The sequence below is a fragment of the Hippocampus guttulatus genome, chromosome 16, assembly GCF_054856545.1.
Source record: "Hippocampus guttulatus isolate MCC_2025c chromosome 16, RoL_Hgut_1.0, whole genome shotgun sequence".
In the NCBI taxonomy this organism is placed as follows: Eukaryota; Metazoa; Chordata; class Actinopteri; order Syngnathiformes; family Syngnathidae; genus Hippocampus; species Hippocampus guttulatus.
The window spans coordinates 14,796,862-14,868,950 of record NC_141276.1 but is presented as its reverse complement, the minus strand read 5'-3'; the positions used below and the strand labels follow the sequence as shown (position 1 = coordinate 14,868,950).

General features: G+C 43.4%; 3 protein-coding genes across 6 annotated transcripts in view; 2 read left to right on the top strand and 1 right to left on the bottom strand.

Moving 5' to 3' along the window:
* The window catches only part of aoc2 (amine oxidase copper containing 2), a 14,322-nt gene extending 8,640 nt beyond the window's left edge, over positions 1-5,682 (bottom strand). Inside the window, exon 1 of the mRNA XM_086133964.1 lies at positions 4,119-5,682. Within this exon, the coding sequence (XP_085990090.1) occupies positions 4,119-5,670 (1,552 nt within the window). The 5' untranslated portion in view covers positions 5,671-5,682. The remainder of the gene's footprint in view (positions 1-4,118) is intronic.
* Positions 5,683-18,086: 12,404 nt separating this feature from the next.
* Positions 18,087-51,128, top strand: nbr1b (NBR1 autophagy cargo receptor b). Of its 3 annotated transcripts, XM_086132261.1 has the most exons (24): positions 18,087-18,309; positions 19,401-19,463; positions 19,907-19,925; positions 20,026-20,047; positions 20,127-20,271; positions 21,544-21,729; positions 22,382-22,459; positions 22,546-22,778; positions 24,864-24,989; positions 25,087-25,293; positions 26,567-26,726; positions 27,838-27,921; positions 29,347-29,532; positions 29,639-29,758; positions 31,719-31,794; positions 32,899-33,009; positions 34,681-34,851; positions 35,056-35,301; positions 37,902-38,103; positions 39,934-40,179; positions 40,489-40,574; positions 40,891-40,963; positions 44,724-44,817; positions 45,134-51,128. In XM_086132261.1, exons 1-24 carry the CDS (start codon positions 18,208-18,210, stop codon positions 45,305-45,307), a joined length of 3,210 nt encoding a protein of 1,069 aa, XP_085988387.1. In that variant the 5' UTR covers positions 18,087-18,207; the 3' UTR covers positions 45,308-51,128. The 3 variants fall into 3 exon arrangements, with proteins under 3 accessions (XP_085988387.1, XP_085988386.1, XP_085988385.1); XM_086132260.1 differs by lacking the exon at positions 20,127-20,271 and having other exon boundaries at positions 20,029-20,048; XM_086132259.1 differs by lacking the exon at positions 20,127-20,271 and having other exon boundaries at positions 20,026-20,048.
* Positions 51,129-64,468: 13,340 nt separating this feature from the next.
* On the top strand, positions 64,469-68,998 carry LOC147193308 (ADP-ribosylation factor-like protein 4D). Of its 2 annotated transcripts, none has more exons than XM_086133527.1 (3): positions 64,469-64,655; positions 65,645-66,230; positions 68,160-68,998. In XM_086133527.1, exons 2-3 carry the CDS (start codon positions 65,787-65,789, stop codon positions 68,322-68,324), a joined length of 609 nt encoding a protein of 202 aa, XP_085989653.1. In that variant the 5' UTR covers positions 64,469-64,655; positions 65,645-65,786; the 3' UTR covers positions 68,325-68,998. The 2 variants fall into 2 exon arrangements, with proteins under 2 accessions (XP_085989653.1, XP_085989652.1); XM_086133526.1 differs by having other exon boundaries at positions 64,469-64,659.
* The last annotated feature ends 3,091 nt before the right edge of the window (positions 68,999-72,089 follow it).

Sequence of the window (72,089 nt, the reverse complement as noted above, 5' to 3'; positions counted from 1 at the left end):
TAGGGCAGATCCTTAATTTGAGTGTCAAATACCCGTTTTTGTAAATACATTTTCTGCTTTGGCTTATTTTTTAAATAAATTCTGTAAAATGTTTGTTGCTAGGACCATCTTTGTTTTTCACTCTTGGGAACTGAGAGTGAATTAATTCTCTCATGCATTTCCAAATAACATTAATTTAGTCTTTTAAGGAATTTATTGTTAACTGATTTTCTAGCCCCTCTGTTGTTGGATCTGTTCCAACACTTGAAAGAAAGAATGTAGTATGCTGTTGAAGGTATTTCCTGCTGAGTGTGATTACAATCACCTTTAGTGTCCCCTTCACCCCCACCAATTTTAGGACCCCTCCAGAGGACATGTTTAACATCAAAAGAGGAACTTATCTCAAATATCTGTGCTGCTGCCGTCACATCAAAGCTCAGACCGAAGAAAATAGGGGGTAGTGGTGGTCGGGTCTCACCTCACCACTCCCAACTTTTTTCCAGCCACACCGGGTCAGATGTTAATTTCTTTGTTTCTGGGATTTGCATGAAGGCGTAACTGCTCGCCTCTCATTATCATATTGTCTCTTTATATACTTGTGACTGTGTTTTTTTTGGGGGTTTTTTGGAGCTTTTCTGATTAAATCTGATACTCTCAGAAGCATATGGTTGTGATGAACTGCAAAAAAGACGACGTGGTGTTGGGTCTTTATTTCACCTTAGGCCAAACAAAAAAGATAGTGTGTTTCCGGTAACATGAAATTTCAGCATAGGGTCGGTAGATCGGACAATTTCTTTTTGTTGTTAATCTTTTTTTCCCCCCCCCATCAAAAATTTAAACAAAATAACCATAAAACAAGAAGACACCTATTTAGTTTTCTCCCCGCTCCGGACTCGGGGGGCCGGGGCGCGCTGCCGCCTCCGCCGACGTCCTCCTCCGCCCTCTGTGTTTACTCGGCCCGTGGTGTTCATCAAATAGTTCGCAGATTTTTTTCGATACATCAATGGATGCTATTTTCTTAACATTACGGTGCGAGCGTGCAACTGTAACACAGAAAACGCGGTTTAAACTGTCGTCGCAGATCGCGGCCGCCGCCATGTTTCAATGTTGTTGACAGACGACAGGGCAAACGACGCACGCGCTCAACTTGAATATCGCAAGAGTTTGCACCGATGTAAACCCTCTACACCAGAGGTGGGCAAACTACGGCCCGCGGGCCGTTGGTCTTTTTAATCCGGCCCGCCGAAGGTCGGTCCACAATTAAGGTTCGATGTGAATGATTGCATTCATTTCAATTGGACTTGTAATGACAGGCATTTCACCGCCAGGTGGCGCATTGACTTGAAGTTGCAGAATACAGGGAGGGGGGGGCGGGATCTTTTCGACCACCTAGGACCTCTGTATCGCTCTACTTCTACTGGTCTGATCACAACCCATCTGCAGAAATGCACAGGCTAAAATAGGTCATCAACAACACTGTCGTCATTTTAAAAAAGTATATTAATACAGTACTTTCATGCTTTTGTTCTGTTGATGTTTGATATGGACTGTCAACAAATGCAGTTTATTTTTTTTAATGTACCATAGCTCGTGCTGACCTGGCCCTTCTGTCAAATTTTAAAAGTCAATGCGGCCCCCGAGCCAAAAAGTTTGCCCACCCCTGCTCTACACAAAAATGTAGAGGGTTGTTTGAAAGTTTTTTTTCGACGTAGAAATTCTCGGTCGGTCGGGTTACCGGAAACACTACTTTTTTTTCTACGCCTTATAGAGAAAGGAAAGAACCTGTGTCCAAGCAGGGCCATAAAGAAATGGACAGATCCCCTCCACATCTTCCTTAAATGTATTGCTAACAATAGTTTAAAGATTCTCATTTCTGAGGTAATTATCTCCAAAATTTGCTGCATTTTCTCACAAATAAATATTTGTGTCATGTCTCTGCCCTATAGGTTGTGTTTTTGTTTTCTTCAGTACCAAGTGAATGTGAAGTGGCGTTCTTCCAGCAAAACACCTGTCATCTATTTTCAAATCAACTGTCTTTGGGGAGCAGTTGTGGCTGCTCATCGGTGTCCGATTATTCACTTGCTCACCCCAGTTGCTTGACTGTAATTTTGCCATGCATGAATTACTCTTTTATAGTTCGCTCTGCTTAAAATGTCCCTGTTTTCTTGGGAGTACAATTGCTTGCGTTTTCATACTCTTGTTTTAAGTTCATACACAACTTTACACCGAGGCTGGAGGGGAAGACAGTCCCATCAAAAACTTTTAAGAGCTCTGGAATGCCAACCCTGTAACCCGGCAACAAATGCTTCTGTTGCAGGCACGTAGCCAGGATTTTTTTCTCGACTTCTACTGAGAGGGCCTTAACAGATAGTGGGGGAGGGGCAGAGTAAAAAAAATCGATTTTCGTGATTTTACTTACTTGAGAGGTTCTGTCGTTTTTTTAAAATGGAAGTATAATAATGCACATTAGTGATGCGCGGCAGAGATGTTTATTCAGTATTAGGTAGGAATTTGCCCGAAGATCAGGATTTAGATCAGTGGTGTCAAACATGCGGCCCACGGGCCAGAACTGGCCTCCAAGGAGGTTCGATCAGGCCTGCAGGATAATTTAAAAGTGAAAAAAATGCATAAAAGATACGGAATGAATATTTTTAATAAGGTGCAATTGATGGAGTATCTGCTAGGGGGGCACACTGTTTTGATCAGAGTAGAAGACAACACTGTTTCGATGAGAGAAGAAGACAACAGCAGCCTCAGTCTGCCACTGAGACAGACCCAACACAGCAGATGTGATCAAGGACATGTGAATACTTAATTCTTTACACATTTAATAGCACTCTCCTTAGTTTTTAAGGTGTAGGCAGGGATTAAATTTAGATTTTATATGCGCATGTGTAAATGGTTTAAAATTCCTTTCTTTATAAATCTCATTTAATATTAAAGTGCATTACTATATTTTTCAATATCAATTACTTGTTAAAGTTGTGTGCCTTTGTACAATCAGCGGGATCAGTTGCAAAGCATATATGCGAATGATAAAAGTAAATTGCACATTTGTCAAAGGAAATCGAACGTGCGTCATGAAATATTTTGTAAAAGATATGTTAATTACATTTCAACATTTTCCGAATGTTCTTGTGCTTCTTTAGACCAAAGAAAAGGGAAATACATTATTATTTTTGGTTATTTATAGCAGAGTTTGGTATCATTTTAATGGTCCGGCCCACTTGACATCTATCGAAGCCGTATGTGGCCACAATGTGAAATGAGTTTGACGGTACCGTCCAACAGCAGTCATTGATTTTATCTTTGTAACCCGTTCAGCGTGTTTTGCTGATTTTGACAGAAATGTTCAAATTGTTGGCCCACATCATGTTGCGGAATGCTTGTTGCGCACCATTTTGAAGCCACTCGACTTAAGATCTATGGCTTGTGCTACTTCAGGGGTTGGACAGGGCCACTGCCCTCATCTTGTTTGCTTTCTGATGGGGCTATAGCCCCCCCACCCCGGTGTGGTGCCATGCATGTTCTGTAGAAAACTGTGATGGGGATGACAAATAATTATTCCCATGGTAGATAAAACCAATATAGATAAATTCATTGGCACATGATAAGTAATTTGCGAAATGACAAAACCTGTCGCTTTAAAATGCATATCAAGCAACATTTTTGTAAAGTTTTGTATTTTCAAAGTAAATGCAAAATAAAACGGATGAAACCTTTGCATCACTGTGACTGCCGGTGGGTTTCACTGTTCCCTTTCTTTCAACATCAGGCCAAATATACATTACTCCAGTTATTTTGGAGCGATTGCCCCTGGGAGAGACACTCTATAAAGCCTAAAAGGAACAAGATCATGGGAAATCAGCGACCTCCCTGCTTTTTTAAATCTCAGGAGATAAGCAAACTATGGAGGCAGGGCAACGACTTGCATCTATTGGATACATACCATGAGCTGTTACAGAGTGCCTTACCATAAAACCAGGCTGCTAATAGTTTGTTTTACCGTTGTCTTTGTGACTGATAATTAATTCACAAGTTCTGTATTGTAAAGATTATGTCCACCCCAAATTAGACAGAAGAAAAACAAAAAAAAACACGACATTTTTGTTTACCATATAAGGCAACTTCAGACTCACCCAACACGTCCAGATCCACTTTGAAGTTGATGAAGTGTGTATGGATATTCCCCAGGACATTTTCTGCCACCTGGTGGCCGTGTTTCAAACTGCCGTTCACCAGATAAGATGACGAGATGTATCCGGTGGCGTGCACCTTGATTTCAACAGATCCACTTTGGTAGAAAATGAAATCCCACATGTAATCGTAATTTCCTATGGCGGTGATCGTCCGGAACACCAATGCGCTGTTCACCATCCCTCCATAACTGTTACTAAAAAAGTCAGAGAAGTGTCTCCTCAGAGGCTGCCCAAAATTGTGCTCAAATATACAGATTGAATTCCTGGCTCGAACGAATGATTTTACGTCGATGTATCGGTATGTGTCAACATAGGTGGCTTCATGGGGGCAATCGGTGCCACGGACAAGTTCATGTGCGAAACGGCCTATTCCAATGCTGGAGTCCAAAAACTTGGTGATTATCATCCCGGGCGTCACTGACCCGTACACCGACATTGCTTCCTGTACGCTCAGCTCATAGGCAATCCGCTCACCCTTAAAGCGCACGTCGAAGACTCGCATGCCAGTGAGGGAACTCAAGCCAAAAGCAAAGCTCCAGTCCAGGTATAGGACGTGGTTACCGCTGACGCTGAAGCGTTTTCCTTCTGTGTAGTACTGCAGCGGGCTCAGCTGCAGAGGCTTGTTCTTTGGCTTCAGAGAACCATAATCAGGTGTCTCCTTGTAAATTATTTTTTTAACAGATCCGGCAGCATATTTCTCTTGAAGTTCTTTTACCGTGTCGAAATACTGACCGTTATACAGAAGTTTCTCCACTTTCCACTCGGATTCATTCAAGCTCATGTGATTGATGAGAACCTCGAAACCCACCGGGTGGATGTACATGCCGCTCATGTCCCTGAACAAAGACACCCAGGTTTTTCTGTCTCCTGATTGCAGTCCGCGGGGCATTTGCTCGAACGGGTTTAGCTTCTTGTCGGCACCGAAGCTCTCTTTCATAAGCTTGGGCAGCTTGCCGAACAATTCTTTCTTCAAAAACTGGAACAATAATTCATATTCTCCAATGGTGACCGTGCGCGCGTTGAATGGCAGCTCCGTCTTGTACCTCTTCACGGTGACATCCTGGTGGTATTTGGGGTTCGGAAGAGGCCCTACGACGTACTCCTTAATAAGGCCCTTGGATCCATCGAAGACCACCACGGTGGCTTCGCGCACTGGCTCGGAAGCGCCCCCGTCCAAGAAAGACAACACATCCACCTTTTTGGGCAGAGAAAGTTCTATTAAGAACAAAAAGTTTTCGGAGGGCTTGGAGAGCTGCCTCGTTGATATAGCCAAGTCTTTCTGTTTGAGCATGTACTGTTGGACCTGCAAGTACTCATCCCGAGTGAGATCAGCGAACACGCGGCTGCGCCCGTCGTGTTTGCCTCTCAGAGAATGCGTGCGCTGAGAGGAACATTTGGGTGCCCGGCTGGAATATATTCCAATCAGAATAACATTCAAAAGAAGAGAGACGAGGACGAAAAGAAAGAGAATCCATTTCACCACAGAATTCATCTTGTGGGCTCTGATTGTAGCAGAAAATGCGAAGGGAGCAAAGTTGAACGGTGAGAAGATTTTGTGTCCCTCCCCTCCTCCTTCAGACCCTGCCTCCTCCTCATCTTTACGTGGGGATCCGGTGACACTGCTTGAGTTCCCATGCAGCACTCGAGGCAAAGGACAAGGGCGAGTAAATATGTGCTCTGAGAGTCTAAACACGGTTTTCTGATTCATCTTACTTTCGTCGAATAATAAAATAATAAATGAGATTAATCCGTTATACTCCCAAATTGCTGACTTCACTTTAAGAGCAAAAGTATCAAGTAATTAATGCATGCAGTGTAATATCCCCGCCCCCCCCCCCCCAAAAAAAACTTTTTACAAAGCTCGGTCCCATAATGATTCTAATGTTATATTAAAATGAGTCCCTGTTTCAGATGCATATATGCCCATTAAGTACCCTCTTTAAATACAGAATGTGTGTTTTAGATGTGGTTATAATTTCTCAAATTAGCTCAACAGACAACAATGCAACGGAACAAGCTCTCAAAGGAATTGAAAACAAGTGGTTCCTTAACTACTTTCAAAATAACCCTCTTTGACTGCAAAACAACATAAATCTAGTTATTTATTTTATTCAATGATTTAATTTGTATATTTTTAAGTATGGGGCCATTGTGCTGCTGCTAATGTTGCTGCTGCCATAACTCTGTTATTGCAGTTAAAAGAAAAAAAAGAGCTTAGTTTTTTTAAGTTCGTGTTTTATTTATCGTGGACGGTCACTGACGCTGTAGTACAAAAGCCGGACTTGTGTCTGGGCAGTGTGGGATCAATTCCCACTCAGTGACGGTGTGAATGTGGGTGTGAACGTTTGTCTGTCTCTATATGTACCCTAGCGACTGGCGACCAGTTCAGCGTATAATCTGCCTTCCACCCATAGTCAGCTGGAACAGGCTCCAGCAACTCCCCGCGACCCTGTTCAGGATAAGCGGTATGGCTGGATGGATTAATCATGTATCTAAATCTGCACCCTCGATTGTTTATTTGCTCCCCCATCCCACCATCCCATCCAATCCCATCCCACCAGTGCGATGATGTAAACTACAACAAGGATAATCATAAAAATAACAATAAAATGCATTCAATGGCTTGATTTCTACAATGATTCAGAGGGTTTGATGGCCACTGCTGTTATACTTATGAATGAAATACAGGGACATCCATGCACATGTCTTCAAGGCTCAGTATTTACCTGGCTTTGCCCTGATCCTATTCTCCCACATTGTGTTTGACCAGCTGCAGCAGCCCAACTCGGGAACGACCTCCAAGCGGTGTTGGGCGTGCCTTCGGGCTATGAACAGTTCCCGGTCTACAGCCGACAACTGGGTCTGCAGGTATCTGGGTCGCTGCGGCTTTAGGAGCCGCTTTGGGACCCAGTTGGAGGTTGCTCAACAGCAACAGCAACCAGCTGCAGCAGTATCTCTCTCTCTCTCTCTCTCTCTCTCTCTCTCCCTCTCTCATATCTGGGAACTGGCTGTATGGTGCCCTCCATATGCAGCCATCTTAAAAGCAATACAGAGGAAAGGAGTAATTAAGTGCTGACTGTTAGACCATGTTCACTGTTTGGAACATACCGAAGGCATGAGTTCTCTTCAATAACATTTACAGAAGAAGACGTTAGAGTTGTCTCTTCAATTATACACAGACTTTCGCTGTTAACAGACCGGTCTGTGTCCGTCACGGCCATCGGGGTCCACTATCGTCTTGCTTTTCCCTTTGTCCTGTGCCGTTGCTCATCTTGTCGATAGAGATAGTACAGTAACAAAGCTTTCTTTTCCATGTCACTTTCCAAGTAATCTTATGTTTTGTGTCAAGAGTTACAATAAGATAATTGTCAAATTGAGTTTTGTGTTTTGCAAAATATCAAACTTTATATTGTGAACCAGCAACAGTTTTTTGCCCAGTAAAGTGATTTTATGTCTATTGTTGTCTTTTTTCTTTTTCTCTTCTGACTGATTTTGTTGTTGTTGTTGCTGTTGTACTTTATTTATTTAATAATTGATAAGTTGAAGTTTGTTGTTTCTGTGTTTGAGTCATCCATTTGGGTGCAGCCAGAGTGTGATGGTGACAAATGGTTTGGGAGTAACGGGAGGCGATGAATAATCGCAGTGAATGTATTTACTGTAATGTGAGGCGCACGCGCGCGCACACACACACACACACACACACACGCACACACACACACACACACACACACTCACACACATGAAAAATGATCACGCTGAACTTTTGTTAATCCTATTTATGTGATACAAACCCCAATCCCAATGAAGTTGAGTTGTGTAATATGTTAAAAAAAAAAGGAAAAAAGAACTTACCGGTAATACCATTTTGCAAATCCTTTTCAACCTATATTCAATTGAACACACTTCAAAGACAAGATATTTAATGGTCAACTGAAAACCTTTGTTTTTCTTCTTGCCGATATTCATCCATCCATTTCTCGATCTGCTCATCCCCACAAGGGTCGCACAGCGTGTTGGAGCCTATCCCAGCTTTTTTGAAGATAAATTATTATTCTTTTAATCAAACATGATTTATTTGTATCTTCTTACATTGAAAAAAATTCTACAGTATTTATATAAATTTATTAATCGTGATGGCATCTATATTTCCAACAAACTCCCTTCTCACGATTCCCGCCTTCACCTTTTTTAAGTACAGCCTGTGTTAGTTGTCATTTTAATTTTTTTTTGGGAGGAGGCTTGTTTGGCTTGGAGCCTCCCAAATGGCCCCCGCGCTGTAGTTTGGAAACCGTAGATGTAACCCATACACAGGAAGACCAGGTCACACATTTGAAACCTCAATCTCAGGATTGTGGGGAGGAGCTGTTTACTCGCTCACCGAGCACCATACACTAAATTCATGTTAAATTATTTCTGATTTTGTCAATATGCAGTTTGGGTTTTAGATGACAAGAACTTGATGTTAATTCAAATAAAATCACTGGAAATGTGACAAATACATCTTGAGACCACAATGGGAAGAAGTCTCAGACACCAGAAACACCACTGCAACTTATGTTTATTGTCTTTTTGGCATATTATAATTATGACACAGAATTCTTAGAATACTGTACTTACACATGACAGACAAAAATTTAATTGTGCAGGGGGTGCTCAGATAAAACATTCATTCATTCATTCATTGTCCAAACCGCTTTATCCTCACTAGGGTCGCAGGGGGTGCTGGAGCCTATTCCAGCTGTCTTCGGGCAGTAGGTGGGGGACACCCTGAACCAGTTGCCAGCCAATCACAGGGCACACAGAGACGAACAACCATCCACGCCCACACTCTCATCTAGGGACAGTCTAGAGTGTTCAATCAGCCTGCCATGCATGTTCTTGGAATGTGGAAGGAAACCGGAATACCCGGAGAAAACCCATGCAGGCCCGGGGAGAACATGCAAACTCCACACAGCGAGGACAGAGCTGGAATTGAACCCGGTACCTCTGCACTGTGAAGTCAACATGCTAACCACTGTACTACCGGGCTGCCACCAGATGAACCATGTCTTGAATTTTTTCTTTTGCAAGGCCTGTAAGATATAGTGACTGGAAAAAAAAAAACTTCTCTTGCATAAATATTGAAAAGAACCATTGACAGTGCAGTAAATCTGCTGAATTATGTGCAGCCCAAAAGAAGCGCGCACACACACAAGCACACACACACACACACAAGCACACACACACACTCACACACGCACACACACATGCACACACATCTATTTTAAGCTTGACAAATGGCTATTTAGGTTAGCTTATGCATTTCATATATTCCTTTCTCCGATCTGGACAGTCTCAACTGCTGACTTTTTTTAGGTGAGGGCAGGGCTTCCATTTTTTTCATCACTGCTACTGATGGGTCACATTGGAACATATACAGGGTGTCCATAAAGTCTCTTTACCATTCCAAAAAAAATTTAAAATGCAATTGATTAGATATTTTCAGATTTCAGATTTGTTCTATTGTATTCAGTGTTTTTTTTTAAAGTTGTTTTAAAAATCACACTGTATTTGTGTGTAATAGCCCAAAGATGAATGTGTGGTGTGAGATCATGTACAATTGAATAATTGGTCCATTTTTCTTCAACAAGACATCAATTTATGCAAATGTTTACCTTGACCTTTAAACTGAATATGTGGTACCACAACTAAATGACCTTCAACCAACCATCATTTTTCAGCAAGATTGTCGTTTTCAGGTGTATATGTACACGCACACACCAGTTCAGGGTGTTGTCTGCCTTCTGCACAAGTCCAAATTTCATGTCATGTAATGTTTTCATGTCACGTCATGTAATCCCATGCAATTTATGATTAACAGCTCAGAAGCGCATTCCAGTCTCATTCATTCATTCATCTTCCGAACCACTCTATCCTCACTAGGGTCGTGGGAGCTGGAGCCTATCCCAGCTGTCTTTGGGCAGTAGGCGGGGGACACCCCGAATTGGTTGCCAGCCAATCGCAGGGCACACAGAGACGAACAACCATGCACGCCCACACTCACACCTCGGACAATTTAGTGTGATCCATTCCAGTCTCAGTATGTTTAATCAGAATTATTTATTGTTGAAATTATTGTTACAATTTTCAAGTTTGCCATTATTTGAGGATTTTTTTGTTTGTTTTTAATCGATTTTTACAATATATACTGTATATATATACAGTATATATATATATATATATATATATATATATATATATATATATATATATATATATATATATATATATATATATATATACAGGTATATATATATATATATATCTTCCTTTGGCCACCTTATTATTCCTGCAGGGTATCTGATCACTGGCAGGGCATAGCTGTATATTGCCCGGGTCTTATTCTTGCCATTGAGCTGGCTTCTTAGGACTTGCCTCACTCGCTGGAGGTATTTGGCCGTAGCCGCTTTCCTTGTTGCCAGTTCGAGGTTGCCATTGGCTTGTGGTATACCGAGGCACTTGTAGCTGTCCTCAATGTCTGCTATTGTTCCTTCAGGGAGTGAGACCCCTTCAGTGCGGACTACCTTTCCTCTCTTAGTCACCATCCGACGACATTTCTCAAGCCCGAATGACATCCCGATGTCGCTGCTGTAGGTCCTGGTTGTGTGGATCAGGGAGTCTGTCATGATCCGTATTCGGCAGCAGGTGGCACGCGTTCACTTCTGTCGCCTGCACACCTGCTGCCTATTTGCCAGAGATTGCACCTGCTATATCTAGGCGCTCCGACAGTCAAATCACTGCCGGAGTATTGCATGCCGTGCCACTGCTGTTGCCTATGATTGCCATTCTTATTCGATACCATTCGCTGTTGGTTAAATCTTCGTCGTCCCAAAGGACTCATTATATTAGCGTACGTGAACTAGTACTTGTCTTAAACATATTTCCCTTGCCATTTTTTGCAAGCGTTTTCTGTTGTCGCGTTTCCTTATTTCCTGGTTCTCGTTTTCACCAGCGCTTTCTGTTGTTTATTTGACGGGGTTTTGTTTGTAATAAATATTTTTGTTTTGACGAAGTCCTTGTCGGTGTCTGCTCCTTCGGGGATCCACTTATTCTCTGTTACGTACGAAGCAGTTCCCTTTTCCTGCTTCGTGCGTCACGTGACAGAATACTCCGGCCACCATGGATCCCGCAGACATTGGGAAGGTTTTGTCGGCTCTGTCCCGTCAAGAGCAGCTTAGGAGTCAGCAGGACCGAGCCATTTCAGAGCTCCGCGGCGCGGTTTCCATGCTGGCTCACAAGTTCGATGATTACGAACCTCGCGTAGTCAAATTAGAAGGGCGGAGAGCACCTACCCCGGAGCTTCGACATGTTACCCTGGAGGTACCCGTCCAGTCTCCTCCATTTAGTAGGGAACCAATGCTTCCCCACCCTCCACGTTATGGAGGCGAACATGGTCAGTGCGGGCACTTCCTCCACCAGTGCTCGCTCGTTTTTGACCTGCAGCCTTCCGTCTATGTCAGTGATGACGCGAAGGTCGCATATATCATGAGCCTATTGGCTGGTCGGGCGGCGTCATGGGCAATTGCAGTGAGCGAAGCACAACCGAGCCTCCGGTCTTCCTTCCCCGGCTTCGTGGCGGCATTTCGCCGTGTGTTCCATCATCCCGTGCGGGGAAGAGAGGCTGAGGGCAGGCTATTAGAGCTCCGCCAAGGGAGACAATCCGTGGCGGACTACTCGATTGACTTTCGCATTTTGGCCGCCCAAAGTGGCTATGGCGACCGGGCGCTGTGTGGCTTGTTTCGTCGCGGACTTAACAATACACTTAAAGACGAACTGGCCACCCGCGACAACAGTTCCAACCTAGAGGAGTTGATCGATCTCTCTCTGCTCCTGGACAACCGCCTGAGAGAGAGGAGCCGGGAGCACGGAAGCAGTTGGTTCCCGTTCCAGCATACAGCGGACCAAGGTGCATCCAGCGAGATCACTCAGACAGCTGGGTCCGGGGACCACCCCAGCGCCCGGAGGGCTGCCGCCAGGGAGGAGCCGACGCAGCTGGGGGGCGGAAGTTCCAGTCCGGAGGAGAGACGGCGTCGGTTCGTGGACCAGGCGTGTTCCAACCGTGGTCTACAAGGACATCGAGCCGCATCCTGCCCATCGGAACCCCAACCGACTACGCCCGTCGAGTACTGTGAGTCACAACCCCGCGCCGAATCTCGAGAGCCTCAGAGAGTCGACTCTCGGCCGGGACACCCCAGAAGACTTGAACTCGAGGGGGAGATCTACGGGGCGTCTCGGGCGCGACAGATCAGGGCTCTGATAGACTCGGGTGCCGACGACTGCTTTCTGGACACCGACATTGCCTCAGAGATAGGCTGTTTGACCGAGGAATTAGCCGAAAAGAAACGGGTTCACGATCTCGATGGGCGCCTTCTGGCAGTGGTAACCCGGATCACAGAACCGCTTAAGCTCAGGTTGTCAGGGAATCATGTAGAGCACAGACGGTTTTATTTAATGCATTCCCGAGCCGTTCCGGTTATTCTCGGCTTGCCCTGGCTCAAGACACACGACCCAATTATATCATGGAACCGCCCGGCCATAGAAATATGGAGTCCGTTTTGTCACGAGCATTGTTTGCGGTCGGCCGTAGGGGGGCATACGCGTGTCTGTAACGATGCCCCTGAAGTCATCTGCCTTGACCGGGTGCCTAGTTACTATCACGATCTGAAACAGGTGTTTAGCAAGGATCGCGCCCGATCTTTGCCTCCGCACCGTCCGTACGACTGTGCCATAGACCTGCAGGTGGGCGTCCCGCTGCCGAGCTCCCGATTATATCAGGTGTCTCGTCCAGAACAAGAGGCATTGAGGGACTATATTAATAGCTCGCTCGCTGCAGGTCTCATCAGACCATCACGATCACCGTTAGGTGCCGGGTTCTTCTTCGTAGAGAAGAAGGACAAGTTGTTACGGCCGTGTGTGGATTATCGTGGGCTAAATGACATTACAATTAAGAATAAATACCCACTCCCGTTGTTAGATTCCGCCTTCGCTCCCTTACAATCTGCCACCATTTTCTCAAAATTAGACTTGCGTAGTGCGTACCATCTGGTTCGCGTGCGAGAAGGGGATGAGTGGAAGACGGCTTTTAAGACCCCATTAGGCCATTTTGAATATTTGGTCATGCCTTTCAGTTTGACTAATGCTCCCGCTATCTTCCAGAGTCTGGTCAACGACGTGTTGAGGGACATGCTGAATGTATTTTGTTTCGTTTACCTCGATGATATTTTGATTTTCTCCCGGTCAGTACAGGAGCACAAACAGCACGTCAGGCTCGTTTTACAACGGTTATTAGAGAACAGGCTCTTCGTCAAGGCAGAGAAGTGTGAGTTCCATGTACAAGCCATCTCGTTCCTGGGATTTGTCATTGAGCAGGGTAAGCTGAGAGCCGACCCCGTAAAGACCAGGGCGGTGGTGGAGTGGCCTACGCCCACCAGCCGCAAGGAACTACAACGCTTCTTGGGGTTTGCCAACTTTTACAGAAGATTCATCCGTAACTATAGCCAACAGGCTCTTCCGTTAACCAGGTTGACTTCTGTTAAGCTCCCGTTCAAATGGGACCCAGACGCAGACACAGCGTTCGCGAACCTAAAGAAAGCCTTCACCAATCCACCTGTACTGCAGCATCCTGATCCTGACCACCCGTTTGTCGTAGAGGTGGACGCCTCGGATTCAGGAGTGGGGGCAGTTTTGTCTCAACGTTCTCCGGTTGACCAGAAGCTGCACCCCTGCGCCTTTTTCTCTCGTCGTCTCAGCGCCGCCGAGGCGAATTACGACGTGGGAAACCGTGAACTTTTAGCTGTAGTTGCAGCACTACAGGAATGGAGACACTGGCTCGAGGGGACCAAAGAACCCTTCACTGTTTTTACGGACCATAAAAACCTGGAGTACATTCGGTCCGCTAAAAGACTAAATTCGCGACAGGCCCGGTGGGCGCTTCTGTTAACGCGATTTAATTTCACCCTCACATATTGTCCCGGATCCAAGAACACCAAGCCTGACGCCCTCTCCCGCCTCCACGATCCCGCGGAAAAGGATCCCACGCCAGGAGCAATCCTTTCGGACCATTGCATTCTGGGGGCTTTGAGGTGGGAGATCGAGCGGAGGATTCAGGAGGCTCAAGACGGGGCCCAAGTTCCGGCTGAATGTCCCGCAGGGAAGCTATTTGTGCCTCCATCACTGCGGTCGGAGGTGTTGCAGTGGGGGCACGTGTCCAAGGTGGCTTGCCACCCCGGAGTGACCCGGACATTACATCTCGTCTCCCAGCGGTTCTGGTGGCCTGAGCAACGGAAGGATGTCATGGAATACATCAACGCCTGTTCCGCCTGCGCCTGCGGCAAGGCCTCGCGTCGGCCTCCGGCTGGATTGCTCCAACCTCTACCCATTCCTCCTCGACCTTGGTCCCACATCGCCCTAGACTTCGTCACGGGTCTTCCTCCGTCCCGTGGGCGGTCCGTCATTCTAACCATTGTGGACCGCTTCTCTAAATCGGCCCACTTTATCCCGCTGTCCAAGTTGCCGTCGGCATTGGAGACCGCCGACCTCCTCGTGAAGCATGTTTTCCGTCTCCATGGCATCCCGCTGGACATTGTATCCGACCGGGGGCCCCAGTTCGTGTCCAAGGTGTGGAAGCGGTTCTGCCGGTCCCTGGGGGCCACGGCGAGTTTGACGTCGGGATACCACCCGCAGTCCAATGGACAGGCGGAGCGCGCTAACCAGGATCTGGGGGCGGCCCTCCGTTGCGTGTGTCTCCACCGTCCCTCGTCCTGGGCTGACCACTTACCTTGGGTGGAGTATGCGCACAACACCCTCGTCTCTTCAGCTACTGGGCGGTCCCCTTTCATGACGGCCTACGGATACCAACCACCGCTGTTCCCGTCCCAGGAGGGTCAGGTGGAGGTTCCGTCGGTGCAGTTCCACCTCAAACGGGCTCATCGCGTGTGGAAGGAGGCCAGGGCCGCATTGTCCCGCACCGCGTCCAGGAACCGGCAGATCGCGGACCGTCGGCGACGCCCGGCGCCGACCTATGTGGTGGGGCAGAAAGTGTGGCTGGCTACGAGGGACCTGCGCCTGGCCGGCACGTCTGCCAAGTTGGGGCCACGGTTCACCGGACCGTTTGTGGTGGACTCCGTCGTCGGCCCCGTCACAGTCAAGCTCCGGTTGCCGGCCTCAATGAAGGTTCACCCCGTGTTCCACGTCTCGCTGATCAAGCCGGTAGCGACCAGTCCCTTGGCTCCGTCTCCCACCCCGCCTCCTCCTCCGCGGGTTGTCGACGGTGACCCCGTGTACACTGTGCGGGCCATCCTGGACTCTCGGCGCAGGGGTAAGGGGTTCCAGTATCTGGTCGACTGGGAGGGCTATGGGCCAGAGGATCGGCAATGGGTCCCCCGCTCCTGGATCTTAGATCCGTCCCTGATTCGTGACTTCCACGCTTCTCACCCGTCCAAACCGGGTGGGCCGCCGGGAGGCGTCCGTTGAGGGGGGGGTACTGTCATGATCCGTATTCGGCAGCAGGTGGCACGCGTTCACTTCTGTCGCCTGCACACCTGCTGCCTATTTGCCAGAGATTGCACCTGCTATATCTAGGCGCTCCGACAGTCAAATCACTGCCGGAGTATTGCATGCCGTGCCACTGCTGTTGCCTATGATTGCCATTCTTATTCGATACCATTCGCTGTTGGTTAAATCTTCGTCGTCCCAAAGGACTCATTATATTAGCGTACGTGAACTAGTACTTGTCTTAAACATATTTCCCTTGCCATTTTTTGCAAGCGTTTTCTGTTGTCGCGTTTCCTTATTTCCTGGTTCTCGTTTTCACCAGCGCTTTCTGTTGTTTATTTGACGGGGTTTTGTTTGTAATAAATATTTTTGTTTTGACGAAGTCCTTGTCGGTGTCTGCTCCTTCGGGGATCCACTTATTCTCTGTTACGTACGAAGCAGTTCCCTTTTCCTGCTTCGTGCGTCACGTGACAGAGTCTATGTCCCTTTTGCTCTTAGCATACAGCTTTATGTCATCCATGTAGAGGAGGTGACTGATCATAGCTCCATTTCTGAGGCGGTATCCATAGCCTGTCTTGGTGATTACTTGGCTTATATATATATATATATATATATATATATATTTAAAAGAAAAATCCTCATCTCACCCCTCGGGTGACAGAGCGAAGATCCTGTGGGACTTCCAGATCCAGACTGACAAGATGGTAATGGCGAACCAACCAGATATCGTGATCATAGATAAAGGGCAAAGGAAAGCCGTTGTCGTGGATGTAGTGGTCCCAAGTGATGGAAACATCAGAAAGAAGGAACACGAGAAACTCAAGAAATACCAAGGGCTCAGAGAGGAGCTGGAGAGAGCCTGGAAGGTAAAGGTGACAGTCGTGCCTGTGGTGGTCGGAGCACTCGGGGCAGTGACCCCCAAACTAGATGAGTGGTTGCAACAGATCCCGGGAACAACATCGGACATCTCAGTCCAGAAATGTGCAGTGCTGGGAACAGCAAGGATACTGCGCAGAACCCTCAAGCTTCCTGGCCTCTGGTAGAGGACCCGAGTTGAATGAGGGACGGACACCATCCGAGGGGGGGTGAGACGAGGAATTTATATTTTATATAATATATATATATATATATATATATATATATATAGTGGCGGCCCGGTAGTCCAGTGGTTAGCACGTCGGCTTCACAGTGCATAGGTACCGGGTTCGATTCCGGCTCCGGCCTCCCTGTGTGGAGTTTGCATGTTCTCCCCGGGCCTGCGTGGGTTTTCTCCGGGTGCTCCGGTTTCCTCCCGCATTCCAAAAACGTGCATGGCAGGTTGATTGGACGCTCTAAATTGTCCCTAGGTGTGAGTGTGGGCGTGGATGGTTGTTCGTCTCTGTGTGCCCTGCGATTGGCTGGCAACTGATTCAGGGTGTCCCCCGCCTACTGCCCGAAGACGGCTGGGATAGGCTCCAGCACCCCCCGCGACCCTAGTGAGGATCAAGCGGTTCGGAAAATGGATGGATGGATGGATGGATATATATATATATATATATAGACACACACACACACACACACACACATGCATACTGGCGGCCCGGTAGTCGAGTGGTTAGCACGTCGACTTCACAGTGCAGAGGTAACGGGTTCGGCCTCCCTGTGTGGAGTTTGCATGTTCTCCCCGTGCTTGCGTGGGTTTTCTACGGGTCCTCCCGGTTTCCTCCCACATTCCAAAAACATGCATGGCAGGCTGATTGAACACTCCAAATTGTCCCTAGGTGTGGGTGTGAGCGCAAATGGTTGTTCGTTTCTGTGTGCCCTGCAATTGGCTGGCAACTGGTTCAGGGTGTCCCCTGCCTACTGCCCAAAGACGGCTGGGATAGGCTCCAGCATCACCCGCAACCCTAGTGAGGATAAAAGCGGTTCGGAAAATGAAAATTAATGAATGAATATATATATATACTCCAAAGTTTTAATTTAGACATACAGAAACAGATTCACTTAACACTATTGTATGTTAACTATTGGGCTTGCACCTTGCAGTGTTGTTTATTTTGCACTATATTCGGTACTTCAAATAATTTCTAAGAATTGTATTTAGTTAAATTGGATCATCGATTTCGAAAAGGGTTTTCGTGAGTTGCAGTGCAGTTGTTCACCACGGTAACTTGAAGCAAAAACAAAATTGTTAAATAATAATAATATAATTAAACAAACACCTTTCTGACAGTTTCTAACAAAACGGAGCATTTTCTTTACAAATGTTTATTAAAATAAAAATACGACAAATAAAAATTTTCTTTTATTTATCCTGGCATGAAACCAAAGCGGCAATCGTTGTTCCGGGCAAAAGGTGCAAAGTGGGCGTGCCCACGGTGCTGATGTAAACACAACATACGCCTCATCCTCTTCCTGGATCCAACTGGCGAGATTAACCCCGATCGATCTTGTTTTGCCCCAGAAAACGCTCGTGGCCTTCAAACATATTATGTATTAATGCGGAAGGAGTGACACAATGGACTTCTGCATAAACGTCAAAGTAAATTTCAGGGGAAATTCCAGGAATTTCCTCCTGTCGGGATCCGAGACCAAGAGCTGGGACTCCATGGAGGCCATGGTAAGCTAACAGGACAATTGCCGGGCCGCACGCAGCAGGTATCAGCTCCTACATTTGTTTCCCCCGCAAATGGTTGCAAAACCTGCCGGACGACATTGTTATGACCCAGAGGTGGTTTGAGTTATTGTTTGAGAAAACACAAACCCTGGCTTAAAAAAAAAGGAACAACCGACCCACCGTATTCATATTACATCGCAGGATATTTACCATAACTCTGTATTGAGAATTATTGCGAACGTGCAGTATCGTGAAATTCTTGTTCACGGAAACGATGTTGACCAGCTCACCTCCACTAAATACTGGTAAAATCTTAGCACAATTGAGGACAAACATTGTTTTGGATAACGTTACGACGAAGTTTCTGTTGTAGCGTTCCCAAAATAGTATTTAAACACGAGAGGAAGATGTTAAGGCCAATATTAGAATGTGAAAACAAATCCTTCTATCTACTTTTTAATTCTAAAAAGTACATGACCTGAACTAACGCCTACATTCATACAGACCTCAATTATAGCAGATAAACTTGGCGTCATCATGCTGACACCGACATGGAAACAAGGGCTCAGAACAGTCAATGCATAATAGAAAACGAACTCTTTAATATGAATTTACTCAATAGCTCACAGAAATCTACTCTGGCTACTCTCCAGACACAAAATATTCACCAAGCTGTTACAGTGCAGTTCTATACCATTTCTGAACTGTAACTAACATATTAAACACACCCGTATTGTTAAATTAATGCCAGTGCATATGACAATGGATCATTATTATCGTTGTAAAGGCACTATTTATGAGAACTCATGTAGTGAATGTACTGTACTTGGTCTGTGTAAGTGTTTTTTTTGTGATTGTTATTTGTTTTTGCTGCTTTGCTCCTTAGTGCTTCATTTTCCACTGGGATCATAGAACGTTGTGATATGATCCCGTCTTATATTTCTTGGTCTTGATATGCTAAACAGTTGTATTTCTGCCTTGGTTCTTGGACCTTGCTGTTTTGACATTGTGGAAATTCACTCTTCATAGCACGATTCAGAATATCAAATATGGCTTCGTACTGACTGAAGTGTGCGCGTGTGTCTCTGTCACAGGTTAAGCGTTCCTTTAGCTTGTGCAGCCTTCAACTGACCTATTTCGACGAGGAGAACGAAGAGGTGAGAGATTTTCTCTGCCTTCAATGCCTTGAATCAAAACGTGTCACTAATGTACATGAAAAAACTTCGAATGAGCTATTTACTGATACCTCTTTCCAGAAAATAGGATACTGCCACCATTTTAGCGACAGCGTTGCACTGATTTGGGTGCTTTTTTTTCAACAATTGATTTGGCCTCAAAAATGAGAGAATTGGACCAGGTCTTGACAAATATGTTTGTGTCATCATTCAACGTCACTCTGACACAAACATGTCACCCAAAAAACTGAGGGTTGAACAGGAAGGAAATGCAACCTGGCCTCTTCTTGTTTGTCGTAATTTTCACTAATTAAAACATATGAGCAAATAAAAGGTTCAGTTGCCCCTTGTTGAACCCTTGTAAACTATCATAACTTATTGACTGTGAATCTACCCATTTACAAAAAAAACTTCCTTTCTGATAGGTTTCTATTAACAGCCAAGGTAAGAAATTATGACACCCCTACTGGAAAAAACCATCCATATTCATACAAATGTGCACATTAGGTCCTATTTCAAACTATCCTTTCTGCTTCCTTTGCAGTAGAGTACGAAGAGGCACTCAAGGTATGTTTCACCGTTTGAACAAAGTAATTCAAAATGTGCAAAGCAAATGTGAACTGTACTCTCGATTTTACACTGCCCGCTTTTTTTGAGACGGGTCAGGCCGCAGCCCCCGTTTTCAGCCCCTCCTCCCCACATCCATGCAAACCTCAATTCTCCGCCACTGTCAGCCCAGAAATGTCATCATTTATTGAGACGCCCATTTGAACACACACGAAAGAAAACTGTAAGTGACTACTCTTGTACTATTGTTCATCTTAATAGACTTAAAACAATGACTGGAGGTCACTTAATTTTGTGCAACTTGTTTACACTTTTGTACGTGTCTGCAAGAGCAGACTCGTGTTACTTGGCCGGACGGGATGACTAGAGCATCAAAAGCGAAAACTGCTAAACCTATTTTTCGCGGCTCCTTGATATTTTATTGACTATTAATGATCATCGCAACAGAACATAACTGTTTGACTGAGAAGAAGTGGCTTTTTTGGGGGGGGGGCGTTTAGAAATCGTTAGTTTTTTTTGTTTTGGAAAAGCATGTCCCTTTTTCAAAGGCAGTCGTCAAAATTGCTCACTAGTAAGAGCTGCTGTTGTAAATCAGCATAGAGAAGTGTCAGAGCTGTTGTGGTTTAATTGTTGAATCTAAAATTCGTTGTTTGGACATGGTCGTCACTTTTTGTTTTCCTTACATAGATGCATCTGCATGGGAGAGGATGAGCCGTGGGGAGCAGAGAAGCTGTTTTATCAAGGATATGAGAAGAAAGAAATCTTGGAGCTTCAAATGTTCTTTCATGAGAGGGAGGGCATTTGTTCAGACGTATTTCACTGAGCGGCGAAGCTTTGCAAGTGCGTGCGTGCGCAGCTTGCGACTGTTTTTTTTTTTCATCAGCGTTCCTTCAAGGTCACTGACGTTTACAAAGATGTTCGCCAACAATTTGAATGGTCTCAAACAGTTTTCCTTTTCTCACAGAACTTTTTAACATGTTCAAAATTTGATGGAGACAAGAAAAACAGTTTGCAACCATTTCAACTGGTAATGTCTGGCGAATGTCTTTGCAGATGTTTTGCAACATTGCACGAACCCTCACAAAAAAAACATTTGCTACGTGCGCACACACTTGCAAACCTTCGCCGCTCAGTGCGATCCAGGCTTTCGGCGATTGAAAAATAAACCTGAGCATTCATAATTTTAGCCTGCACATTTCAAGAATTTTAAAGTATTTTTATATCTGATTCCAAAATCATGAACAACTTGAATGGCAAAAGGAGAGTACATATTTGCGTTTTGAAATAACTTTAAAATCTATATTGCTATTATATCCAAAGTAAATTTTATTTCGACCAGCATTTGGTGGAAATGGGACATATTTGAGAATTGACAGCCGCAGGGACGCTGCGATGAGTGGCTGAGAATGTGGCGCAGCAAGTCGGACTTTCTTCCTTTTTTCTTGTGTTGCAGTTGAAAGCCAAAGGGACCAACATTTATGTTTGTGCTTCACAGAGTGCAGCAAGGCAGGGAAATCGACTGCACATGAATGTTTATGAGACCCGTGGTCAACCAGCAAGGATCTCCACTGGCAAGGCTGGCGCAGAGCCAAAGCGGGGCTTCAGACCCCCTCAACACTGTCCCACTCTTGCCCAGGTGGTCAGTCGCAAGGTTCAGGTGGCAGTGCCAGAACAGGGCATGGTAGGCACCCACTTCCAAAGCATTTTTGCTTTTCCCACTCATTTTAGACATTTCTTGTTTTGTACAGTTTAGGACAGTCTTCAGTTTTAAGTTTGGAAACTGTGACTACCTTCCCACTTCAGAAAAAGTTTATTCTTATCCAACTGTGGAAAGTTCATGTCTGAATACTGTTTTCATATCCCGGACAAAGGTATCATTTTGTTTTCCTATTGGTTATTTTGAGTATTGTATAATTTGTATTGTCATAAACAGTTTTCAAACCTGATATTCACATCAGAAAAGTATGATGCTGAAATGTAAGGTCAAATAGTAGGCGTGTGGAGGGGGTGAGTGTGTCCAAGACATCTTGTGTTATGCATATGGGCTGGGGTTTTTCAAGACAAAGGAATTGGATCAACAACAATATCAAATCATTCACACAATGGTCCAGTTACTTTAAAAAAAAAAGGCAACAGCACTTTCCTGAGTCCATCTTCATTGTGATTTGGCAAGACGAGTCCCTGATTTCATTTTGAATTTTTATTTATTTATTTATGTATTCATTTTTGGTTCTTTGGTTTCCCTTTGCTGGTCAAAAATGACTTGAATCGACTCTGCTTATGGCAAGTGAAATTCCATTTATTATTTTTTATTCCCTTATATGAATTAACAGGTGATCATGAAAGAAGTGAAAGGGACAAAAGAAGAAGATAAGACTCCCCCAGCTTGGTTCACCTCTTACATGGAGAAAGTAAGCGTCACTGGTAACAAGCACACGTTTGGCTACGTGTGCCACAGTTGACCTCTTTTTCTCCCCATCTCCTTCTATACCACCAGTTCAAGGATCAGGTGGTCCGTGAGGCTGTGGAGAAAATTTGCCAGGAGTTTTCTGGACAGTGCTGCATCCACAAGCCCCTGAGTGGAGTAGGGGGAAGTAGAGGGGATGCAATTGCCGGAGCTTCCGTGGTGCCTGAGGTTTCTTCTTCTGCCCTGCCCGGAGCTCCGTCCTCTTCCACTCTTCCCTGCTCCTCCTGCAGGGGACAGACCACAGGGGGAGGCTACCAATGCAGGTACTGTGGGTGTTGTCAACTCTAAACTGACTTTACTTTTATCCAAAGGCTTGTCTGTTAATGTCGGGTGCTTGGTCATCATTTAGTTTTGCCTCATTTGGGAGCCTGTTGCAACATATTACCGTAATTTCCGGACTGTAAGGTGCTACTTTTATCACACGCTTTCAACCTTGCGGTTTATTGAATCACGCGGCCTATTTAAAGATTTTTCCACCGATCGCCAGGCAGTGCTCGAGCAGAAAAGGAAACAGTGAGACGCTATCATGTGTCACAATGAAAACAAATGGCCATGAGAGGGCGGACTTCACCTGTGTTTTGAGCTGGACTGCAATCCGAAACCTGTGTGGCTGGGTCTATGACAGACTTGACCAAACACAAAATTATTTTTATGAAGGCTTCATTCACGACTGAACATCAAAATTGTACAGCATTAATAAAATAAAAGACTGAGGTATGTCAAATGGGACAAACAAATATATAAAAAAATATACAAAAATAGACAACAGTAGTGGCTTGTGAGCCGGAATGTTGTATGTGCCCGAAACACGTGGAAAACAACAAATCTCCCCTGCTTCACGGCTGTTCACAGCACCCACTGTGCGACACTGTTCAAACTCCCAAACGACGATATTTTACTCAGTTGGGTTACAATGGCGATTGCAGATCCATCAGGTCTGAATAAGCACAGATCAGCGTTCGTCCTCCTTCACTTCGTGGTCCAAGTCTCATGAGATTTCCTCCGAGATCATCCAACGCTCCTTTTAAAGTGACAGTGCTCCATTTATTAAATGAGGCATCAGTCACTACAACAGTCGCAGTATTGTTCACCTGGTTACATATGCCAAAAGAAAACCTCACGAAAGATAATGTCTTGAAAGTTGACAAGAAAGCGTGTATGGTACAAGGTCTAATGAAGGAATGGTTGACCAAGTGTTACGGCAGGAAACGGTGCCTTCCTTTCTTTTTTTTAAATATTTTGAATATAGTTTTTATTTAATTAATTATTATTTATTTATTTTTTGCCATATTATGTGATCAAGCAGAGTGTTTTGATAGAGGCACAGGTGGATGCGTCTCATTTTCAAAAGAAAACTTCCTGCACTTTTTAATGATAAGTACAATGTATTTTGACTTTCTGCTATCAAATGTCCCCTGGACCAGCACAGGTCCACTGCCGAGTGGTTGAAGACCCCTGCCACAGGAATCATTTTCAATCTAAACACCTCAGACTACCATACTTTAATTTTATTACTATAATACAAAAATAACTTTTACACAGAGATTACATTTTAATTTAATGACATTTTGACATCACGACTTTTCAAGTCATGGACAAATTATACTTGCACAGTCATAATGAACGTAGTTTGCTTCAAAACCTGTCCACGACTTGTTTAATTATTTATTCAACCTACATTATGCAGCATATAAAGTTGATTTAAAAAAAAATTGAACATCATTACATTAATTAAGCCAGTGGCCCTTACCTCGATGTATTTTCACACAAAAGTCAATTCCTTACCACTCATGTGAGTGACATAAATTAGGAGGATGAGGCTGTCAATCACAGCACACTTGCTTGCAGTGATGAAAAATAAAACAAAGTTCATTCTCCACCTGAAAATAAGCTCCAAACCTATTCTTCATTTTTATCTAGTAGGTCCGACCTTCATTCAGACATCCAGACACAACTCAAAGAAACTGTCATTATGGTTTCTACTTTTACTAATTTGGGTTTTGCATCACGTAATGGCGAGAACTGGTTTATCCTTTGTGCTTGTAGTTTATATGGCCCAAAGGAAATATAAGTGAGAGGTTCTGGTTCAGACAGCTTGTTTTTTGGCACAGTGATTCTCATATGTTGTAATGCACTCTTTAAATAATGTGCGCATAGATATTTACTATGTCTATCAAACCATATGCATTGTTATTCATGATTACCGGTACTCTTTTTACAATTATTACTTGCTGCTTGACTCAGTGCCTTCATGATTTATTAAGTTCTAGCTAATCTTTCTCCCTTCCTTTTTCTATCTTTGCACTCTCTCTGTTTTGTATGATACTTTTTTTTTTCCCCCCCAACAGCGTGTGTACATCCTGTACTCTGTGTGAGCCTTGCAGTTTCTCTCATGATCCTAGTCACAATTTGGTGAGGGCCAGAACTCCACTCTCAATACCAGAGCATGGATCGCCTGCCCCTGACCATAGCAGGTACAAAAAAAAGACCCGGGGAGTTTTCTGTAACATTTCAAGTTTAGATGAATGGTCCATATCTGCTTACCATCACTTATGACTCTACTGCGTTCAGGTTCTACAGGCGAGGTGACCGAAGCTTCCGGAAGGCTGAGAAACAGCGTCTGAAAGCAGAAAAGCGCCTTTTGAAGGCTGAAGTGAAAGAGATTCGGAAACAGTTAAGGATGGAGAGGCGCGGCATCCAATGGAGCTCCTCCCAGAGAGATGGAAGTTCGTCTCCTGTACTTCTTCAGCCTCGAGCCACTCAGCACAACAGCCCTGAGTAGGTTGCTGTCGATGTGTACCAAATCACCGCATTGTCGAAAAGGTCACATTTCTTGCATCACATGTTACGAACGACCCAGGTGATCATGAATTATTGGCGAAAATTAATGTGAACAACTGTTTATTCATTTGGCGAAGAGCTAGGTGATCTGGACTCAAAATGAAATCTCACAATGTCTTGAACAAAATTCCATTTTCGGAAAGGCATATATATGACAATGACGTTATTCAAAGCAAGTTTTGCGTTTTGTTTTGTTTTTTTTCCTTTCTGGGATTTGTTTTATTTTTCCTCATACCAAACAAACTTTAAAAGCTTTATTCAGGCAATATTTCCCTACACATCAGCTTGTCTACTTCTACAGAAGTAATAGAAATCTATCTTTTTCTGAACTGATAATGTGAAAATAAAATGAAAAAAATGTTCCTTTCATCAAAGCATGTAGACTACTGTATCGACACACAATCCTTTTTAATTTAGAATTTCAACAATTTAACAGAATAAAATGTGTCATCAGCCTGCATGCCTCTGGTGATGCACATGTCTGTTGCCAGCACTCCGATGGTCTTTTCTCCTGTAGAGTTGGACAGGTAATGCAAGGCGACTTGGAAGTACATAGCATGCGTCATAAGTGGAAACACAGCCAACATAAGCTGTGATCTATCAACACAGCGTGTTGATAGATCACAGCTTCTGCAACATGTAAATGGACATGTCTTTCAGTGTGATAGATTCTGTCATTGGCTTCCACCGGACATCTTGTAAAACGGGAAAAAAATGGTTCCACTGGTACTGTTCTTTGCTGGAATTAAACTCACTTGTCACTTTTAGAAAAATAGTCCCTAGAGGTGTCAGGAAATATGCCAACATCGACTGCTTTTGCGAGATTGTTCCTCTCCGTTCGCAGGCATGCCTTTTGTGGAAAAAGTGCACCTCACTGGGGAAGTGCTTTGAATTATGAAAGAAGCAAAAGAACCTTTTTTTTTCCAAAAATTGTTGCGACAAATGAATTTGAATTAATAAACACAATGACTCATCCAGCTATGAATGGGAGTAGCATATTTATATGTCCATATGTTTAATCAAGCACTAACAGGGTACTTTCTGCAACTTAATGCAAATTGTGGATACCACATATTAGATTTATGGACTGAGTAATGTACATCTAAGTGCACATAAAAAATATATATATATAGATGCAAACTGATTAAACCACCTGTTCGCCTGACTAAAAGACATGCAAACTCTGAAGTATTATTTTATTTGTGTTAAGGCGACCAAAGCGCCCCTGCCCTCTTATGGTTCCAACCATGACAGCAACATTTCTAGATGAGAACCTTCCTGATGGGACTCGTCTACGTCCTGGAACCAAGTTCATCAAGTACTGGAAGATGAGGAACACAGGAACAATGAGTTGGAGCTCTGATACTAAGGTACCGTTGAATTATATTCCTGTTGGGTGTGCACATGATCTTTTGGATTTGTTTTATATATCGTTCATCTCTTTAGGGGTAGAAGTGGCAGTAATAGTGCAACAAGTGTATTATCATGGATACATTTTATTCTCCAGTGCCCTGATCCCAGCCCTGAGAGCTGGTCCCATTCCTTGATTAAAGGGAGGATAGTATCAAGAAAAGGCATCTGGTGTAAAAACGTTGCCCATAAAGTTGCGCGAGTGACTGGACACGGCAAACCGGGATGGGAGGAGATTAGACTTGAGGGGCGGGGCAAGTTTTAAATTTTACTGAGGACAAAATGAAATTTCAACTACAAGTAGATGTTAGTGAGATGCTAATCCCCCCCCAATACTCGCTCCTCAGATATTGCTCCTGTCCTGCATTCCTGCATGTACTGTACATGACTTGGTGTATCTGTATGTGGTGTAAGGCATGCAACAGATTATATTAGCGCTGAACAACCGTAATCACAATTTGATAAGACGCTATTTCCACGTGCAACGGAGGGGAAGTGGGAGGACGAGACGGGGTGAGCAGGGAGAGACGTCATCGCTGTAAAGAAAGCATTCCCCGTGGTCGTGGGTGCACGTAATTTTTCATGAGTTTTCCGTTTCCTGAGACCATGAAGAATGTCCAACATTTATTTTGAGGATAAATAGTATGTGGCCAGATAGTGCCTTGTCTGGTTTCATGAATGAACATGAAGACAGATGAAATGATTATTGATCGTCATTTATGAAGTACCGTAATATTTTTTAATTTCCTGAAGGAATTATTCTCTGCTTTCTTAAGAAAATCACATCCGACCCTAAAGACCTTTGTAGTTGAGGTCAATGTCTGAATCTGTATTTTCCTTTATGATGCTCAGCGACAATCGTCAAAAAGGAAGACCTATACTCAATGACGTGAATTCAATCCAAGATGCATAAAGTAGCTGGGATATAAGGTCATTTCTTGTATGTACAAAAGGATTTTTTTGGGAGGGCGATTAACCATTTGCGATCATTTTCTGTTAATTCCCATTGAGTAATTGGAAGTACAAAACAGTATCTGCAGTGTTTCCGTTGATATTATTTGCTTCCTGCAGCTGAAGTTCATGTGGGGAAACCTGGCAGTGGGATCCGGGGATCGTTGGAGAGAAGTATCTGTTCCTTTCCTCCAGCCTGGACAGGTGAGAACCTCAGGGTTCATTTTTTCATATACACTTCCATTCTGTAATCAGTAAGAACTCAATCTGGAGAATTCTTCACCAAGGCCTGATTCATGGTTTCCTTTGAAGCAATGAACTCTCTAGGGGTGTTCACACGGCACACATTTGCTCCGGCGCTACACCGATGTGTTTTGTTGCGATATATTTTACTCCGGAGCAAATTTTGTGGAGCGGTCACCCGTACAAAGCCGCTTAGCGTGTCAGCACCGGCGCAGCGTCGGTGCAGCTCCACTTGCGGTCACACGGCAGTTTCTGCAGCGGAGCAAAACGACAGAAAACAAATGAGCTGTCATGTTGGTTCTTTTTAAAACTTTTACACAACTCGAGCAACTACTGTACAGGCACGTCCTTCTTCTCGCTTTCCGTGCCTTGGGCTTGAGAGTGACCGCCCCCGAAGACGTAAATCAACGATGACTTCAATGACACTCAGAAAAGCAAACATGTAATGCGCCAAACAGAAAATCAAGAGAGGAAATCACAAAATAAATTATATGGGGGGCGGGGTTGTCAACACACAACAAAGGAACAAACAACTCAGAGACAGTCCAGTCCCCTACAAAAGGAAAGATGGCGTTTGGGGACTATTTCCCCCCCCCCCCCCCCCCCCCCCCCACGTTCTAGTTGAGATGGTATAACCCAAGAGGTGCTTGCTACTGTTACCAGCCATGTCTTGTGTCGTTATTAAACAAACACATGACGGAAGTCCGACAGAGCACGAAAGCAACGCATTCTCGCCGTACGTAATCAACTCTTCTCGAGCATTTGCTCCGGAGCAAATTGGAGAGTTCACACGTGCAAATTTACATCGGTGCTGCTCCGCAAACAAGCATTTGCTCTGGAGCAAATTTTTAAACTACCTCCCAGAGGTGGATCAAATTTGCTCCGGTGTAAGCTGTTTTCCGGGGTAACCCCGGAGCAAATTTGCACGTGTGACCGCGCCACTGGTGCAGCGCCGGCGTAGCACGGAGCAAATGTTGCCATGTGAACACCTTCTTATTCTGTGCTGTGCAAATTGAGTTCAACTTCTTTGAACTCAATTTGTTTTTCCCCCACCTTGCTTTATATCTGTAAGTACTCAACTCTCAACTCAATTGTTTTTACAGAGCACTTTAAAACAACCAACACTGTATAAAGTGCTCTATATGGAGCAAAAACAATTGACCCATACTTACAATTTTCTTCGCACATATTGTTTTAAAGTTATTTAATACTGTTTTAATAATGCCACGAGCTACTGTTTGACGGCGATGATAGGTCAAAATTCCCTAAGAAACATTGCACCTCTTTGCGATACGGATGTTGTATGTGCCATGATCCAGCTTGAAGCAATTTTTTTCCCCCGATATATTGTGCAGATCTACTACACCTTGCTCTCTGTATGTCCAGGTTGGTATTGTGAGTGTAGCGTTATGTGCGCCGTCTGTGGAGGGTTCCTACACCTCCCACTGGCGTCTTGCCCATGCTGGAGAGCAATTTGGACCCAGGGTTTGGTGCAGCGTTGTGGTTGACAATCTGGCCCCTGCCCCTATGATGGCCGACGGGATACTTGTTTCTCCGTGTGTCACACCACAGGTACGAAAGTGTAAAGAATCACTTGCATGTGAGTGAAATAAATCCTTCATGATGTGAACGTATTGTACCAGTGTTCGTAAAGTAATACTGCGCCAATGCCCTGCAGGGTAAAAACCCAGTGCAAAAGGATGGAAAAGCATGTGCAGCCTCTCGAAAGCAGCCTCCTCTTTTAGTAGACAGTGGGGAAGAATACTACATCCCCTCCGTGGACCTACTCACTGCACAGGTAATGATCAATAGTGATTAAGAATGACACTCAACTTTTATTTCTTAGGATGTGCACCTTCCCTACTTAGAAAAAAAATATCAAAACGTGCTTCTTTTTCTGAAACTATCCTTGGAACGAACTGAGAATGTCTCGTAATGTTTAACCCTTTCAGGGACAGCGCTGACTACAGTGGACAGCTTACCATGTTATCAGGTTACAGGATGCATGAAAGGGTTAAGGCTGCAACTAGTACATATCAGTTATGTAATTCCTTGAGTTGTCCAGACATTGTTCCCACCACAGTTATTTTGGGGTAATGACAAATTGTCTCCGATAATATAGGCCAGGGGTGCCCACCCTTCTTTGACCCAAGAACTACTTTTCAAGAAACCAACCTCCCAAGATCAACCAGTTCAGTGTCGAAATCGCAACCTGTGATCCAACCTGCAATAACTAACTTCACAACACTTTTTTGTTGTTGTCATACAATTACGAGACATCACATCACTCTCTCTGCTCCTATCTAATGCAAATGTTAAATTATTAATTATTTTCATTTTATATTTGAACATTATATTCTTTTATGTTATAGTTACCTAAATTATATTCTGTTTAATAATTGTTGAAACATTCTTATGTTGCTAAAGATAAGAATGTCTGATTGGCTAAAGAGAAGCAGGAAGTGTTTTCGTTACTGAAAGGGGGTGTGTTCTCGTTCATCCGTGCTGCGATGCAGACGTTTTTTACCCCCCTCTTAATAAACTGCATTAAAGGATTCCATCTCTCCTTTTGTCATTCGTAAAGTAGAGCTATCCGCTGAAAACAACGAACCCCTCAACTTACACATACAATCAACACTAGCTGGCATGCCACGCATACACGCGCACATATGCACGACAGTCTGCATGGTGAGCAAAAGCCACAACTGACCCTAATGTTAACAAAATAGTAAAAATTAACTAGATACAAAATAGGTAAATCTCTGAGTGTGAAAAAAGTAAAACTTTGTTTACCTTAGTGGGAAACCTGACACCGGGTTGTGGATGCAGAGAGACACTTTTGTAGCGCATAAAGCCAGTTTTGCAGGAAGATATCCTATCGTAGCTGCTGTGTTGGCTCTGCGGACCATGGCTTGCGCCGTAAATGAGACGACAAAAAGAAAAAAGAGAATGCATACTCGAACGTCTGAACTGTATTCTGGGTTAATAAGAGGCACTTTCAATGGTGGCACGGGCCTGCGGACTCCCATTTAACAAGACTTTCATTGTGGTTGATGAGTCCAGCACACAGCTACACACAAATCTAAGTTGATGTGTGGAAAACCTGACATTTGAACAGTGGTGTATCAATTTATCCGATCCACTGTCCCCTCCTCACATTTCAGCAGCCATTTTATTTTGTCTTCTGAAGGGGAAATCCATTCCAACTTTAGACTATAGGCTGTCATATACAGTATAGTGCTTTCACAACACCTGCATCTCAGTTTTAAAACATACTGATGACCCCAAACACTGCCTGGCTGAGGAAGTTGAAAGTAATGTATGCCTCCAGACCTGAACCCAATTGAGCACCTGTGGGTCAACCTCAAGCAGAGAACAGTACAACACATAGTATCGAACATACAGCCGTCTATACATGTATCAGACGAATAGAAAAGGATTCCTCTGATGAATTCCATGCCAAACAGGATTGATTTAGTGATAGGTAACATTTCTTTTTACTTGTAAAAGCTTTGATGACATTATATACCTCATTTGGAGTTTATCTCTGTGGAAGGCCAGTTACAGAATTGATTGTTTATCTTTCTTTTTCTCATGACTGTTTACAGGTCAGGATCAGATTTTTTAAACACATCTTTGCTTCACACAATAGAAAGCAACACGAGATTACAGTATTACAAAGGAAAAGAGCCGAATGACGTTCGCATTCTTCAACATAAAGATTCTACTTTTGCATCTAATTGCTTTGCATCCCTCAGGATCTTCTGTCTTTTGAGTTGCTGGACATCAACATTGTTCAAGAGTTGGAGAGTGTCCCAAATAACACCCCAGCTGGTAAGAAGAGTTGGAATTCATGTGTGTTGTTGGATCTTCAATATTACTTGTTTGTTTAGGCCAGGTGTCGGCAACCGAAAATGTTGAGAGAGCCATATTGGACCAAAAAAATAAATATATCTGGAGCCGCAAAAAATTAAAAGCCTTATCATGAACTCAACACATGCTGTATGTATCTGTATTTGCGATATTAGCCTACTGTCAAGTCAAGTCAAGTCCAACTTTATTGTCAAATGTGCTGTATGTGCAACATAGAGCACAGATGAAATTTCTTCCCTCTCAACCAGACAACAGGACAACAAGAGGAGCCGCTGCGCGTGCCCGCGCCGCCATCAATATGACTAAGTTGGCTACAAATACACAAACATTAATAATTAAATGTTTTTTTCCCCCTCCAGTTCGTCCTGTAGAGCAGGGTGCCCGAACCTTTTTGACGGAAGATCTACTTTTCGATCAACCAACCTCCCGCGATCAACCCGTTAACGCACATGCGCGCATACGCACACGCTTACACACGTATGCCGCAATGAGCAAAAGCCATAACGGCCGCTAAGATGAACGAAGCACGGGATGCATCTTCGCAGCGTTCTATCGTAGCTCACATGTGCCGTTTAAAAATGCTTCTCTCGGCCGCCCAGATTCCCATTCTTTGCAAGTAAACTCGATGAATTGTACAAGAAAGGCTGTTTCATTTATTTATTAACAACAGCCTCCTGGCTGACATCTCGCCCTGCAAATAGAAATGTGTGTCGCAGGTTATTACGCAAATCCTCATTGACGAAATGTTTAAATTTAATATTTATTCGACCTATTTTTTACAGCATTGGAAAACGTTAATGTTTGTGTCATGTTTGTTCTCATATAGAAACCATAATGAAATAAAAAAAATATATATACAGTATATATATCCCTCCCCCACCTTTCTCCATTTTCAAATATTTTTGAAAAAGCTCCAGGAGCCACTAGGAGGGCTCTAAAGAGCCGCATTCAGCTCTTGAGCCGCGGGTTGCCGATCCCCGGTTTAGGCAAAGGCATTTAAGCAGAAAACTTAACCTGACCTGATTGATCAGATGATCAACCTCCTTCCTTCTCTCTTCCATGCAGACATGACTCCCTGCATCTCCCCTCTTCCTCAAGATGGCCACCTACAGGACAAAAGTAGCCCTTCTTTGGGGCTGATTCAAGAGGAGAATGAAATCATCAATAGTATCATGGGTAACTCGAATTAATCTAGTGTTATAACGTGCAGAATGTGGCTTGGCATTGTCTTGCCTCAATATACAGGAGCATCCCTGAAAAGGACATTGCTTGTATGGTAGCATACGTTGCTGCAAAATTAGCTCTGAAGAAGAATCGAAATGTTCCGCACAATATACTCCTCCGTAACAGAGTGCCTCAGCTTGTGCATGCCTTTATGTACCTTTCAGCATTAATTGTTAAAGGTACCCATGTCATAGGCACTGACATGCCACCAGACTTAAAAGATGCTGCCTTTGCAACTTTGTGCTTATAACATTCCAGATGATCCTTTTCCTCCTCAGCCCCGAGGATATGATGATGGTAATTTCTGACATTTTCAAATGCGTACACTTTTCCTCCTTGCATCAGTCCGTCTTATTTGATGCAAGGAAGAAGCTGATGGCATTTCTGGGTGTTGTTGATACACGGCTTTCTCTTTGTATGATCGTTTTATCTTGCATTTGTAGATGTACTGATGAATATGTTAACTGACAATGGTTTTCTGAAATTTTTTTCAGATTCCTCCAGATTCTCTGAGCGTTTAGATGATATTTGAATCTTTTTATGATATTTGGATGATGAAATCTCGAAATTCCTTCTAATTGTACATTGAGATATGTTGTTCTGAATCTGTTGGATTTAAGCAGTTCACAAAGCAGTAAACCTTGCCCCATCCTTGCTTGTACAACAACTGACCCTTTTGGGGATGCTCCTTTTATATCCAGTCATGTCACCTCCCTGTTTCTCATTAACCTGATCACCTGTGGAATGTTCCAAACAGTTTTCTTTTAGCATTTCTCAACTTTCCCTCTTTGTAGTGTATTTTGTTGTCCATGTCCCATCTTTTTTGGAACGTATTGCAAGCATCAAATTTAACATAATCTTTTGAAACCTGTCTTTGTAGTGTATTCAATTAAATGTAGGTTGACAATAATTCTCAAATCATTATTTTGTTTTTAATTGCATTTTAGACAACGTCCCAACTCGATTGGAATTGGGGTTTGTGTAAAAAACGGTGATACCGGCAGATGTGCTCAAACAAGTCAGGGGTGAAGCTGGAATTTTATTGTTGTTGTACATGCGTGATCAGTGATTATATGCGCTCTGTCCGTGCAGTCACCAAAAAATGAGTAGCACACGGTCGACCACGGGTGGGTTTGTGTGACTCTCGCTTGACCAACATGTACCCTGTGGATATACGGATGTGGCAAAACATGAATTCCGCTCCATGCTGGCCCGGTGGTCCAGTGGTTAGCGCGTCGACCTCACACTGCAGAGGTACCGCGTTCAGTTCCAGCTCTGGCCTCCCTGTGTGGAGTTTGCATGTTCTCCCCGGGCTTGCGTGGGCTTTCTCTGGGTACTCCGGTTTCCTCCCACATTCCATGCATGGCAGGCTGATTGGACACTCTAAATTGTCCCAAGGTGTGAGTGTGAGCGCGGAATGAGGTTCGTCTCTGTGTGCCCTGCGATTGGCTGGCAACCGGTTCAAGGTGTCCCCCACCTACTGCCCGAAGACAGCTGGGATAGGCACCAGCACCCCCCGCGACCCTTGTGAGGATAAGCGGATCGGAAAATGAATGAATGAATCAATGTAAACTGTCATGAGAGTTATCTGTGAGTAATCTGTAATTCTACATGTACCCTCAGATGTATCTCATGGTGTGAGTTCTGGTGCTGAGGATAGTGGCGTACCAGCACAAGAGGAGGGGGAGGAGGATATCAGTGGCACTCAGTTTGTCTGTGAAACTGTGATTCGCTCATTGACCTTGGAGGAGGCCCCTGACCACACGCCGATGAGAGCATCCTGCTCCGGAGCAGGTAAACAAACGTGACAGAATGTATCAAGATGGAAATTGGCTATTTGAATGTACAGTGTTACTATCCTGTTGGTTTTAGTTTCTGTCAGTGTAAAAAAATCTCTTCTTGTATGCTGTATTATTTATGCAAAGAAATTGTTGCACTACAAGTAAACTGAGCTGAACTTGTGCTCATCAGTCTGGGTGATATTTTGCTTGCTCACAGTGGTGCGTCCGGCAGCTCAGATTGGCTCCTGTGTGAAAAGTAAAGCTGTGAAACCTGAGGAAATCTTGGATGGTTGCCACAATCCCTTGAAACCACCAGCTATTCTGAAGTCTTCCTTACCAGCACCTGTGAAAGGCTCCATATCAGCTTCTCTTTCGATGGTCCCAGCTCAGATGGCTGGCCCCAGCTCAGTACCAATAACGGTACCCTTGATGCCCTCCACACGACAGGAGTCCACCACCATAGGTGAGTGGTTGAGTAAACTTGCATTGCGTTTATGTTGATGGATAAAAATTAGAGCTGTCAAACGATTAAAATATTTAATCTAATTAAAAATGCAACTGTCATAATTAACTCAAATGAACTAAAAAAATTAATCGTGATCACTCACGCATTTTTTATCGTTTCTGAATTTCCTTTTATATTTTAATGTCCTATTTTTCCCCATTTTAATGCTCTCATCAACATGGACTCATGAATCAGTTTTCTATGTGCAAAATGCAAATATTTACTGAAATAACAATTTCGATTTTCAATTTTACATGAAGATTTTTCACTTGGAGCAGTTATTCACACAATCTCTCACAATATTACTGCCTATCAACAACAGTGGAAAAAAATATTTTGTCACACAACAGCTGCTTTAACAGCTCTTTTTATGGAATCAAAACAGAGCAATATAACATTATAAAGTGCACATCTAAGGTAAACTAGTACTCAGCCTGTAGTGGATTTAAACCATGGTTGCATACTTCGTTTTTCTCAAGTTTGCTTTGAACACAGCAGTCGGGCTATGTTGATTGTGTTGGTCCTTCTTGCGCTACCACGTGCATCAGCGCACAGTCGCTGTCAGACGAACACAGAGAAGCTCCACCCGCTTTATTTATATGGACACAGAACACCGTAACCTTCCACACAAAATGGTTCCAAACAGGCATACATCGAACTCAACAGAATGCCTGCTCTTTATTCACCAGAGGCTCATCAACCTAGTCTCTTATTTCTCTCCCGAAACAGTGTCTTCTCCCGCTTGGTGTACCTTAGCCTTCTCCGCGACGTACAATCTCTGTACACAGCTTGTAATGGAGGCTCTTGCTGGCAATCCGTAGTGGAGTCGTTAGATGCAATGCGAATGATTTCAGCTTGAGTCGAGCTGTGGACAATGTTGACAGGCTTGCATGCAGTAGCCATACATTTAGCAATGGCTTCAGCAAATTTGTTCTTCGTCATGTCATCCATTTTCTTCGCTTTGAAATGATCCATAGCTGTCTGTCTGAGACGAGGGGGCGGAGTACTCGCGTCAGCTGTGTGCTTGGCCATTAAGTGGTATTTCAGACTCGACGTGCTATGATGATAGCTCAGTTTACGACTGCAAAACATACAGGTAACTTTGGTCTTGTCAGTGGAACAATCTGGCAACTTTTTAAAAGTAAACTTTCCATTCATAAACTCTTAAAGTATCCGTTTTCGGTATCTCGCGCTGCCGTGGCTGGCAAAACAAAGGTGGACCTGTGCAACGCGCTTGTTGTTTTGTTTCTGGTTTATTTATAGAGCAACGTAACATCCGCTGTGACGTGTGCCGCGTTAATCTTTTTATCCCGTTAAAATTCATTTAAATTAATGCCAATAAAAATGCGCTAAACTGACAGCTCTAATAAAAATGATTACGATTAATTTCAGAGTAACTTTGCTGTAAACCAACAAAGTTGTCCAAACTATCCCTGTTCACACAGATCTACTAAAATGAATGTTATGCTGTAATATATGTATATGTATGTATATATGTAATAATGTAGCATTAAGTAGCAGCCATTTTGGCTTCACAAGTGTATTTTCAATAGCCATTGACATTTTAAATTAAGTTTGTAATCTAATGTGTTGATTAAGGTAAGTCGTGTTGAAGTGTCAACACACCCACCTTGAGCAGCAAATTCAGCAACAGCGCTCCGCCATTGTTGCTTTTTATGGGACCCACATGGTTAGACGTATTTGCACGTCCATTTTCATATTATACATTTAATTTCATATTTAGCTGTGTGCGGCCCGGTAGTCCAGTGGTTAGCACGTCGGCTTCACAGTGCAGAGCTACCGGGTTCGATTCCAGCTCCGGCCTCCCTGTGTGGAGTTTGCATGTTCTCCCCGGGCCTGCGTGGGTTTTCTCCGGGTGCTCCGGTTTCCTCCCTCATTCCAAAAATATGCATGGCAGGCTGATTGGACGCTCTAAATTGTCCCTAGGTGTGAGTGTGGGCGTGGATGGTTGTTCGTCTCTGTGTGCCCTGTGATTGGCTGGCAACTGATTCAGGGTGTCCCCCGCCTACTGCCCGGAGACGGCTGGGATAGGCTCCAGCACCCCCCGCGACCCTAGTGAGGATCAAGCGGTTCGGAAAATGGATGGATGGATTTAGCTGTGTGTGGAGTTACAGCAATATGACAAGTGGTTGCCATCTTTGTGGAATTTTCTAAAAAAAAAAACCATTTAAAATCCTCCATTACAAATGCATTAACATTAAAAAAAACAAACAGTTGACTGCTAAAGCACATAACCTATTCTCTTCCCACCAGCAATCTTCCATTTATGTTAGTTAAATCCAGTTTCTAGGGCAAGTTTCATAAGTTTTGGCCTGCCTGAACGATTGGTGGATAGATTTTTTTTGCTGAAATTTGTCAGCCAATCGGAGAAGGGGATTTCCTGAGTCGAAAGGGTTGAAGAGAACATTGAGAAATACTAGTTTTAGCCTTTTACTCTATTTCGAAGATTTTTTTTGACCAGATTTTGGAAAAATGAAATCACACAAAAACATTCCTTAAAAGGGCCATATTTTTGCTTTTTCAATTACCTCACACAGGTGAAGGCGAGGGTCCGCACAATGACTGCATGGATGGGCAGTCTCAACGAAGGGAAAGTGAGAAAGAACCAGAGGTACAAGTGGGATTGAAGAAGAAAGAGGGGACAAGGAGTCGCTCTTCTTCAACCTCCTCAGAAGAATACATCATCATCCTTCCTGATTGTTTTGACACCAGTCGGCCACTGGGGGAGTCCATGTACAGGTCTGTAGGCCTATTTAAAAGAGGAATTTGCAATTGTCAAAAGAGTTACTTTGTGTCTATTTTGTTCAAACTGGCAGTCTGACCTGGCAGTACGTTAGAAAAGTCATCTGTAAATAAAAAATTTTTTAAATCAGGCCTCTCTGGCCCAATCTTGTCTCTAATGTGACTTTTAAGAACGGTTCTTAAAAGTCACATTTCTCAAAGAACCCCATGTGGTCAAGCAAACACACCCAATCAGAGACCAAAGGTGCGGCAGACAAGGTGTCGATGGTTTGCTGTGAAATTGCAGGCACACCCCCACAGTCTTGCACGAACATTTTAGCTCGGGCTTCAGTAGCTTTGACGAAGCTACAGTATGGTTTGCGTAGAGGTAGGTAATTTCTCTAATATGCGTATGACCTATTTTAAATACATGCAAATAGCACCTATAAAATCTGCATGTGCTTTGTGGATGAAACTGTTTGTTCCATTTTTACCACTCTGACATGAAATAAAACAAGTGGATTTAGTTGCTGATCATATTTTTTACAAAACTTGGAGCACCGTATTATTAGGCGCAGTATCTTTGTGAAGTATTTTCTATTCCGCTTTATCCTCACAATGGTGGTGGGGGGTGTTGGAGCCTATCGCAGCTGTCTTGGGGCAGTAGTCGGGGGACACCCTGAACCGGTTGCCAGCCAATTGCAAGGCACACAGAGACGAACAACCATCCGCACTCACACTCGCACCTAGGGACAATTTAGAGTGTTCAATCAGCCTGCCATGCATGTTTTTGGAATGTGGGAAGAAACCGGAGTACCCGGAGAAAAACCACACAGGCATAGGGAGAACATGCAAACTCCACACGGGGAGGCCGGAGCTGGAATTGAGGTCGACGCGCGAACCACTGGACCTCCGGGCCGCCGCACTTTAAATAGTTTATTCTAATTATACCATATGTTTATTTGATATATTTAGTGCAGGGGTGCCCAAACTTTTTGGACTGAAGATCGATTTTTCGATCAACCAACCTCCCGCAATCGACCCATGACTGTGCACGCACATACACACGCACGCCATGATGAGCAACAGCCTGACATGGAGGCATGCAACGCACTTTTGCACCCTGTTAACTATCGTAGCTCACACGTTCCGTTTTAAAGTGCCTCCCTCTGCCCTCTAGATTTCTATTCTTTGCCTGTGCCTTCAGTGAATTGTACACAAAACAAACACTGAATGAGATTAATGATAACAATAAAAGATATAGCACAACAATTCTGGTCACCAGCTGCCACTGCAGACTGCTGAGCGCGAACAACTTCCGGTGACGCAGTCACGTGCCACCGTACGTTAAACGTGACCTGCTTTATTATTTTTTTTATACTTTTGGTGAAAATGAGACTGATAGGATGATTAGGGTGCAGTGTGCATTAACACAAAAATATATACAGTATATATTACGAACATGCACAAAGACACACAAATGGTTGATTGTTTTTTTCCTCCTCTACACCCATCGCAATCGACTTGGGACCAGTCCGCGATCTACCAGTCGACGGTGATCGACGTAATGGGCACCCCTTTACGATTTAGTGCTTTTTATGCTAGTTCCAGACTGGACATGAAATATCAGGTACTGCCGTATGGTATGGTAATTCTTCTTCCACAAATACAATATTAATCAGAATACCAAGTTTAGGTCAAGGGAAGGCACATAGAACATGTTTTATTGCAAAAAAAGATTTGACCCACGTTCCTCGCTTCATCAAAAAGAGTGACCATATGTTCCAGTCCAGAACACCTAATAGAAATACATATGTCTGCATTCTCTATCCCTCAAATCTGTTGCAGCTCTGCACTGTCTCAACCTGGTGACATCTCAGCTAGTACCTCCGCAGATCCTGAAATCCTTACCTGTGAGCACCCAAGTGCTAACTCCGAGCAAGATGGCAAGGCACATGACATCACAGCCACTCTGGGGACAGGATCATTGGGCAACAGCAGTGCTAACGACATGCTTTGCACATCTCAGACACTAGATGATGAGCCATTGACACCTGAGGTGGTGGCACCACCTACAGCCATACTTGCATCAAGGTTAGTATGTATGCTGGTATCTGGTGGTGTATTGTTCCCTTTGAGTTGGAGGAAAATATTACTTCATCGACATTCCATTATTTTTGTTGGGTAAACAATTAGCAATTACTTTCGAAAAGCCCAAGCAATGAACCTCAGCATACTCCACAGGAACACCCTCGGTTACATTGATAAGTGCAAGCGTATCTCTCATGCTGTGTGAGAAAATGGAATTGATTGGATGTTTATGATATACAGCTTTTGCAGCTCCGCACATCACGATGGGACTCACACATCGTGTCAATGCAGAATTGTTATTCATATTCACAGCCCGGAATGTAATGAAGAATCCGCAGAAGAAAACGTTCGAGCTGGGGAGGAAACAGAGCGCTTGGACCTGTACAAAACGGAGGATGGTAATATTTTTATCGGAATAATTCACAGCATTGAAAGATGAAACGGTCGTATTATGATATAGATAAGATAAGAAAACCTTTATTAGTCTCGCAATGGAGAAATTCCCAATTCACAGCAGCAAAGTTATGAAAGGAAGAAGTAGAACAACAAAATATAGGAGCTGCTGGAAAGGCAGCCACTCTCCCGGCGCCATTTTGAAATCAAAATAACAAAAATAACACAACACAACACATAGGACACAGACAGTCGTGCAATCTTCACCACTTTTCTGGATGTACTGTAAGTTAAAGTTTGTGTTTTGTCTTTCACCCCCAGGTGCTGAAAAGATTCAGACAGAAGGATCAGAAGTCACTGCAGACACAGAGGTAGACTGCTCTGAGAATCCCAGGTGAGAAATGTATGCAAATTTTGCCCACTATTGGGGGTTTTGTAGAATTTATTTATAAAATATTTTTATCTTGCATTATATGGTATCAAACACAACAGAATCATTTAAAATAGTTCTCATCTGTCTTAATATTTCTATTGTTTGCTTTCTTCAAAATACTACAAAAATCAAGAATTCCAGCACATTTTCTACTTGATTTTTTTTTTTAATGCATTGTGAACCATCCTGTTCATGGGAGGGCCTTGAAAATTAGCCATGCATTTTGTCCTCTCTACGCATGGGCAATACTGAGGTACTTTGACAACCAGGGGTTGGAACGAAAGGGATTTGAGGGGGGGGGGGAAACAATAGTCCAGACCCTACAGTGGTGGATCTTCGCCCAGCCTATCTGGCATGGGTAAAGAACTGGGTCTGAGTGCGGTTGTATGATAATTACCATGATAATTACCATTGATTTCCGCTTACCCAGGGTAAGCGGAAATCAATGGATGAATGGATTGTTTAACTTGTTCAAGATTGCTGGGAGCTGGAGCTGCCTCCACTCTGGATTGGTTGCCAGTCACAGGACACAAAGACAATCATTCACATTGTCTCTGAGTGGACACTTAACCAACACTGTCTAGACAATCAAACAGCTGAAGCAGTAAAATATCAATGACCAAAAAATTTAATTAATGGAAATAATTGTGCACATGCAATAAGTGTCATTTCTGCAAGATTCCAATCATTGTCATTTTCAAAGTAAAAAAAATAAATAAAAATTAGCACATTTGTTCAAGAACTGGCAGGTAGGGAACATTTGTTCAAGAAAAGAGAACTGAGGTGGTTTAACACACGATATACGTGTCTAAAAAGCATGTTGCCTTCTACTGCATAAAAATGTATCAATAGATAATTCACTTTGCGGCAGGATAATTATTTATTTGTTGCATCATTCAGCCTCAAAATCTAAGCATGAGAGTATTTTTCTCAGTCCATCCATCCATCCATTCATCTTCTACCGCTTATCCGGGGCCGGGTCGCGGGGACAGCAGCTTTAGCAGGGAAGCCCAGACTTCCCTCTCCCTAGCTACTTTTTCCAGCTCTCCCCAGGGGATCCCGAGGCGTTCGCAGGCCAGCTGGGTGACATAGTCTCTCTAGCATGTCCTGGGTCGTCCTCGGGGTCTCCTCCCAGTGGGACATGCCCGGAACACCTCACCAGGGAGGCGTTCAGGAGGCATCCAAATCAGATGCCCAAGCTACCTCATCTGGCTCCTCTCGATGTGGAGGAGAAGCGGCTCGACTCTGAGCCCCTCCCGAATGACTGAGCTTCTCACCTTATCTCTAAGGGAAAGCTCGGATACCCTGCGGAAAAAACTCATTTCGGCCGCTTGTATCCGGGATCTCGTTCTTTTGGTCACGACCCATAGCTCGTGACCATAGATGAGGGTTGGAACGTAGATCGACCGGTAAATTGAGAGCTTCGCCCTTTGGCTCAGCTCCTTCTTTACCACGACAGACTGATACAACGTCCACATCACAGCAGACGCTGCACCGATCTGCCTGTCGATCTCTCGCTCCCTCCTGCCCTCACTCGTGAACAAGACCCCAAGATACTTAAACTCCTCCAAGGTCTCCTCCCCACCCCGGAGGGGGCACTCCACCCTTTTCCGACTGAGGACCATGGTTTCAGATTTGGAGGTGCTGATTTTCATCCCAACCGCTTCACACTCGGCTGCGAAACGCTCCAGTGAGAGTTGGAGAGCCATGCTTAAAGGAGTACCACATCATCTGCAAAGAGCAAAAAGCAGATGTGCGAATACCCACATACCCTCAAGGACCCTGCTGGTGTCGAGCTGGTCCACTGTTCCATGGCCGGGACGAAAACCACACTACCCCTCCTCAATCTGAAGCTCGACTTCCTGACGGACCCTCCTCTCCAGTACCCCTGAATAGACCTTACCAGGGAGGCTGAGGAGTGTAATCCCTCTGTAACTGGACCACCACCCCGGTCTGCCAATCCAGATGCACTCTCCCTGCTGACCACGCGATGTTACAGAGGCGTGTCAACTAGGACAGCCCCACAACATCCAGAGCCTTGAGGAACTCCGGGCGGATCTCATCCACCCCTGGGGGCTTGCCACCAAGGAGCTTTTTAATCACATCGGTGACTTCGACCACAGAGATAGGAGAGCCCACCTCAGTGTCCCCAGACTCTGCTTCCTCCAAGGAAGGCGTGCTGGTGGAGTTGAGGAGGTCTTCGAAGTACTCCGCCACCAGCTCACAACGTCCCGAGTCGAGGTCAACAGCACCCCATCTCCACTGTACACAGTATTAGTGGTGCGCTGTTTCCCCCTCCTGAGACGTCGGATGGTGGACCAGAATTTCCTCGAAGCCCTCCGGAAGTCTGCTTCCATGGCCTCACCGAACTCTTTCCACACCCGAGTTTTTGCCTCAGCGACCACCGAAGCTGCATTCCGCTTGGCCAGTCGATACCAGTCAGCTGCCTCCGGGGTCCGGCCATAAAGGCCTGATAGGACTCCTTCTTCAGCTTGACGGCATCCCTTACTGCTGGTGTCCACCAGCGAGTACGGGGGTTGCTGCCACGACAGGCACCAACCACCTTATGGCCACAACTCAGATTGGCCGCCTCAACAACAGAGGCACGGAACATGGCCCAATCGGACTCGATGTCCCCCGCCTCCCCCGGGACATTGGAAAAGCTCTGTCGGAGGTGGGAGTTGAAACTCCTTCTGACAGGGGATTCCGCCAGACGCTCCCAACAAACCCTCACAATACGTTTGGGTCTGCCAGGTCGGACCGGCATCTTCTCCCACCATCGGAGCCTAGTCACCACCAGGTGGTGATCAGTTGACAGCCTGCCCCTCTCTTCACCCGAGTGTCCAAAACATGCTGCCGCAAATCCGATGATACAACCACAAAGTCAATCATCGAACTGCAGCCAAGGGTGTCCTGGTGCCAACTGCACATATGGACACCCTTATGTCTGAACAAGGTGTTCGTTATGGACAATCCGCAATGAGTATGCCCGCACCTGCTCTGCGCCTCTCACCGTGGGCAACTCCAGAGTGGAAGAGAGTCCAACCCCTCTCGAGAGAATTGGTACCAGAACCCAGGCTGTGTGTGGAGGCAAGTCAGACTATATCCAGTTTGAACTTTTCTACCTCGCACACCAGCTCGGGCTCCTTCCCTGCGAGAGAGGTGACATTCCATGTCCCTAGAGCTAGCTTCTGCAGCTGAGGATCGGACCACCAGGGTCCCCGCCTTTGGCTGCTGCCCAGCTCACACTGCACCCACCCCTTTGGCCATTCCCATGGGTGGTGAGCCAATGAGAAGGGGGACTCATGTTGCCTCTTCGGGCTGAGCCCGGCCGGGCCCCATGGGTGCAGGCCCGGCCACCAGGCGCTCGCCAACGAACCCCACCCCCAGGCCTGGCTCCAGAGGGGGGCCCCGGTGACCCATGTCCGGGCAAAGGAAACTGGGTTCTATTTATTTTGTTCGTCATAAGGGGTTCGTCAGCCGTGCTTTGTCTGGTCCCTCACCTAGGACCTGTTTGCCATGGGTGACCCGACCAGGGGCATAAAGCCCCAGGCAACTTAGCTCCTAGGATCATTGGGACACACAAACCCCTCCACCACGGTAAGGTGATGGCTCGCGGAGGTGATTTTTCACAGTGTTACAAGGAATTTCAATTTTTCTCCTTGAAATGGAGTCAATTTTGTCACATTTTGGATGTTACATTTTTATTGTCTCTCATCAGGCATCCAGGTGTGACCACTGACCTGGTTAAAGGTGCGCTGTCAGTTGCTGCTTCTGCCTACAAAGCTTTGTTTACAGGACAAGGCCCGACACAGGTACTACCCTTTTTGGATGATTTTCCAAACTATTCAAATTTCTCCTTAAGTTAAAGTAAATACATGAGAAAATACAAACATTTAAGACATGCTAGACTTCTAATTGGCCGTTACAGCATGACGCGGTATTTAAACAGAGAAGGTTTTTCTGCGATGTTTTAATGAATGGGCCGTATGTGGGTGGAAGGTGGTTTGAACAAGTCTTATTTTTGAGCGCTGGACTGCTTTCTGTTCTATGACAGAGCTCATTTCCTTCTTTTTCTTTTTATAGTGAGTAGCATTTAGCTGTGATTTATCTTGATCTATTTTTGTGCAGCCTCCAGTAGACGAGTCCACACAAGAGACCATGATGGCCGTGCTTGTTGAGATGGGATTTGGGGACAGACCACTCAACCAGCGTCTGCTGAAGAAACATAACTACAACCTGCACGATGTCGTCAATGAGCTCGTTCAGTTGACCGACAATGACTGGTACTCTACACGTTACTGACCAGCAAGAGCATTTTGGAACGATGACAAACATGAGGCTAATCGAACAGGAAGCAGAGATCAAGAAAGTGGGGGTGTGGGTAGAAGATAAAATGGCATATCTTTGGATCATTTAAAGACTTTACAGTCACGGAATAGCGGACTCGAACCTTGTTACGCCACAGAATGGTTTCTCCCAAGACTCATGCACAATAAAGCATAAAACCTAAAACTAACCTAAACTTGAAACCACCATACTAAATGCAAATCACCTGAGCATAAAATAAGTGGTAGCTCTCAGTTTAGTGTCCAGCGTTTGAAACTATTTGAAGACCTTATGGCAGGGGTGCCAAATTCATTTTTGTCACGGACCACTTTGGAGTTCCGGCTTGCCTGAGAGGGCCATTACGACAGCGAAACCGTATAAATGTTTAATCATCATATCGTATTATTACTTGCACACAATAAATTGATGGATAACTAGTAGTGAAATCAGTCAACTATTTGTTTGTTGTTTGTCCACTTGTTGTTCAAGTGAGTATAAACAAGGAAACAAAATTATTGCAAGTTATTTATTACACATGACAATTTGATAGTCTGGTACAAATTTTAGCAAGGATCATGGATGTTGACGCACATGATTTGCCTTCGCGGGCCACATAATATGTATGATGTGGCGGGCCAGAGCCCATGGGTCTTGAGTTTGACACCTGTGCATTATGGCATCATTGACAGCTAGCGTCCAGATCTGTAATTTATGTATGCGGCTTTCTTTTTGGGGCAGTCGTCTGCTCTCTCACTCCCACTTCTTCTATGTCATCTTTAGTCTTTCAATTCTTTTTTTTCCTCTTAATACTCATATTTGTTTTTGGACATTATCAGATATCACAACTTTATGTGAAAAATTGGAGAAGACATATGAAAAAGGTTCATTTATTTTGATTCTAAAAGATCCCGGAATGGGAATTAATAAGAACTTTTCATAATTGGTACTGCTTATCAAACCTGTTCCATTTGGGTTTTCTTATCGATTCTCATTCGGTGAGGGAATGAAATACCACAGATGGTAAATGGATGTCATCATCATTATTTATAAATATCATTATATGATAATCCAAAAGAGGTTTAGGCATAGTGCTGTGCAAAATGGACAAAATGGTCTATCCTGATATACTGTAGCTAAGTTAATATCCTGATAAAGATGTATATCCCCATGTAGTATTTTTTGCTTAAAATGACATGAAATATGTCTTAAAATACCAATATTCTCTGATCATTTCTCTATTTATAAACATATTTATCAACACATTTTTTATTGGGGAAAAAAATTAAAGTAAATAGAAATACCATTAAACACAATTAGCCAATGGAAAAATGCTACTCAAAATGGCTGGTACGACAACCAGTTTTCAAGCAATGTGCGCTGTTGTTGATATGGCCTACATTGTAATTGATTGCAGCTTACAATGTTGTCTACATTCATGATCTTCAAGCAGTGCCATCAGTGAGTGTTTGTTGTAGCGTTGCCACCAAGGAGCTTTTTAATCACATCGGTGACTTCGACCACAGAGATAGGAGAGCCCACCTCAGTGTCCCCAGACTCTGCTTCCTCCAAGGAAGGCGTGCTGGTGGAGTTGAGGAGGTCTTCGAAGTACTCCGCCACCAGCTCACAACGTCCCGAGTCGAGGTCAACAGCACCCCATCTCCACTGTACACAGTATTAGTGGTGCGCTGTTTCCCCCTCCTGAGACGTCGGATGGTGGACCAGAATTTCCTCGAAGCCCTCCGGAAGTCTGCTTCCATGGCCTCACCGAACTCTTTCCACACCCGAGTTTTTGCCTCAGCGACCACCGAAGCTGCATTCCGCTTGGCCAGTCGATACCCGTCAGCTGCCTCCGGGGTCCGGCCATAAAGGCTTGATAGGACTCCTTCTTCAGCTTGACGGCATCCCTTACTGCTGGTGTCCACCAGCGAGTACGGGGGTTGCTGCCACGACAGGCACCAACCACCTTATGGCCACAACTCAGATTGGCCGCCTCAACAACAGAGGCACGGAACATGGTCCAATCGGACTCGATGTCCCCCGCCTCCCCCGGGACATTGGAAAATGTAGTAGCGTTCCTGCAGTTTCATTACCTTCATCCGTGCCCTATACAGTGTTGTAGTGTACGAGGTGTGGGACAAAACTTACTCTTGTTCCACAAAAACTCACGATCTCATTCTAACTTGGAGCACAGATGGAACTGTGGTTATCCGGTGCGGTCCTGCCCCAGGCTCGAACACACGTTACCGCAGTTGTTAAATGTGCTAATTTCCAGGCTAAATCATTGTCAGCTAATCTACCGACTAGTGCTACTTTTAAACTCTCTCTTGTGAGAGAGTGAGGTGTGATATACTTCTCTACAGCGCCCCCACACCCACTTTCCAGTTCTGACTAATCAATTTGGGCTCAAACCAACTATTAGACTAAGGCAGGGGCCGGGAACCTTTTTGACTAAGAGAGCATCATCAGACAAGAAAACAAACAATTTTTACAAATCACCTTACTGGATAACAGTTCTCAAAAAGATCAAAGATTATTTTTGTTTTATTGTTTTTATGTGGCCCTTAGTGTGCCTATTTACATAAAGAATACTGTATTTTCCACACTATAAGGTGCACCTAAAGGCATTCCATTTTCTCAAAAGCTGTCCGTGCGCCTTATAATCCGGTGCACCTCATATATATATATATATATGGATCAGTATTCAGATTTTTTGGGCGTAGTTTAAATGTTCTGAAAAGTGCTTTGTTACTGCTGCAGCGGTTGTGACAGTGTTATATAAAGCTGTATTGTATTGTATTTCCTTTAACATAGCTCCATCTAGTGGATGCATAACACAACCTTAGCCGCTATTGTAGCTTCTATTCTACGCGCATTATAATGTGATGCGCCCTGAATATGAAAACAGTTTTAAAATAGGCCACTCATTGAAGGTGCGCCTTATACAGTGCTCCGAAGCGCCTTATAGTGCGGAAAATACGGTACTCAATTTTTGTCTCACTGATATTAGCCTGTTTTAAGAGGGCAACATTGTCCAATTAAAGTCAACCAGTGCTCACCTCACCTCATATGCTGCTGAGTCAATGGCAAATTCAGATTTCGTTCACATGACAACTAAGCAGCGGAGATAATTAATGGTGACAGAATAATACACACACACACACACACACACACACACACATCATGTATATCACTACTACTGTGATCTGAAGCACTCTTATCATTTTCACTTTTAGACAAGTCTCACTAAACTACTAACACTACAAGGAAAGGCTGTAGTCCAGTTTAGTACTGAGGCTCGGCACGCAGACCACCCCACCCCTAGTTATGTTACAACAATCTACTTAAATATTCACATTTTTTTTACTGTCCCAAACCAATGTTCGTATTGCTAGCTCAGCTGTGATGTTAGCTACCCTGTCTGTAGGTTTTGTTATGATGAACGAAGTTAGATGTTGGTATTCTGTATTCACTCCGTCAATTGCAAACTATGCATTTTGCCAGCCTATTTTTGCTATCACCATCGACAAAATAGTCCTTTAATTCAAATGAATGATCGACAAAGTTGCTCCCATTGCTGTTGATTTTTATGTTGCTACTTCACACCAACAACTATAGCCGCCCTTGTCTTTCAGCCGACTCACAAATGAAGCGCTTTCACGTTTGCCTCATGGTAAATAGTTGCATCAGAAGGGTTACGTTCAGAGCTTTGAGTGGAACACGGCTTCCTGAAGTGCACATTCACACACCCGCATTGAGATAATTAGATGTGTGCAGACGTCAGTTTGACCGTCACAGTTGTTTTCAACTCACAGAGGTGTGGGCAGTGAGTCTCAGGTGATAAGCTTCACACTCTCTTATACACTGGTGGTGTTACGCCTTGGTACCTTACACACAGGACAAGTGAGCAAGGTCAAAAGGTAAATAAAAGGTGGCCTTCCATGGCCAGGGTGAAGGAACACGACTGTTACCTGGTGTCTTTTTAGACAACTCATCAAAATTCCTCCATTCTGGAATTACTGCACACTGTCTATTTTATATTGTGTTTAGGCATCAAATTGAGCTATTTTGATCTTGTTGGATGGGCGTTGCTTTATCTATTATTACCTGCAGACCAAACTAATGGGCCTAATATTCTGTTCCGGCCGTTTGTCTTTACAGTTGTTGTCAATCATATTGTCAACTTCTGCAATTAATACTTTTTAGAGTTTCCAACTCATTCCTTTGGACAATCATGAGGCATTGTGGACTCTTCTGCTGTCTATGTAGTGCATATTTTCAAGAATCACAAAAGGCTGAAATGAATTCATTTTGTTGCTTGATGGTATACTCTTTATTTACCGGCCCAAATAAAGAATCTGTCATGGAAACAAAATATATACTGTATATTTAAATTTAAGAGGAAAAAGAGATGCTGAAGAAGAATGAAATGAACAGCAAGAATGATTTAATCCTAGCAACATATAATTACAGAGAGAGGGAAAAAAATAGATTTTATGCATAAGGTGAGGTGACTGAAATGTGTATAAGGATTCTTTTGAAATTCAGTATGTCTGCTGCCATTCTTTAGATAGATTCTTCTTTAGTTAGAATCCATTGAAAGACACAGTTAAATCATTCTGGAGTTGAGTGGAATTCAACATATTTCCTTAGAACTGTTTATTGGGGGGGGGGTCTTCATAAGTGTATGTAAACAAACAGAACTTCGCAACTGAGAGCAAAGCCTACGAAGTGATTTCATCAACTTTCAGGCAGAATAAGAAGGACTGCTCAGTTTTTCTTTTTTGGGGGGGATAAAATGCAATAATGTAGTCTTGTCAAACAGAGACTCCCAACTAGTGTGCCAGGGCACATTAGTGTGCCTTGAGTATGGCACTGGAAATGATCCAATTTTACTCATGTCTCCCAAGATTATTCACGAGAAATAATGTATCTTTGCTCAATTGTCTGTGCCAGTGACATCGAGAGACGGGCACAACAGTTCAATACTCTTTGACTGTGTGGCAGAGGGTACATAACCTACACATTAATTAACCTGTGTGTATGTTTCTTCAAACATTCGTTTGGTGGTGCTCCATTAGATTTTTCTTCTTCTTCTCTAAAATATGTGCTTTGGTTCATTAAAGGTTGGGAAACACTAGTACAGTGATCCATTTTGCAAACCTAGTATTATTATTTGGAACACATTTTCAGGCAGGCCTCAAATAAATAAAGAAAGAAAAATCCATCTCCTAACGTTGATACAGGAATGTACAATGATAAATGCAAATTGTAGTAAATATGACTAGAATGGGCAAATCTAAGCGCGCAGAGGTAATCCGGACAGTTTTTTCCCCCTTCTTAGTTCAAGCATATACTGTTAATGTAATGTGTGTACGTGTTTTAATGTTATGTGTTATTAAGGACAATCCTTTTCATTCTGCCATTTAAATTGAGGTGGGTTTTGTTTTGTTTATTCCTGTGCATTTTATGCTTGAAACGAAATGTACAACAAAGCTCTTTGGATCCTTGTATTTTCCGGCTTAATATGCAGTGTTTTAAAATTTGTTCTGCTATATGGTTGTTCGTATTTTTCTTTGTGACTTTTTGACTTAATCTGTATTTTAGTTTACAGATAAGATAACTTGAAGGAATTTGAGTTTAAGGCATCAAATAGTAGAACCTGTTTTATTCGCATTGGTAATACTTTAACTTGACTATTTAAAAGAATATATACGGTATACTGTATATCGTGTAATGGTCTTTTTGATGGTTGTTTGGCAGAGATGGCAAATTCAAATAAAACACTGACGTCATTCAACTGAATGTGTAATGGTTCCTTTTATGATATGTATTAGAACCTTGAACGGCAGTCTCAATCCTAGTACTGTACAATGCCATGCCTCTGATTATCCGTGTCAGATGAAAAAAAAGTGCCATCGTAAATTGTGGAAATTTAAATAATTTCCTTCCAAGGCAAGATTGTCACCACTGTAAAATTATTAGTATTATTTGACCTTTGTTGCAACAAATAACAGCATTTAATATTAAGATATAAAATAACGTGCGGCCTGGTTTCAAAAACAGAGATATTAGGCTACATTCACACAATGGGTAGTGAAGCCCAATTGGATTTTTTTTTTCTTAAATCCGATCTTTTTATGTACTTGTGACATTACAAAAACAAACGTGATTTCTAATGTGAACGCAAGACGTCTGTGATGTGACACGTATGCACAGAAGGCACAGTGTTGAGTGATGTGCACCCAAAAGAAAAAAATTACATCACGTGGCAGTGTTTACGGAAGTAAATATGGTCCCCCGTGTCGGGGCTCAACCCTCTTCACGTAGAGATTGAAGAGGGTTGGACCGAGTACAGAGCCATGGGGAACCCCACAAATAACAGTGTGACGGTGGGATTGTGCGTTCCTCATGGCTATTAACTCAGTCCTAGTGAGGTATGAGTGAAACCATTCAAGGGCGGTGCTAGACATTTCAATGTCATGTTAGAGCCGGTGGAAGAGGATGTGGTGATCAACCGTATCAAATGCAGCAGAGAACTCAAGAAGGATGAGGAAGAAAGTAGAGCATAGTAGGGCTTGAGTTTGTTGTTAATTTCACAATCAAAGTGTGACTTGTTTTCCAAATGGATATCTATGGAATTTAGGGTCAGTCTCATGGAAACTCTACAATCCAGAAAATAGGGCCACCCTTAGATTTGAACAAATCAACAAACAAATGATGGTTGCGCACAAACATTCAGTGTACGAGTGTTGGTGTGTCAGAAGTCTCGACGGGAGAATCGCTGCACTTTAAAAGAGCCCAATCCAGACTCATGAAAAAAAGAAAAATTGTATACCACTAACGCAATATTAATCTTTATGCCCTGTTTGATTTCCACTTTCTTTCCTTTTCTAATGTACATCAACTTGCAAAAACCTCCCCAACTATTTATTTTGTTTTTTGACAGGGGGTGGGATGGTCGTTATTTTTAATTGTAACTTTTTTTGCATAATTTTGAAATACTGTAGTAAAATAATGTACAACATAGATACAATTTCCAGGTTTGCACACAAAAAATAAAATCCACAGCTACAAAAAAGATTCCATTAATTTTTCACGAGGATCTGGGTGCATGTGCAGTTGTTATGAGTCACTAAAACATCAAATGAACCGTTCATGTCTGGTTCTATGACCAAGGAAGTGGCATTGTAATTAAGAAGCATGGACAAACAAATATGATGCACCACCAGTTTGTCCTTTGTGGAGGTCCATGCTCTACTTTGATATTCTGTCATCATTAAAGCATCACTAAGACTGCAAATCAAATTGTATTTGGTGTCTGTTTAAAAAGTACACCTTCACTTGAAAATACAAGTTTATGTTGCAGAGGAGACGTACAGTCCAGTAGTCGAGTTATCACTGGCTTGAATAGTGTTGAAGCAAGGTTACCTTCGGTTAGGTAACAGAGAGTGCCGCCTCTGTCTCACCACTGCTGTGTGTACTGCAAAGACTGTAAGATGAGTACATGATTCACTGTCAGGTACAATCACACGAATTAATATTTGAGACAGACTGTGATACCCACTGTGTATCTATTGGGGATTTTGCCGCTGTGGCGGATAGGTGCTTTCAGCAAACTTTTACAATAGGGACACTGGTATCCAGCTGAAAATGATAAACAGTGTGACTTTTGTAAGTATTGGACATTTTTCTGAGAATCACAAGGCACAGTACCTGTTTGCTCCTGTGATGAATTTGATTCCGTTTTTTCACAGGTATTCTCACTTTTTTTCACCAGCTATAAAGATAAGCAGGTTGTTGGTTAAAGCCATTAGATGTTGTTTCCATTTTTACGAACTAAACCTTGAAATTCATGATAGGTAACAACTTTAAGTGAAGGCAACATAAACTCATGACAAAAACTCCTCACTCGCATGTCTATGAGCAAAACCAACAGGATACATGTATTCTGTCTACTGTTCACAATGGAAATAAGGTTGACCTCGTGTACTGGAGTGTCACATGTCCCAGCTCAGCTCCACTCTTCTTTAATAATAAACTATACTAAGCAGTGTTGGCTCACCAACAGCAGACTCAATGACAATTTACAAAGAATGAGTGAGTGACACCACCTTGGTGGTCCTGAGACTCTTCATGGATACAGTTCAAGACTAACATGATTTTAATTAATCATTTTTTCCATTGCCTTAAAGCAATGATTCTCGAAGTGTTGGACAATACTGTACCACACGGCTCTCTCCAGTTGTACAAAATTCCCTATTTTCTCCTTGCTTCCTAATTTACAACAGGCATGTTTAAACTCCCTTTAGTTAGGACCCTACATTTAGTTAAGGCATCTGTCTGGGCACCCTGAAAGCAGAGGACCCCAGTTATTTTGGATCTCTGCAGTCCATGTGGAGCACATCACAAACATAAGCACTGAAATGCGTTCTTGAGGAAATAAGTTTATTTTCTGTATATACAGTGCAATATTGGTTCACGTACCAAAATAATATTGAGTTAGTATTCGTCTGTGTTTAGTTAAAAAAGATTGTTTTAAAAGCCGAAATTCGGTGGTTAAGCGAACAGTAGCCTGAGGAAATGGAAAATGATGTACATATAAGATAATATGCTGTATGTTGAATTCTATCTGCTATACTTTCTTTACCTTTATACTTATCGTAAGACTATGTGTATTACATCCCTACAGATACCATTCATCACAGCTCTTGTTTGTGTCTGCCATAAAATTCTACATAAAACCCATCATAAAATGCCGTCAGGTGTCATTCTTTAATAACTCTCACCGGAGCCCCGCGGCAGGCAATACCTCAACACCCTTTGGAATATACAGTTCTCACCTTGATTCAATTATAATTTTCACACAAGTGGTGGATAAAGAATCACAGAATTAAGTACATACATGTTTTACTAAATTTAAAACATGAAATACAATTAAGTATTTTAGAATCTAGGCTGTTTTTTTTCATAAGTCACTACAGTCAATTTTTAAGCACCTGTTTAGTTTTATTTAACTTTTATGTACAGTATCTTATTTTTAGAGGTCTTTATTCAACATTAATTTTTGTGTGATTTTTATTTAACATTTACAGTATGTGCAATTTATTTTAATTAGATCATAATTTAAAAGCATTTTTTCCCCACTTTCTTAGATTTAAGTGCAGTGTTAATTTGCAAACTTTGCATGATGTACAGTGACTTACACATATGGTATACGTTTTAGGAATGAACACTTGAGCCTTAATGAACACTTGAGCCTACTACACTCCTGTATTTTAATGTAATTTTGGAGATCTAAGTCCTTTTTAGGTGGTACTTAGTGTGAAAGCTTTGAGAACCACTGCCTCAAAGTATAAAACAATAACAATGACTCACAATAACTTTCAAATGATTGCAACTACTACTGTATATCAGATGCGACGGCACGGTGAGCGACTGCTTAGCATGCCTGCCTCACAGTGCAGAGGTTCAGGGTTCGATTCCGGCTGCGGCCTTCCTGTGTGGAGTTTGCGTGTTCTCCCAGTGCCTGCGTGGATTTTCTCCGGGTACTCCGGTTTCCTCCCACATTCCAAAAATATGCACGGCAGGTGAATGGAGCACTCAAAATTGTCCCTTGGTGTGAGTGTGAGCGCGAATGGTTGTATCGTCTATGCGTGCCCTGTGATTGGTTGGCAACCAGTTCGGGTGTCTCCCACCTCCTGCCCAAAGACAGCCGGGACGCTCACGACCCTTGTGAGGATAAGTGGATCAGAAAATGGATGGATGGCTATAATGATAATAATAATAAGATAAGATATCCTTTATTTGTCCCACACTGGGGAAATTTACAGTCTACAGCAGAGAGATTGTGGGTAGAAAGAAGAAAAACAAAGTGTTTGCATTCACAGATATAGATAAGGTGGCTGTGCTATTTACAATTGTTTTTCCACATCATTTTATTTTTTATTCAGCAGCCTGACAGCAGTCGGTAGGATAATAATAATAATAATACATTTTATTTATAAGTGCCTTTCAAAACACTCAAGCACACTTTACAATCACAATAAAACCACAGATAAAATTATAAATAATAAAAGAGATTAATTTAAAGTGAGTGAGTTCGCTCAGAGCTTGGTTTTGCAAGATGCTTATTTCTACCATAGTTGAGGATGAATATGCTCAAATATTAGAAGTAAATCCCTTCATTCATTCATTTTTCGATTCGCTTATCTTCACAAGGGTCGCGGGGGGGGGGTGCTGGTGCCTATCCCAGCTGTCTACAGGCAGTAGGCGGGGGACACCCTGAACCGGTTTTCCAGCCAATCGCAGGGCACACAGAGACGAACAACCATCCACTCACACCTCGGGACAATTTAGAGTGTTCAATCAGCCTGCCATGCACCTTTTTGGAATGTGGGAGGAAACCGGAGTACCCGGAGAAAACCCACGCAGGCTCAGAGAGAACATGCAAACTCCACACAGGGAGGCCTGAGCTGGAATTGAACCCGGTACCTTCGCACTGCGAGGTCGACGCGTTAACCACTGGACTACCGGGCCGCCTAGAAGTAAATTATTGTCATAATTTAGGGACTGTATACCTGCTGCTTGTCTCTAGCCAGCCTTCGATCCAGAGCACTCTGACGTCGTCTGGCTTCCCAATGCATTGCTGACATTTCGACAGCACCTGAAAGCAGGTAACAGGACATCTTCCGCATACTGATTAATGTCCAAAAGGTTTTCTGTGCATTCACATATTCTTGTATATTTTGTGGGAGAAGATAAGCAGATAAATGTACATTGTATGTTATTAAATATTACAAATACATACTGTTTTTCTGTTTATGTATCTTCTGGAACTCAAAATGCTTTCCAGTCACTTCATCAGCCATTCACACAAAGATGAAGAGAATAGACAGTACTGTCTCGAGAACTGAACCTGATACCTTGTGCCAGGTACCTGACAGCCGCACCTCATTTCAAGGGTGAAAGAAAATGTCGTGTACAGAATTGTTTTTCCTCTCTCGCCTCGATCCCCAAAGGGTGTGTGTTTTGCGACAACCTTGCAAGGCATGTTGGCGTGCCTTTGAGAAGTCTGTCTAGTGTCTTGTCATCTCTTGCGACAGACCTCATACCACAATGCAGAAGCTCTCTCATAGTTCGATTTCAAAACATCTACATGTCAATGTACCAGCTTTGATGTTATTTCAAAAGTCAATGAAGGAAACACAGAGGTAATAGATAGCATTACATTCCAAATATTACTCAAGCGATCTCAAATGAAATTATGTACAAGCATCAGCATGTTATTTAACTTGTTTTCATGAGACCATCTAGGTTACAGTTAGTAACACCCGAGCAAATCCCAAAATAAATAAATAAAAAATAGTGAATACTCACCAAGCTTCCTGGTCTGCAAAGCGAACTATCACAGCCTCTGTAGGAGATTAGTGGAGTCTGAGAGAGCCATGTCACTTTACCCCACTCCTCTTTCTGACCTCTATTAGTGGAACGTGCTGGCAACTTAATGCTCTCTTCAGCTGCGTTGATTAGACAGAGAAAGATAGGGCTGGATAAATCATGGCTGAGTTGCACTGGTAATTGTACCAACCTGCCTTTGTAACTCACTGATGGCAAGTCTTGTTGGCTATCATGTATCGAAGGGCACCAAAGATTGATTGTGTTAAGTGGATTTGAGACATCCTGCCTTCTCTGGAACAACATCGGATACTTTCTCAGGACTGTTTTTATGCATATAAAATATTTAAAACAATCATTAAAATCTTTCACAATGCATATACCTCTGGTGACTGTTATTGTCACCTCAGATTTTTTTTGTGTTTGTTTTAAAATGTTTTTTCCAGAACAAAAAAAATATAAATGGGGGAAATTGGATTTCGAAACTAAATTTTATGTGCGTGCGGTCGCGCATTCACTACCGGCCTGGAGGAATTGGTGTCAGCTGTCTACTGTGAATTGTAATGGCTGAGGAATTCGGGCACCACATATCACAGTAACTGACAGTTATTTTGCACTTGAATACGGGGAGTTTAGAATAATCTTGTTTAGGGTAATCTTGTTTAAGGCTTATCAACATCTCACAAGTTGTGTGCAATATTCATGACAGTATCTTAAAAAAAATAAGGATCCTATTTAACTGACAGAACCTTTTGTGTCAGCCTTGGCTGCTCTGAGTCATGCACTGCTCCCCTGTCATGTGGTGTTCCACAGGGCTCAATTCTGGGGCCTCTGCTGTTCTCGCTGTATCTGCTCTCATTGGGTTCCATCTTAAGGAAACATGGTATTCCCTTCCACTGCTATGCAGATGACTGCCAGATCTATGTCCCACTGAGCAAAAAAGACGCCTTCTCATTAAGGCCACCTCTATCCTGCCTGGAAGAAATCAAAACCTGGATGGCACAGAATTTCTTGAATTTCAATGAAAAGAAGACAGTATTTGGTCCCAGTGGCCCTTGTTCATCCCATCCTGTAGACTTGGGCCCCCTGTCTCCTTATCTTAAGTCTCAAACTTGGGCCTTAAACTGGACAGTGATTTCAAACTTGACCGGCAAATTGGTGCCGTTGTTAAATCCAGCTTCTTTCACCTTAGACAGCTGGCCAAAGTAAAACCTCTCCTCTCTCATGAACACTTTGAGACAGTAATTCATGCCTTTGTCACATCTCGGTTCGATTACTGCAATGCCCTTTACTTTGGAGTCAGCCAGTCCTCCATTAAGCGCCTTCAGCTGGTCCAGAATGCCGCTGCCCGCCTCTTGCCTGGTACTCGTAAGAGGGAGCGCATAACTCCTACTCTGGCATCCCTTCACTGGCTCCCCATACATTTTAGAGTTATTTTCAAGATCCTCTTATTTGTTTTCAAATCTCTAAATGACCTCGCGCCACCTTACCTCTCTGAGCTCCTCCGCCCCCTCACACCTGCCCGGCGTCAGGTCTGCGCACCAGACATTATTAGAAGTACCAAGAACTAAACTGAGGCTCAGAGGGGATCGAGCCTTTTCTGTTGCTGGTCCCTCTCTCTGGAATGACCTCCCACTGAACATTTGGCAAGCCTCCTCGCTGCCCATCTTCAAAACCCTCCTCAAAACTCACTTGTATTCTTTGGCATTCTTGTGTTCTTGGTTTTACTGTTCGGTGCTTTCTACTGTCTTTATTACCGATTTGTTTTACTGTTTATTGTATATGTTAAATTGCTCCATGTACAGCGCTTTGTATGCAGCGATGGCTGTTCGAAAGTGCTCTATAAATACAGTTGAGTTGAGTTGAGTTAAAAAAAACATGTATTTCACAGGATTATTTGTTGAATTATACAATTATATTATATATAATAACAATAATTCCTGCATGATGCCAATTATATCAATTTAGTGGATCATAAACAGGACAGCAGAGGAAGAAAACTATGATTTACAGTATACACTATATTGAAAAGAACCTCATACTTCATGGGAAAGTGCTGCTCGTCAACCAAATGGGCTTCAGGTTCCAGAGGCTCAAATTTGATTTCAATTATTATACAGTGTAAGTGAAATAACGAATGACCAAGAAGATTGATGCCATGTTATTGCTTCTGTCCTATTTGTAATGGCCATGAGCATGCAGACACAAATTAAGGAGGCCCAACAGAGGGTGTACAGTGGGGATGGTTGTAAAATAGTGATTTATAGTCAGGAATGTGCTGACGTGGATGAAACTGCTTGTTTTGTCGTCTTGAATCAACTGCACCAAACCAGATGGAGTGCACTATTGACTGTTGTTCATATTCTATCTCAACTCAGTTGATATTATGCCCAATATAACATTGGCATCAAAACAGAAGCGCGGAACATTCAGAAAGATTTTAAAATCTAATTTAAAAAATAAGAATTCGATTGATAGTTTCATATCGTTGATAAAGGAAATTTCATTGAATGCTCATTGCTCGTAAGGCGGCACGGTAGTTGACTCATTAGCACGTCTGCCTCAGAGTACAGAGTTCCAGGGTTTGATTCCAGCTCTGGCCTTCGTGTGTGGAGTTTGCATGTTCTCCCCGTGCCTGCGTAGGTTTCCTCCGGGGACTGCGGTTTCCTCACACGTTCCAAAAACATGCATGGTATGTTCATGGAGCACTCTAAGTTGTACTTAGATGTGACTGTGAGTGGTTGTTCATTTATGTGTGCCCTGCGAGTGGCTGGCAACCATACAGCTGCTGAGACTTATTACCTCACGGGATTTAAAAAAAAAAAAAAAAAAAAAAAACATCCATCCATTCAACTATTTTGTTATTGTTACAAAGAAGTCCTTCTTTTTTTTTATTTCATTGAATAAATCACCTTCAGGTGGTTTCAGTGTCCAGGATGAGTTATTCATTGATGAAGACCCAATCAGAGCCTCATTTGTGTCTGAAATTGATGCATTCTGGAGTCTAAAAGGTAACAATTGGTTTTCATGAAAGGACAATGTCGCTTTTGTCTATACTATTCGGAACATATACTATACTGACAGGATTAATACCATCCATCCATCCATTTTCCGAACCGCTTGATCCTCACTAGGGTCGCGGGGGTTGCTGGAGCCTATCCCAGCCGTCTTCGGGCAGTAGGCGGGGGACACCCTGAATCAGTTGCCAGCCAATCGCAGGGCACACAGAGACGAACAACCATCCAAGCCCACACTCACACCTAGGGACAATTTAGAGCGTCCAATCAACCTGCTATGCATGTTTTTTTTTTGGAATGTGGGAGGAAACCGGAGCACCCGGAGAAAACCCACGCAGGCCCGGGGAGAACATGCAAACTCCACACAGGGAGGCCGGAGCTGGAATCGAACCCGGTACCTCTGCACTGTGAAGCCAACGTGCTAACCACTGGACTACCGGGCCGCAGGATTAATACATTTATTTAAATATAATTGCACTACTGAAACCATTTTCTTTTCCTAAGAGTGGACTAAAATGTCATCACATTTTGTTTATTAAACAGGTGTCAGGACCAGGTTCAGAAAGTAAAAACCTTGCCATTAGCCACAGATGCCTCTACTCAACCGACTGGTGAGTGAGCTTGTTTACCTGCCGATTGAGTCGAAGCACCTGTGGCTAAAACCAAACTGTGGGAGCGTTTTTATTTTCTGGAATTCTTACTGAAATAAGAATAAGACTAAAATTCTCTGAGTTTTGAATAAAAAATTAATAAAATGACATCTTGACACCCAGACAACAGGCGACCAATAACACCATTGGTAATCCGCTTCAGAACGGGTACGAAAAGCGGCTCATATTTCCCCTGGAAATATTAAAGAACAAACAAAATAAGAAAATAATTATAGATCAATTTACACCAAAGAATTCTTTTATGAATATTGTTTTTTACTCTCTCCTCACTTTCTTTTCATCACTAGTAATTCTTTTTTCCATGGTGTCTCGTGAGGGTTTGAACCATTTCTGCAATTTTCCGTATGATATGCGTCTACAATTACCGTATTTTCCCCGATTACAAATCGCAGTTTTTTCATAGTTTGGCCAAGGGTGTGATTTATACAGTACTCTGGAGCGATTTATGTGTAAAATTATGAAAACATTATTATTAAAAACTTATCTTATTGTATCGTTTCACATTAAACCGCAAGAGGGTGCTCTAGGCCTGTGTTAATGATTTCAACATTGGCGGTACTGTAATTTCAAATAATACTGCCGGTACTGAATAAAAACAACTGAGAAGGGCTGAACAAAAATGGCAACGAAAAGAAAATCATATTCTGCAGATTACAAGGTGCCAGTCGTGAAATATGCAGCCGAAAACGGTAACTGAAGAGCAGAAAGAAAGTTTAGACCATCCTGTCAGGATTCAGAAACGCTGCAATAATTGGAACAGCAACTGAGGTAGACTCCGACGAAAGAGACGTTGAAATGGAAGCGCCGCATTTTCTACCTACCGGGTTGTTTAAAAGTGACACAGAGGTAAAGATTTCGCTGGATTTAGTGATTTGGAGTGACACTAATGGGTTGATAATTTTTTTAGCGTGTTCTTTATGTTATAGTTATTTGAATAACTATGATTATATTATGTGAATATACTAGGCACGTTCTCCGTTCGTTGTTTATGCGTTTCGTAACGTTAGCATATCATACATTTATTCAGCCTGTTCTTCTCCATTTTATTTTTATTTGCCTTTCAAGATGGCATGTCTGTTCTTGGTGTTGGATTATTTCCAATACATTTCCCCCCAAAATGTGCCTTATACTCCAGTGCGACTCATATATCCTTTTTTCTTCTTTATTATGCATTTTATGGTTGGTTTGATTTATAGTCCGGAAAAAACGGGCATTCATTTTTTGGCCTAAGTGTTTTTGAGGTTATGGCGTTACACTTGTCTGATGCGAGCAGTGTAGGATCGATTCCATATCAGTGACGATTTGAAAGTGGGCGTGTATGGTTCTTCGTCACTGTGGCTGTGTCCAAATTCTCAGACTGCGTTTTTTTTTTACCCCCAAAAATACAACACAACCATCAGATAATCCAATTAACATTTTTTACATAAATACATACCAGTAAAACAAAAATAAATTCTATATTAAAATAAATGACTAAAATGATCATACAAATAATAAAGAAAATAAAATTAATGTAACCGGTTGTGTCCGACTATGTTGTGTTTAAGAATATTGACGTCACACAGCAGGATTTCTTGTATTGGCGACGTTTAAGATAAGATAAGAACCCCTTTATTTGATCGTCTCAATCACAAATCTGACGAAAATAGGAGAAAACAACGTCCTCCCGTCATTTCAAGTGATACAGCGTGCCCCTACACAAATTATATGGCACAGCAGTGAATTAAAAAACTTCAACTTGTCAATTTTAAAAAGCTCAAAAAATGCTTTTACCTCCCATCAAGAGGAAACGGGGAGCGTCAAAGGTTGTACAGTACTGTACAGTACTTAAAAAAGGCAGTGCCACATTAATTATTGAAGTAGAGGAACACACATTTTTTTCCACCCTTTGATAAATGAGAAGTCAAGATGGCGCCCGAGTAGGCAGCCGTCAGCAAGTGCTCTCATGAGCCTTGCTTTTTTTTTGTTGTTTTTGTGTTTGTTTTGTCACTTTGTGTTGTTTACGTCGTGTGGACCTGATGTGGACTTTTTTCAGCATTTTTTGGCCACGACATTCATCAAGGAGGAGACTCTGTGCTCGGTGGTTGCGCCTTCTCGGCAGCATGGGTATACCAGCACTGTTTTTGACTGGGAGGAATGTCGGCGCCATTTGACTGTCGTTGCTGGACAGTCCCGGGGCGCTTGTGTCTTGCGCCTGTAATGGGCAGCATTTTTCACAGCCCCGCTTTGTTCAGCGGAGAGATCGGTGCTGTTGAACGGTCTGCGGCTGGATGGATGTAAGTCTTGAGGAGCCGACGATGAGAAGAAAGGAGCGTTAGCGCGGAGCGCCGATGCGGATTTGGAACTGGGAGTCGCGGCTTGGAGTTTGAAGCGGATTACGTGGGACAGGAGAAGTGAACTCATCTCTTTTCGTCAATGGACGCTACAGCTTCGTGTTTGCTTTCAAAACTTAGCTTGTAGCAGACGTGTGCACATTTTCAGCATGACGTCTCTGATCCACTGGTGAAAGGACACTTTGATCCTCTCCTCTTTCATCTATAACTGCTTCAGACAACAAAGTGTATGCAGAAAAGTGGTGAAGACTGCACGACTGTCTGTGTCCTATGTGTTGTGTTGTGTTATTTTTGTTATTTTGACTTCAAAATGGCGCCGCGAGAGTGGCTGCCTTTCAAGCAGCTCCTATATTTTGTTGTTCTACTTCTTCCTTTCATAACTTTGCTGCTGTGAATTGGGAATTTCTCCATTGCGAGACTAATAAAGGTTTTCTTATCTTATCTTTTCTTATAATAATACAGTACAGTATTTTTTTACTGGCCGTGTTACATTACAAATAAATACAATACATCTTTATTTCTTTCGTGCTTTCATTGAAACAAAGCGCTTTACAGAATGGCTCAAATTAAATAACAAAATACGGTAATATAACACAACATGTAACATAAGACATGCAATCGTAACTACTATTCCTGCATACGTCATGTTGTTTGAAGTGGTTATAGATGAAAGAGGAGAACATCAAAGTGTCCTTTAATTTTAAGTGGATCAGTGACGTCATGTTCAAAGCATGCATGACGTCTCACACGTCTGCTACAAGTTAAGTTTGAAAGTAACCAAGAAGCTGTTGCGTCCACTGACGAAAAAAGAGATTGGTTAAAATATAATAAAAACATTATTCCAAATCAGGCAATCCACTGAACATCGTTCACATACATATACAGACATACATAATAGTATAACAAAAATAGTTAAAATGTTTTCAATTGCAACAGTAAAAATGAAGAAAATAAAAATAAAAAACATCTCTCCAAAACAGAGATATCCCTGAGCTACTCTTTAAACATGTCCGAATGTAAAGCAATTATTGATCAACATTTTTTTATTTGTTTTTAGATCGAGAGTCTTAAAATAATTATCTTCCTCAAACAAAAATAATTTTTATAACGGGGTGGAATTCAAAACTTTACCACGCAAACTGCTTTCACGGCCACACTTCCGGGTCATAAGGCGTCACTTCCGGCCCAGGCATACAACACACTGTGTGTGCGTGCGTGCGCGTGTGTGTGCGTGCCCTCCAATTGACTGGTGACCAGTTCCGGGTTGAGCGCGACTTTCGCCTTAACCCACATGCATTAACCCACAGATTGCTCGAAATGTACTCAAGTACAGTGATGAGGTATTTTGTAAGTCATAGCTTCCCACCACTGTCAATAATTAGTAATATGTTTTTTCTTTTCATAAAAATGCCATTTACTTTCAGCGGTAGACTTCAAGACCTGACCTGCACTTTATTTTGGATACGACAGATGGTGCTATTGCTTTGCTTTTTTTTCCATGTCGAAATGCGCTTCTGCTGTTTAAAAAAAAGTTTTTCTCTTTAAACCCTGCCTGTGGCAAATGGCTCACAAACCACGACACGAAGATACAGAAGGGGCACTATGCAACAAAGGCTCGTGTTATTTCGACCTGTCCTGAGCTGTGTGACGTTTGATATTTTTTATCCTTTGTCGGACACCGTGCACACGTGACGTCAGAAGCTGGCGGGGGCGGGCTTTTTTTTCCACTGCTGCCGCTTCTCACTTCATTTCGACTCGTTTACTTTCTCAACCACGCGTCAGCAGGAGGTCGAGTGGAAGACGGCTGCTCTCTTGAAACGCTGGAGTTATATTTGTCATTATTAACAGAGGACTGAGGTATTTATTCCTGAAGAATCCTGCAGCAACTATATATCGTGTGCAAGTACAAGTAGGTGAGTAGCGTTTCTTTTATCCACGAAACCTGGGAAGTTATTTTTACTTGAAATATCCATATGATCACCGGCGTTACACTGGTATATTTAATATTGGAAAGCTGGTTTGAATCGACATTTCTTCCAACAGTTGTCTTTTAACTTTTAACTTCAAATGTTCAAATGTAGCTTTTCCCTCCTTTGCACGTTACAACCACAACGCACATTTTTATCAAAGTGAAGTACTTGCCCCTGCAACGTTTCCTTTTTTTTTTTTTTGTAAGTATGAGCCGGTATATTAAGACGCAGTTGGGCGAGTAGGCGTTTATTGGTTTTGCAACCCCCACAAAGAGGTCAGTGTCATTTAATCGGCGTTTGTTTAAGGACAAGGCAAAAACTAGGCTTAGAGGTTGGCCGTTGGGGACTGGCCGTTGGGACGTTTCTGAGATTTCTCATTGGAGTAAGTAGCTTTTCAAAGGCAGACCAAATAGATGGTGTTTTTCTTTTTGGCAGTTTGCGACTAAGTCATGAACGGATCACTGTTGACGGTCAACGCGCTATGTTTGGGAATCATTGGAAAATACACGCCTCCAAACAGCGGTTTTTTTTGTTTGCTTTGAAAGGATAGAGCAAGCTTCGATGTGTTTTATTTGGGTAAAAGGATGGATACCACAAAGTGCTCGGATCAAAAGCGGTTTTCTGACGCGAGTACATGAAAGTAACAAGCAGCCTTTGAAGATCTCCACGCCCCCATGGATCGATAACCAATGAAACGTGATGACAATTTATGGTACAGTATATGCAGGGGGGGGGGGTCATTTTCGGCGATGACGTCCTCACTCTTCCGAGCACTTTGCATATTTTAACATACTTTGGGCACTACAGTAATACCCAATTTAATTTTGTGCCATGGTGCATATGTAGATAAATTTGACAAATCTGTAATTGGTCAGCACTGTTATTTACAAGCTGATTATGTTTTCCTTCCCACTCTTTTCTCTTCCAGTCCTTCGAGTGACTGAAGTTACTGCAGTCTGCTGTCCCCAGGCCACACAGCCCTTTCTATCCCTTCACTCTTACCCTCCCAAGGAAAGTCGGACAGGAGTGGAAATACCAGGGTGGATTTTTCCAGTGGTCTGGACACAAACATGGGCAACCAGTTTACAGACATTGCTCCCAACACCACTTTCCTCCCCAACCTCCAGTCCTTGCACATTGTTGTGATTGGTTTGGACAATGCAGGGAAAACCTCGCTCCTCTACAGACTCAAACTGCGGGAATTTGTCGAGGCCATCCCTACCAAAGGCTTCAACATGGAACGCATTAAAGTGCCCATGGGGAATTCCAAAGTCAACACATCAACCTTCCAGGTGTGGGATGTTGGCGGTCAGGAGAAATTGAGACCGCTCTGGAAATCGTACACTCGAAGGACTGACGGCCTCGTGTTTGTGGTGGATGCAGCCGAGGCCGAGCGAATGGAGGAAGCGAAGATGGAGCTTCACAGGATCAGTCGGTCTGCTGAGAATCTTGGGGTGCCTGTCCTGGTTCTGGCGAACAAACAGGACCTGGAATCAGCCATGTCAGCTTCAGAGGTAATCCATTTTTATCCTGTACATTTCTTCATTGTGTTACGATTGCGATGATTGACATGGCCATAATCATAAAGCGATGCTGTTGCTGTGTGTTTACGCCACACATATGGATATGCAAGCAAAAATGGTTCCGTTTATCATGATGGGAATGACCTGCATGGAGTTCAGCAGTTCCATTTTAGAGGACAACATTTACTGTGTTTTAATATTAGCATATATTGTAGCGTGTGATGTATAGCTTCGGCAATTATCACAAAGTAGAAGTTTTGAACCACTTAATGAGAGATTTAAAATAAGGGATTTTTTTTTTTTCAGGTAGTCTAGTCAATACAAAAAAAACTTGGTGGCTCATGTTGCCAAATACTGTTATTGCAAGTGTTTTCGCCATTGTTCAGGCGTATGTAACTGACTGGTTTTGACAACGGCGGTCTCTTCATGAAACTTCAAGAGACGTAATTACAGCCCTGTTTTAGGTTTTTGCCATGTAAACGTTCAAACTTAAACCTTAAAGCACGAGTTCGCAGAGGCTATTTCTTTTCCTCTTTTTTCTTGAAAGGAGTTTTTTTCCACACTTGAAAACTGTTCCTCGTTGTCCTATTAAAATGTTTCAGGCACACTTTGGACAAACTATGTCAGGAATCCAGAATGACAACATTGTCCTCTTAACAGCCCTTTTGAAACAACCGGTTTTGGGGTGTGGTTTTATCTCCTGCAACTGACCCCCCCCATATGCAGCACTTTGAGTCAGCCCTGGCTGCAGAGCGCAATTCGAGGTGTGGTTCCATGTGAAACGTTTGACCACACGATTCTTGACCTCAAAGCACCTTTGTTTTTTTTGTTGTTGTTTTTTTTCTTTCATATTTCCATGTCGGCTTTGATGATCCCCCCCCCCCCCCCCCTTGACTGCAGTCTTTACTGGGGGACATCTGGCACTACACCCCTCCCACTCATTTCAATGTGGAGGACGTCTTTCGACCATCACTTTGGTGGAGCCCACTGGTCTAGACCGGGGGGGGGGGGGGGGTTCACCGACCTTTTTGAAACTTGAGAGCTCCTTCTGGGCTACCGATTCATGCGTAGGGCTACCAGTTTGATAGTATGCACTTTTGAAATAAATTTGCTCAAACCACCTCGATTTCTAGGTGATTGTGAGGAAAGTTAGAGAAATGTGCCTTTACACCCTTCCCCGCACACCAGTGTCAGTTTCAACATGGCGCAGTTGAATGTGTTCGGTGTACATAGACAGAGAAACTAAAGCGCTGAATTGTCCCAGGTCTCTTTAGCGCTGAATTCATTCCTTGGTTTAAAAACAAAGAATAAAAGCAGCAAAATTATATTTTGTGTTTGAGGTCATAATATTTATCTCATTTGTCTTACAGACTTTCAGTCTTTCGGACTTTAAAAAGAGCTGAAAAATCCACTTATGTGGTTTGGTGTGGATATATTTTTTTTAAACAAATGTGTGGATGATTTTTTATTTTTTTTTAGGGGGGGTATTAAAAAAAAACTGGCTACTTGTAGACAAGGCCTGAAACTAAGAAAAAAAAGCAAGTACGAAGCAAGCCCCAAAACACATTGAAAGAACAAATTTATATTTTCTCTATAGGAGTGGCATTTCATCACCAGGCCGCCAAATTACACATGCAGCCGACAGACGCATCACCAAGCACAAATTTGCTCAGAGACACCTTTTTGCTAACTGGAACCTCACAAAATGTTGTTTTGTTCATGCAATTATGTTCATATCTCATATCTGCTTTGTAAGAAAATTGAAGTATTAAAAAAAAAAAAGTATCATGAGGAACGTATGGAAGAAAAAACACTGCTCTCGATGAGCGGTATCATCTGAGCGTAAAATAGGATTGGTCGTTGTGATGACAAGTGACTTACCAGCAAACATGTGGCTAATGTTGCGGTTTCTCCTCTCAGGTGGAGAAAGCCCTGTCGCTCCATGAACTGAGCTCCGCGACACTACACCACACTCAAGGCTGCTCAGCGCTGGATGGTCAGGGCCTGCAGATGGGCCTGGAGAAACTCTATGAGATGATCCTGAAGCGGAAGAAGGCACTTCGACAGAGCAAGAAGAAGAGATGAGAAAGCTTTTTGCTCTTGATGGCGTTCGTGTTGATGGGAATGACAGCGGAAATAATGCCACAAATTAGGAGGAATGCAGTCCCATTTGTTGAACAGGGACAGCGTCAAGGAGGACTTGCTGCCCAATACCCGCAGAGGATGGGTACCGTTCTATGGGGACAGACGAATTTGAATCTGTGCAATATATGATGAACACTCACTGACGGTCTCACACCAGTATTGAAGGATTTGTTACACTTTTTTTTTTCTAAACCCAGTAGTTTCCGGGTCATTTTGTTCACTTTATTATTTATGTTGCATGCGGTCACCTAGAACATATTTGGGACTATTTTGGAGGGGGGGGAAAACACTGTTGAGGAAATGTTACTCTTTGTTAGAAACTTTAAACTGGTCAGTATTTGCAATGTTGGTTGGCATCTGTCACCAAAAAAAATGAAGATAGTGCCTTACTGAGGCGGCAGAACGGGCGGACGAGGACTGACCAGATCTTGCACGTGAAGCTGTGTTCCTCCTCCCACTCCCCTAACCCCCCCACACCCACTTGACCAAAATTCTCACAGTTCGGTGTTTTTCAGGATTGGTTTAGTTTCTTTGCTAAAATACTACCAACAGCTTGTTTTTATATCTTGTTTTGTACAATGTTGAAAAGTTAATAAATTATTGATTGCATTTGGTATTATCTGTCGTATTCGTTTCATTACTGAACCTTGAATGTTTTGTGTAATTTATTGTATGAAGCAACGCACTTCCTAAAAGCATGTGCGGTTATTGGGAGCATGATTTCGATACGAATGGTGAAAGTTCGAGTTGAAGTCGACTTTTCCCCTGATGACATTTTTGTATATTATTTTCAGTACAGTACTCGATCAAAAAAATAATCACAGGACTGAACCCCCTAAGCCAAGTAATCACCAAGACAGGCTATGGATACCGCCTCAGAAATGGAGCTACAATCAGTCACCTCCTCTACATGGATGACATAAAGCTGTATGCTAAGAGCGAAAGGGACATAGACTCCCTGATCCACACAACCAGGATCTACAGCAGCGACATCGGGATGTCATTCGGGCTTGAGAAATGTAGTTGGATGGTGACTAAGAGAGGAAAGGTAGTCCGCACTGAAGGGGTCTCACTCCCTGAAGGAACAATAGCAGACATTGAGGACAGCTACAAGTACCTCGGTATACCACAAGCCAATGGCAACCTCGAACTGGCAACAAGGAAAGCGGCTACGGCCAAATACCTCCAGCGAGTGAGGCAAGTCCTAAGAAGCCAGCTCAATGGCAAGAATAAGACCCGGGCAATAAACAGCTATGCCCTGCCAGTGATCAGATACCCTGCAGGAATAATAAGGTGGCCAAAGGAAGAGATTCAGACCACGGACGTTAAGACCCGAAAGCTCCTAACCATGCACGGAGGGTTCCATCCCAAATCCAGCACCCCAAGACTGTACGCAAGCCGAAAGGAAGGAGGCCGGGGACTAGTGAGTGTGAGAGCCACTGTCCAGGATGAAACATCCAAGCTCCATGAATACATCAAGGAGAAGGCTCCAACGGATGACGGACTCACAGAATGTCTCAGACAATGGGGAACAGAAGATGAGGCGCTGGAAGAGGGACCATCATGGGAGGACAAGCCCCTACACGGGATGTACCACCGGACCATAACTGAAGTGGCCGATCTCAAGAAGTCCTATCAGTGGCTAGAGAGGGCTGGCCTGAAGGACAGCACAGAGGCACTCATCCTGGCTGCTCAGGAGCAGGCCCTGAGCACCAGAGCCATCGAGGCCCAGATATACCACACCAGACAAGACCCAAGGTGTAGGTTGTGCAAAGAGGCACCTGAGACGATCCAACACATGCAGGGTGTAAGATGCTGGCAGGGAAAGCCTACGTAGAACGCCATAACCAGGTGGCTGGCATAGTCTACCGAAACATCTGTGCGGAGTATGGACTGGAAACCCCAAGGTCAAAGTGGGAAACACCTCCGAAGGTGGTGGAGAATGACAGAGCGAAGATCCTGTGGGACTTCCAGATCCAGACTGACAAGATGGTAATGGCGAACCAACCAGATATCGTGATCATAGAAAAAAGGGCAGAGGAAAGCCGTTGTAGTGGATGTAGCGGTCCCAAGTGATGGGAACATCAGAAAGAAGGAACATGAGAAACTCGAGAAATACCAAGGGCTCAGAGAGGAGCTGGAGAGAGCCTGGAAGGTAAAGGTGACAGTCGTGCCTGTGGTGGTCGGAGCACTCGGGGCAGTGACCCCCAAAGTAGATGAGTGGTTGCAACAGATCCCGGGAACAACATCGGACATCTCAGTCCAGAAATGTGCAGTGCTGGGAACAGCAAGGATACTGCGCAGAACCCTCAAGCTTCCTGGCCTCTGGTAGAGGACCCGAGCTGAATGAGGGATGGACACCACCCGAGGGGGGGGGGGGGGGGGGGGGGGTGAGACGAGGAATTTATATATATATATATATATATATATATATATATACATATTTTAAAATAAATTCATGGATTGTCACTTGTACATCATTTTTCTACATATACAGTCGTGGCAGCACTTTCGATTTTTGAATTCATATCAAAATCATAGACTCCCTGATCAAATTTTCGATTTTTGAATTCATATCAAAAATCGAAAGTGCTGCCACGACTGTATATATAGAAAAATGATGAAGTGACAATCCATGAATTTATTCTAAAATGTAAGGGAGCGCTTGGATGAAACTTTGTAGCATTTAATGCTATGTGCATCTTGGTGGTATTAATGACCATACGTGAGTGTTTCAATAGTACACTAGTCCCACCTGCTTTAGTTCTACATTGTTGTCCCTCACTTCTCTTGCATTCATTATGCCTGGCAATGTTTAGAAGAAATAACTGCCATGTCATTTTCCAGTTGGACAAGGTTTGATTGGCGTTCTGCACTGACGCTCCTTTCTTCTCATCGTCGGCTCCTCAATCCGTGCATCCATCCAGCCGCAGACTGTCCATCTGCACCGACCTTTTCGCTGAACAAAGCGGGGCTGTGAAAATGCTGCCTACTTTAGGCGCAAGACACAAGCGCCTCGGGGATGTCCAGCAACGACAGTCAAATGGCGCCGACAAATGGCGCGTGCGCTGCCGAGAAGGCGCAACCACCAACCACAGATTATTCTTCTTTGAGGAATGTCGTGGCCAAAAATGATGAAAACAGTCCACATCAGGTCCACACGGCGTAACAACAACACCATGTGACAAAACAAAGACAAAAACAACAAAAAACGCAATGCTCTTGAAGAGCACTTGCCGAGGGCTGCCTATTCGGGCGCCGTCTTGGAAAAAAAAAAACATAACGGTCGTGAGTTTTGTTCCTGCATAGTGGAAATATAGACTTATCAGAAAACAATAATGTATTTGAGTGTTGTTGTGAATAGCCTCAAATGCAACACTTGCATTTGAGGGTTTTTAAAGGTTCTTTCATGACTCCTCTCTCTGTACCTGGGCGGACAGCTTTGTTTCCCATTGGTGGCCAGTATACACGAGAATCAAAGAGCTCACACGCTAGGTCTGTCATGAATATTTCAAGAATAAATGAAAGCAAGGCCGCAGGCAGGAGAGACTACACACACACACACACACACACACACACACACACACAGATATTGACACACGCACACGCACACGCACACACACGCACGTGCACACGTACACTACAGAGCTAATCATTTCAGGTATGCTGAAATGAGCTACGTTGACATGTTAATGTCTCAGGTGA

What these genes read in the sequence shown, in the direction of transcription:
- nbr1b (XM_086132261.1), top strand. Translation starts at nt 18,208, where the DNA reads ATGGACTTCTGCATAAACGTCAAAGTAAATTTCAGGGGAAATTCCAGG. An exon ending in AACACACACGAAAGAAAACT is followed by an intron (nt 20,272 to 21,543) that starts GTAAGTGACTAC and finishes TGTGCTTCACAG; the next exon opens with AGTGCAGCAAGGCAGGGAAA. An exon ending in CAGGACAAGGCCCGACACAG is followed by an intron (nt 44,818 to 45,133) that starts GTACTACCCTTT and finishes ATTTTTGTGCAG; the next exon opens with CCTCCAGTAGACGAGTCCAC.
- LOC147193308 (XM_086133527.1), top strand. Translation starts at nt 65,787, where the DNA reads ATGGGCAACCAGTTTACAGACATTGCTCCCAACACCACTTTCCTCCCC. An exon ending in CAGCCATGTCAGCTTCAGAG is followed by an intron (nt 66,231 to 68,159) that starts GTAATCCATTTT and finishes TTCTCCTCTCAG; the next exon opens with GTGGAGAAAGCCCTGTCGCT.